The sequence below is a fragment of the Poecilia reticulata genome, chromosome 21 (assembly GCF_904066995.2).
Source record: "Poecilia reticulata chromosome 21, P_reticulata-male-v2, whole genome shotgun sequence".
Lineage (NCBI taxonomy): Eukaryota > Metazoa > Chordata > Actinopteri > Cyprinodontiformes > Poeciliidae > Poecilia > Poecilia reticulata.
In genome coordinates this window covers 5,800,474-5,854,809 of record NC_088850.1, presented here as the reverse complement: position 1 = coordinate 5,854,809, position 54,336 = coordinate 5,800,474, and the positions used below count along the sequence as shown (strand labels likewise).

Below are 54,336 nucleotides of genomic sequence, written 5' to 3'. Positions count from 1 at the left end.
AAGATAACAAACATACAAAATGGTAAATTTGGTCCCATTTTAATGGAATATTTTAACCGAAAACCTATTTAAATACTGTTTCAGAAAAACTATATTTTCATGTGGATAAAAACTTAGAGGTGGGCGTTTACCTTTCTGCAGCATCCTACGTGCATAAAGGAGCATCATTTCAGATCCTTCCTCCCAGTAGCTGTAGACTTTATAACTTGTTGCTCTCTAATTAATTATGCTGTCTGCAAATAACATCCCAGCTTTTATTTGCACATTTTTCAACGCTTTGATTGAACTTGTAAATTAACCGGCTGTTGCTTTCTACGCACAGCTATTAATATCGACTCTGAAGTCTCTTATTCTCAATTTCACAGTTCTACTTACTCCTTAGCTGAGTTATCTTCATTTATTTGTAACACCTTCATCTATTTTAACTGTCAATATAAAGCAATTCTCATTCATAAAATAAACTTTTAAAAACGATTTAAAATCTTAACCATTTTTATTATAAAAATACATTTAACTTGGATTCAGACTCATGTTGATGTAGACAGATAAATAATCAGCATTTTCTATTTCATTATAAGCACAATGAAGTTTTCATTTGATAAATAGTTGCATACTGTTATGGGACAATTTAAAAGAAAAAAAAAGTCTTTTGATGGAAACGTACTTATAAATAATGTAATATTAACTATAATTGGTCTGCTTTTGGTGTCCGGCTGCTTGCAGTTGTCTAAATCCACAGAAATTATTTTAAAAATTGTGCAGATTGTTTAATTTTATACAGTTTTGTGATATTTCCAGGTAGAACTGAGCATTTCTGCATTTTTAAAATCAGCTGTTTTGTTTCCTTTTGGATTTCATTCAATGTTGTCGCGTTTTTAAAGTGCAAAATAAAAAAATAGACTGCTGTGTTAATAATAATAATAATCAGTGTTATTCATTTCACCTGTCAGAATCACGCATGTCTTAAAGTTGCGTGGACAGTAGAGGGCGCTCTAAACTGCTGCAACTCCATTGCTCGTAAGCGCTGGTTTTTAAGGGCCAGTTTGACCTTTTAACGCTAATTAATCGCTTAGAAAATACATAAATTTATGTTAAATTGAAATAAATTAAAGTGTTTCAACAAATATATTAGTAAAATATCATACTATGCTATGGGCTATTAATTTTATATTGTCATAATCATCTAAAATAACTTACATCGAACTTGTTTTAGCTCATAAACTAAAAAAATGTGACGCCTTTGCAGCAGCGTTTAATTAAAGTCGAGCCCTGCTTTGTTTGCGCGCCGTCTAAAGTGAAGCTCAATAGAACAGAAATCCAAGTTTTGTGAGGAGGAGGAGGTAAAGGAGGAGAAGAGGAGGAAAAAAGAGAAGGAGGAGGAGGAGGAGGGGGGGTTATTATACTATTGTCCGCCCCCTAATCCGGTTGGCTCACAGACTGCCTGCAGGCCAATTTGTAAATGGTTTGCGGAGCTGCCAATCAAAGCAGACATCCTCTCCTCAGGCTGTGACTGCGAAACATCTCAGTTGCTGTGTGGAGAGATTTGACGGAGGGACGCTGCCGTGCGTGGAGCCATCAGTGCGCCGCAATCCGTAATGCCTCGGTGAGGATCAGCCACGGCGGAGAGGACGGCAGCGCATGTGAAATATTGTGGATTTGCATGTCAGCAGAGGAGGGACTGGTCGCCGGCTCCGCGGCTGTTTGTCTGTTTCTTATCGCTTCTCTGTCCTCCCTCCCTCCCTCACATGTCACTCTAATTAATCGGAGGCATGTGGAACCGCACCAGGATTAGGAATTGCCTCCCAATAGTGTGCCTGCTGTTGACGTTATGGACGAAGGTAAGGAGACTCTGATTCCCCCCCTCCCTCCGCTGCACACAGGCGGCTCTTTTTGGAAGAAAAAAATAAATATATTCCTCTGTAAATAAATGAAACGAGATGAAACTTGGTGGGCGTGGGTTTGAGATGGATTTGCTGCATATTCGCATCACATTAATCGATGATTGAATTGCGTAGCCCTTCAGTTGTGGAGCATGTGATCGTGTTACCATGACAAGACTCCAGTCCGGGGAGCTGGCAGCGGCTGCTCTCCGTCTTCCTCTCGGATTCTCCCTCTTAATCTCAGTTATTCGCGGGTGACAATGAGGCCCGGACGGAACAAGTTGGAAGTTGCATCGCGGTTGAGGCTTGCAGCCGCGGTTAATGGAGCTGCTGGTGTGAAATCCCTGCATGCAAAGTGTCGCCGCACAAGTTGGAAGTTGCTGCTTTGCATCAATTGGCCGCTGCGGTGGATAATTTGCGTGCTCACCTGCTTCATTCATGCTGAGATGGGGGGGAAAAAGCCTCATTATTGCCCTTAATTTGGACCCAGTTATGCATCTGGCGCCACCAAAGGGGGGCTTATAAATGTCCTGACCCCAATCTAGACGCACAACCTATGTGGGAATCAATGGAACCAGCATGAATCTAGCAGATGAGAAGACAAGTTTGGATAATATGTTCGTTGGGATGAGCAATCACCAACCCACACCTGGTTTTAGTGCCCTGCAAATTACTCTGTATACATAATAAACTGAGGTTTTGATTTATTTTTGTGGTATTAACGTTTTATTTATGAGATTGTTGCGAAAGCCTTTGTGTAAATTGAAGCAACTGGGAGGATGAAAGCTCCCAGTTTGGCCACCTGCCTGACTTTAGACCAATGTTGCCACCCAAGTGGTGCCAACCTGTATAAATTTCCTGCCCCACCTCTGGCTCTGAGCTCTTGTGTCCATGTTTTTTACGAGTCTTCTCTGTAATTATCACCGTCTGAACACTTGAGCTACAAGTCCTGTCAAACCACTTTAAAAATTCATGTCTACGTACCGATACTATTCATATAAATGAATCAAAATCAGCTTTTGCGTCTTTCCCACGATCTGATTGCACCGTGACAACTTCCTAGACGCGACTCTGCTTTTTTTAGCTGCACCAATGCTATTGTGGTCTGTTTTTTTTTTTTTAATTCTCTAAAGGAGTGAAGAGGGGGGCGCCACCCCACTGCATTTAATTTTGGCCTCGTTGTTTCCAGGTGTCCCAGTCAACCGGCTATTTTGAGCTGCAGCTGATCTCCGTGGAGAATGTGAACGGCGAGCTGGCGGACGGGGATTGCTGCGACGGCCCCAGGAGTCCCCAGGACCTGCGCTGCACCCGGGACGAGTGCGACACCTACCTGAGAGTGTGCCTGAAGGAGTACCGGATGGAGGTCACCAGCACCGGGGCCTGCAGCTTCGGAGCCGGATCTACGCCGGTCCTGGGCGGGAATACGTTTTCTTTCCAGGCCGCCAAGAACAACGCGAAGAGCGACGAAGCCGGAAAGATCGTGATTCCCTTCCAGTTCGCCTGGCTGGTGAGTGAGCTTCTCCTCACACCTTTATTTTTAAGAAGAAGTGTCATTTCTGCACACCTGAAGCGAAATCACACTTCACTCTGCAGTGGATTTATTTTTAGATGGATGGATAAACGGATTCTTTCCAAATGTTGGTTATTTTCTGAATTTCAAACCCAGTTGGAGCATCAAATGTCTGCGTTCACATTGTCATGTTTATTGGATAATTTCCAAGAGAGACAACTTATCAAAAAAATGCATTGTTGTGGATAAATGCATATTTATTCAAAGTTGAAAATGCTTCTCTGGATGTTTAGTCATGAATTTCAGCAACATAAAACTCTGTTTGCACCATGAGATTGATGCCAAATGTGGACGTCAAGTGTTTGGTTGAGAAACGTTGATTTGATTTCAGGATCAGACGACATTTGAACTATTTCAAGCTTCGTTGCATGTTTATTGGATAATTTCCAATGTATCCCTTCAACAGCGACTGCATATCCAAAAAACAGCTGCATGTTGCAGCTGAATGCATATTTAATTTGGAGCTGAAAATGCATGCACCTTCTTGAGATGCTTAGTCATTTTTAAGTTGACCAAAAGCTGAATTTTCATTAATTTTAGCTACATTAAACTCATTTTACACCATGAGATTGATGCCAAATGCCCCCTCAATGTGGATATTAAGCGTCTATTTTTGATTTATTTTGTGTTGATGGAGAAACAATGTTTGGATGTTTAAGTGTAGGACTATTGGAAGCTTTGTTGCTGTGTTTTTGCGTATTTTAAACTTGCCCCTATATGGATAGATAAAACTCTCAGGGTTGTTCCGGTTCACCAGTTTGCACCTGCTGGGGCCGTGATGGAGCAATCAGAGTGTTTTCCTACTGAGATCTTTATCAAAGCGGGGAACTACAAGCTCTGTGGAGAAACCGTCACGTCGACGCATTTCTTTACTTCCACGTTCAGGAGGACCCAACCGCATTTCACTCCAAATAAAAGACAATTATAATTTTTTACCTATTCATTTTGTTTTGTATGCAAAGCAGGAGCAAACTGACGAGCTTTCACAGGTGTGAGTGTGAGGTGCGCCTGCTGTTAGGTGTTGGATGCTCCATTTAATAAACCAGGAAGAAAAAAGCATGATGAATGGCTGACATTATCCCATAAGGTGGAATTATGCGTTCAGCTGAAGTGAGCGATGCCTGCCGGCGGTGGTTCTGGCTGGTTTTGACACCTCTCCTCCCCCCGCTCCTCCTCTCCTGCTGAGGGTGCCAGGTGGCCCCTGGTGGCCCCTTCAGGGCAATTAAGCTCGTGTGACTGTGGATGAGTGATGGCTGATGATTTTGGCTCAGGGAAACAACATGAATCTATACTTCGTAGCTGCAGATTTTTTTTTTTTTTTTACATTTTTAAAGCTACTTATTGAATTTTCAACTGGAACATGTAGAGGTGTGTGTGTGAACACATTCCTATTGTAATGGGCTTGTTTGGGACACCAGTCACATAGAAAAGTATAATTTGTATCACTAAACTGCACTTAATTATTCTTTCAAATTGATTGATGCACCTTTTATTGAACAAACGGTGGAGGAAAAACGGTAAAACCAACAAACCTGACGATCCGGATAATTTTAGGGTTTCCTTTAATCGTCAATAATTGGAATTTATCGCGACAATAGTAAATAAAAATCTTTAGTTTATCGTGATAAACAAAATGGTAAGTGCCCAACACTAATATGAAGATTATTCTACTAAAGATTTTACCTTGTTAGGTCAAAAATTAGATAATAATTATTTTAATTAGTGATGGACAATAAATTGACATTATATTTTGTGATGTTCAATAATTTCACTGAACCTTTAGCTGCTCAACCTGTCATGGCTAACTAAGCTTGTTTGGGATCAACTAACTCTCTCACTCTTTGGTTGCCTGGCAACTCCCTCTCATTCCTTGGTTACCTAGCAACAGCCTGTTGAGTAACTGCTGCAGTTAAAGGTCCCGCTAATGTTCTTAAAAACTAACAAACGACGACGAGGAGAGAAAACTGTGGACAAAACGGGAAATATCACGCCACCAGTTTGGCAGTATTTTAATATAAAGCAACAAAACTAATCAATAATTACATATTATTGACCGATGAGCTGTAATTTTAGCTCGGCCCCAATTCTATTTTAACTTTCAAATCCCGGTTTACTGAGTTTTAATATCATATTTCCGAGGTTTCTTGACGGGAACACGTCGGCCTCCAGAGCGGATCCCATTCTGAACCAACTGCCTTGTTAACACATTTCTTAGCTTCAGGGGAAAAACGCCAAGAGGTGTAATTTCAAACACTAAAGGCCATATGTTAAAGCAATGAGGCTGCCGTCTACACAGTCAGGTGTTTCTTCTTCTTCTTTTTTTTTTCTCACCACCTGAGCTTCTGCTTTCTGTGGATTAACTCCTCGCAGCCCGCTGAGAAGGCTGTTGTTTGGCTCCCTGGCAGACGCCTCGAGGCAGAGGTGAAGAGGGTTATTCTGGTGTGTTGTCCTTCTGCTAAGTGTCCCAGCTGATAACGTTGCACTATGCCAGTGCCAGATGTCACAACAAGCTTGTGGGGGTCACTGGCCGTGGCGTCGTTGCTGTCCTCACTCCAGAGACAAAGATGCAGTGTGCCGTTAGCCGAGTCATCCGGCCAGCTAACGGGCGTCTTGGCCGGCATTGAAGCCGACTTCAGGAGGCGTCCGGGAATACAGCGGAGCAGGAACTGTTTTGTTTCGACTAGAGATGCTTTTGTTGATGGAGATGTTTGAACTTGGGCTGTAGCTAACAAATTTGGTGATAAATGATAATGTTGTTGTTTTTGAGACCTTTTTCACTGCAAAAACACAAAATCTTACGAAGTATTTTTGGTCTAGTTTCTAGTGCAACTTTATTAGTTTTGTTTTATTTCAAATGTACTAACTTAAAGTCAAAAAGTTCTTGTTGCATTGGCAGATTATTTCACTTATGACATAGGAAAAATGTCTTGTTACAAGTGAAATAATTTGCCATTGGAACTAGTATTTTTTTCATTGATAAGAATTTATTGACTTAAAAGAAGCTGTTATATTTTGTCAAAGTTAGTTTTGTCTTATTTCAAGTGAGTTAAGATATTTGTACTAGAAACTAGACCAAAAATACCTGGTAAGATTTTCCGTTTTTGCAGTGAATATAACAATAATGCAAGAATACTTTCTCAAAGATGGATAAACTTTAAATTCTAATGACATTTTAAGTCTCCAACATAAATTAAACGACAAATATTATAAAGTTTTCATAAATTTTTGACTAACCCATCAGACTGCAAAGTTTTATCTCCCAGTTTTTGGTCCAGAGAGAGAAATGAGGAACACGATAAATCGGGGAAATGGAAATGATTGAACTTGTTTTAATTTGCCATGTGATGAATTAACAGGCCTCGTTGTGTCCAGGTCTAAAGTACTTTATGGATAATGTGGGAGTTTATTTAGGGAATCGAAGGTTTTCCTGATTGATTTGCAGCAAACATTTTAAATCATGGAGTCATGATGGGCATAAAAACCCATTTATTGTTTTAATTTCCTGTAACGATCCTGAAACATTGATTATCACTGGTTTGTGTTAATCCATATTTTTTTTAAGAGCATGGATATGCACAAAGTCTTAAAGCTACAGTATGTAACTTTAGTAAAGGATTTTTTACATATTAACATTTTTTGCCATGACGACATAAAACGGATAATCTGGAAAAAGCAAAATGGAGCTCCTCTGCAGAAAAACGCCACTCAATCAGAAACAACCAATCAGAACCAAGAGGAGGGTCATAGCGCTGTCAATCAAGCTGTTGTACGCTAAAAGTGCACTGACTTGTCAACAAGCTGATTTATCTGCACAAAGCTCTGATTGGCCGATACGTTCAGGTGAATCCGATCTTATCCCACGATTTATTTAAGGTCTAAAAATCAGCCGCTGTCTTCTGAGAGGTTTGACCAACACACCGACCCACCAGGTCATGTCTGCACATTTGCAGTTAATGGTCACTTTGTTGCCAAAATTAGTGAAATTTCAGACCAATAAAAAAAAAAAATGCTATCGATCAGAATCATAACTGGCAGGTCAGGCTTTTTAAAAGGTCATTAATCTGCCAGAAAACTGGACCCGTAGCGCCGATCACATTCTCCCACCTTACTCTCTGCTACGATGCAGCTTCTTCCCTGTCATGAATGCTACGGCTAGTTAGCGTAGCTACCAGTGACGACAGATGAACAGTTTTCCTGTAATAGTCGTTTCTCCACCCGTAGCTCATTTAGCATGATTGATGATGACGCTGAAACCTTCCTCCTGCTTCTGATTGGTTGTTTTTTACCTTGATTTTTCAGTTCATCTCTCATTCCACTCTGTCACAACCTGGTGATAGTTTTAACTAATATGTAAAAAAAACTGATTGGATAAAGAAGTTGCATGCTGCAGCTATGACCACATTTTTTGCGTTTTGAAACGTCGCCTGTGTCTAATTGATTAGCTGGAAGTCATGTCGAGCATTAGCCCAGTTTGGCAGGCAGCTGACCAAGTCAGGGTCTCGTCTGTCCGGCCTGATTGAGTTTCCCTTTGGTTGTTTGCCGCTGCCTGTGCGCTCCAGGAGCATGAATGGAGGGGGAAAGACGTGTCCTACATCCATCTGATCGCTAATGAAATTGCCGGTGGAATTTCTCTGCCTGTCCCTCCTCGCCCGCCGACCACATCGGCGCACCGGACGTCCGTTTGACGTGAGCCTGTCTGTAACTGTATCTCCTCTGGACTCGGACGATGTGTCAAGCCTCCGTCCTCCCTCTCTGCTGGATGCGTGCAGTAAGGCAGCACTGCAGTGAATCTGGATAAAAAGCTGAATTGCTCAGGTTTTCAGTTGAATTTGGACGTATAGAGGTTTACAGAAGCACCTAAGCCTCTCATTTGCAGGGAGAGATTGACATTTACCCTTTCATTAAATCAACTGTTTTCTAACCTGCACAGACCTGTGGAAAACGGCTTTTCTTGGCTCAAACCCAAAGTATTTGGTCTTGGCTGTTGTCCATGCGCTCTTACGTGCTACATGCACACGCTGCTCCTTTAATGCTTACTTTATGCTCCTGTCACGCTTCTTAATTTCTTTTGCTGGAGGACAAGAATATGGAAGATATCTGTGGAAATTGGAATTAAACTCCTTCATCTGTAACTTGGCAGGTCAGTTATGCGAGTAATTAATTAATCCAATTGTTCCAACTGATGCGTTTGCATGAAATGACGTATTTAAAGTTACAAAAGACTTTTTTTTTGTTTTGTGTTGGAACTTTGTTTGAAAACAGAAACCTATTTAACTCCTGGACGAGTGTTTAGCTGTTAATTCAAATCAAATGTTTTCTTGACCTGCTGTAGAAATATTGCTGATAGAAAAACAAAACTGAACTTCATTTGACAGACAAATATTGACTGAAGTGTTTTTATTTGCAAATTTTGGAGAGGCACTTATGTTATTTTGTTAGGAGCAAATTTATGCAACGTAACGACTTAAACCGTTTTAAACGGACTGAGTTATGTGTTGCTTTGTGCCGTTTCTGAACCAAACAGAATCTATATCGCCTGTTTCCTACTAAGATAATTAATTACAAGCTGTGATTAGACACCTGAGAATGTATTTTTATCACTTTTAGTTGGTGTGTGTTTGAAAAAAATTTACAATTGTGCAGATTTTAAATAAAAATCTTAATCATTTCATTGTTTTCACATAATAAATCTGGTAGATTTGCACTGTAAAAACAAAATATTACCAAGTATTTTTGTCTAGTTTTAGTTCAAATGTCTTGGTCCAGTCTTATTTCAACCGTTCTAAGTTAAAAGTATCTCCCAGTAAGGTGCATCTTGCATATTTTTTTTCATTAGTAACAAATTTTCCCATTTTCAGTGGAAAGAAATGTTCTGTCAAGGGAGCTGGTACTTTTTGCATCTGTATTCCAGATATAGTGACTTAAAACAAGCTTGTTTATCTTCCTGAAACGTTATTTTTGTCTTATTTCAAGTGCAAGACTTGGTCAAATTTAGTATTTTTGCAGTGCAGTTGCCTCATTGCATAACATCATTAAAAAGGAACTTTGGGTTGAAAATATTGCCCAAAAACTCCTAGTAACTCCATGTTTAAAAAGATTTGAACTGAACTTCCCCATAAGAATTTCTCTTGATTCTCCGAACTGAGTTCACTCCTGCAGGTAGAACCCCTTTAACTCAGTTTACCTGTTTTTACTCCTGAGAGATCAAGTATCCATGTTTTGGACGCAGCCAACTGGAGGCTAATGCACGCCGTCATGGTTAGCCACACCTGATATGGAGCTTGTCAAAGCTGTTGCTAGGAGACGGCGTGCATAGGCCTCCAGTAAACAATTATCTGTGGCTCCCACCCATCCTCCTCTGGTCCCAGCGCTGCGGCGTGGAAAACCACTCGCACGAGTCTCACCTGTGGTTCAGCTCGGCTCTGTATTGATTATGCAATTAGCCGGTCGGTCTGAGCTCCCAAGGTGACGTGACGTTTTGTTAGGAGAGGTCTTCTTTTTCCACCAGTCATGGTGAGGGTGTCATTTATGTCTTAAGTCTGCATTTAGCAGCTTTACTCGCGTTCAGAGGGGCAGCACACAATAAGTCGTGCTTTTTGTTTCTGGTGTAGTCCAAGTCTGAACTTTAATTTGGATCCCAATTAGTTGCAGTTCCCTGCATCTACTGTTCCTAGGATTCACAGCATGAACAACTAAAAATGCATAACATACACGGATCACTGCGACAGATCCCGGACGAGCCCCCAATTTATGGTCTGGCTCTAAAACCATAAAAATAAAGGGAAGCAACACATGGAATAACTTAAAATTAATTCATTTAACAAAACCCACGGCTGACTGGACAAGAGTGACAAAAAGAATGAGAGTCAGTGGTGCATCTTAAGCTGGATCTCAAATTGAAGAGCCAACTGCCTGCATTTCCAACCAGCACCAATAAGGATCTCTGAATCAGAGGACAGGCCTGGGGCTGATTCAAAATAAAACGATCAACAAATACAAAATAAGAGGCCTTAGATCAAAACAAATGAACTATACTGCACTGAAAAACCTTCAACAAAAAAACATATTGAGCAACGTGTATGGAAAACGTACACAATCAATATTACACAATATAAGATTGAGAATCATCAGTCGGTATAGTTTGATTCCTCCTTAAAGTTGTTTGAAATTCATTGTGTTTTTTTGATAAACTGTTTCATGTGAACGTAATTCTACAATACCGACATCTTCAAAGAATTTACATGAACATTTGGACGTATAAATTGTTGAATAATCTAAAAAAACGGTTCAGAATATATTTTACTTTCTGGCTGTTATTAAATAAACCTGAGCCCCACCATTAAATGCTGAACTGCCGACTATTTTGGAGAGTTCACTGAAAGGTCCACATGATGTATGGGAAGGTTTTTACTTTTGTCTCTTCTGACGGGGCTAAAGATTCATCGGCTTGTCAAAGTGGTTGAGTTCAGTCAAGTTTGGTCTGTTTCTTGTCAGCAAAATTATGAACAGAGTGACTAGAAATTTCTACATGTTCAGATTGCATCACAGTAAACTGTTAACAAGCCATGACCCAGTTTATTTATTTACAACTTTTACCCTAAAAGCTAAATGTCACTGCTCTTTATTTTATCCAGAGAGGTTAAATTTGAACTAAAGCTGCGTTTAAGGATTCTGCTCTCTCAAATTGTCCAAATTCGTCTGTTTCCAGTTTAAAAAGTTGACAAAATGTCCTGAACCGTTTGTCTTCACACATCCTCTATGAGGAAGGAGCTTTTCTTGGCCTTTATCAGAACCATCTGACCCTAAAGTTTCTGGATATTTGTGCGATAATGTTGGGGAGGAGACTGCAGAGATGTCCTATGGGAGCGTTTTGTTTTTGTTCGGTCTGATTTCACACAAGGTACAGCGTGTACAAGAGGAACTCAGCGGCTTCTCCATAACTACTGGACTCCTTTTGTCTTATTCATGTGATTAAGGGAACCATGTTTTATGAAGTGTTTGGATTTCCATCACAGATCAGAGCAGGGAACTAATTGGTTAACTAAAACATCGGAAAGTGGTGAATCTGTTTTTGATTGTTATGGTTAACGGGTTTTTTTTTTATATGTGACTTTGACTTTATTTTAACTTTGGACACATTTCAGTCTGTAGAAAATGCATCATAATCCCTCTAGTGCTGCCCTCCTTACCCAGATATCTTGCAAAGCAGCTTGTATAAACCGTAACACAGAAAGCAAAAGCTGTTTTAAGATTTTTATTTTTTCAGATTCTGCCTAAATTTTAACACTTTTGTGAAGTTTTTTTTGTTTTGTTTTTTTAAGAGCGGCAGCTGATTAAGGCATCTAGAGTCATAAAAAGTATTGTTTTGGTGACCAAATGAACCTGGTTTATTTGCCTGTCAATTCTTTGAGACTTCCTGTAAGCACAAAACATGAATAAATCCCCGTATTTATCCTCCTCACGTCAGTGGCTTAGTCTCAACAGCAGCTTAAACAAACCACCGCACCGTGAATGGCTAGTATTCGATTACATGGCTTTAGCGTTCTTGAACGCGTAACCAGTATTCAAATTTAGCTGCCATGGAGACTTCTTCTTCTTCTTCTTCTTTTTTTTTTTAAACTCATTGTGCAGAAGTCTGTTTGTGAAGATGAAGTCAGGTGGGGAGACACATGAAACCCCACCTGGTTTATCCAAGCTGCAGGTTTTTGTTGTCTTGGCAATCGGCGTACAATGGCCATGTTCCCAAGTAGGACTGGTTTTAAATTTTTAATGAGCTCATTGTAGATGGCTGTAGTATTATCCACACTGCAGATATTCGTCAAGCAACAGTGGGACAACAAAGCCGACAAAGGAAGAATTTTCCTGTTCGTCTTTCACCAGAGGGAAAATATAGCAAGTGATTTCGTTTCAGTTGTGTAAAAATTGCAAAATGCAATGAAATTGTGTGTGTTGATGTAGTAGTATTGTGCTTTAGGTATTTAGAGGAAATGGAGGCTTTAAAAAAATCGGCGTCACTCAGCAGTATCTGACCACCAGCCTCTGTTCAGTCGCCATGGTAACCAACATTTTACTACATTCTCACGCGACCCATATCTGACCTTTTCACAGCAGTTTTAACATCAGATCTGTGCCACTTCTGTATGTGGGATTAAATCAGATGCGTATCCAACGGTTTCATCCGACTTTTTTGTCATCGATGTGTCGCAATTCTGCAGCAGAAAAATACGAACGCGGTAAATCCAGATGTAAACGATGGCTGAAAATTTTAATTATGAACTTATGAAAGGAGTTTGTTACTGAAACGCATCAGTTTCACCACTGTTGGTTCAGACTACGCATCCAAACAGTACTACACAAAATGCTATTGCTTTGTTTTTATTCGCTTTCATCATGTTTATTTAGCAGTATAAACGACAATGCAAAAAAATCAGATTTCAGACAAAACGCCTGATGTGAGTGTAGCTTTAGTTTCCGCTTCGTCAATTAATGCTTTGTGTTTTAACTCATGCACCAAAGTATCAGGGTAAAAGTTTCTTCACTTTGGCAAAATATGTAATTATTTTATTGGTGTAAACTGCATTAATAATCGATGAGTAATCGTCAATCTTTTTAAGAAATGTTCTCATCAAACTTCGTGGTCTCTGGGATCTCGGTCACTAAGGAAATGCTCCTGATGTGGGCAGTGAAAGACGCGCGAGTCGGTTCAGCTGTCCAGATTCTTGTATACACCGCAGAGCTTGACTGTACGACACCTGAAATATTAAATCCTACCAAACATTGCAGCTGAGCTAACCGTGTTGGCACCATGTGTGGTGGAGGTAGAGCTGCACAACCAGACAAAATGACACTGCTGAGCTTTGAAAGAACTATATCAATCATATAGATGAAGCTAATTTCTTTTTAGCCTTTGCTATAAAAGTAAATGTCCCTTTAAAAACGGCTTAAGTGGCTTAAAAAAAGTCTGCAGAATACACCAATTTATTTTTACACAATTAATCTCCAGAGTCATCATGTAATCTGTAACTAATGTAATAATTTGTTGCAGCCTTAATGTCTTGTGTGTTGGACATGTATTTTTTGATTACCAATTATTTACCATTACAACTTTTGACAAACTTGTGATCGGTTGTTAACCAAGAAGGCTGTCACCATGACGACCAGCGATGCAATTTCAACGCAGCCATCAACAAATGTTCTGCAAAAGCCTCGCCTCTGCATGTGTGCAGTCCATTCCCTGCCTCCTGCTAAATGTGTGGTGTGCAGGTGCTGGAGGTTCCTTGTGGAGGTAATTAAAGCATGTCATTACATGGGCAGTTAAATTGTCACCGTACTGTTGAACCCGTTTGAAATGATAATGGCGCTCGGCTGGAGGCGGCGCTGCGTCGCGCTCCGGTCGGGCGCCGCGTTGCCTGGGATCAGGAATTAGCCTGTTAATGTTTCTGAAGCATGCTCATTGCTGCGGTGGCTCTCAGGCTAACTAATGGTGGAGGAAGTAATGAACAGATATTCAAATGGGCCTGACCTTTTAAGGGGTTGCTTTTGTTGGGCACCAGCTTGAGTTTTTGCTGAAATTCATCAATTAACAAAGCGGATATCAGTTGAAATTTGAATCTGGCTTCTTCCTTTCTCTTTAATTTCTAACCAAATAGTAAATTTGTCTTTTGAGCAATTACGAGCTGGTGGATATTTGCATCAAGATTTCTGTGGTTTACATGCGAACTCATTTGCACCACTCTCACAGAACGAGCGTTAGCGTGCTGGTGTTTGTTTTCACGTGTTGCATAGTCTTGGATCATGCTGGTTAATTAGCACCAGGAGAAGGAGGGGTTTGTTGTATTGGAAGTGCATGGGTAATGACCCTGTTGGCATAGTAGCAGCATGCTCAATGGGCCGTGTATGTGTGCGCACAGCCGGCGTACAGCAGCCAGCCAAATGCCTGGCCTTCAGCGACACAACTCTTGGCTCGGGATTCTGGCAAGCAGCTAACGGGCAAAACCCAGATCCCTCCATCTTTCTGTGTAGAGAGAACTCTGCCTCCTCAACCCTTGATGTATATTTGTAGCAACCTTTTGGCTTTTTGACTTGGAGTCTTCTATAGGTATCCATCAGTTTTTTCTTTTTTAAATACATTTTTTTAAAAAGGGCAAAAATGTTGTGGTCGTTAATTAAAAGTTGGTGCAAATTGTTCAAATGTTAAGATTTGATTCGTATTTTAATCCCGTATAATTTGACTTAAGCATACACTCCAAAAACCCAAACTCTTACCAAGTATTTTTGGTCTAGTGCAAATATCTTACTACACTTTAAATAAGATGAAACTAATTTACAAGTAACTTTTCAGCAAGATATAGAAGCTTGTTTTTAGTTAATAGTTCATTATATTGGTGAAAGAGTACTTGTTCCATTGGCAGATTATTTCACTAATAGGACATTTTTCCCATGTTGTAAGTGAAATAATCTGCCAGTGTAACCAGAACTGGGTTGCCAGGCGACGGGCTGGGGTTGGCTGACGTTGCTAGGTAACGGTGTCAGTGGAACTAGAACTTTCAGGTCAATATTTCCTTAATATAGATGAAAAACAAGCTCTTATTTCAAGTGAACCAAGATATTTTTACAAGAAACTAGACCAAAAATACTTGGTAAGGTTTTATTTTTTGCAGTGTATGATAAATTGTTTTAATGTCAAACTGTAACTGGATTTTTTTTTCTGTTCATCTTTACTTCTGTCACCTTCATTTTTAAGCAAAAGTCATACTTTGTGCACTTTACACCTGGATATTTATGCAAAACTTTTTTTCTTTTGGTTCACAAATTGAAGAGAGGAGAGGTGTTACATCTGTTCATAAACAATGATGTACATTTTATTGGGATATCACAATGAGCACATGAAGACATGTTTCCAAGTCGAGCTTTCACACTTCAACTTTCTGCTTGTATGTCAGAAAAAGTGATTTATTGTTGCCTCCACCTCCTGGCCAGGTGCTTGTACTTCATTTTTCTTTTCCCTAAGGTGAGGAAATATCCATTTACTAAAACCAGAGGTAATGTTTGCCTCTTTGACCTCATTTTATGGTGTTCGTGTGTGAAGGCTTCAAGACAAGGTCATTTTCTGTGAGAATTTCTCATCTTCCTGCCAATAACATCTCCACATATACTTGGATTTTGCCCCTGGAGGTCTTTGATCTTTGCCCCTGAACAGATTGAGGAGAAAGGTGAAGCGGATATTTACTTTCTTCCCCACCTACTTGGCGAAATGGAAAGGAAACACCTTCAAAACTTGTCCCAGTAAACTTTACATCCAAAACTTCTCCTCTGGCTTTGACTTGAAATGTCTACGCTGTAATTTTACATTTGGAGAACAAATGACATCCCCTGGTATCACTTTGGTAGTTACAGAAACGGCGATTGGAGGCTGATTGAGATCATTTAGTAGATTTCTGTTCAGTACTGGTTTCAGTCAAGTTCTTACTATGTTTTTATAGTAGACTTGGTTCAATTAAGACCAAAATTGCAACATTTTGTTGCATTTTCAGCTTGTGTGGTTCACTTTCTCGATCCAAACTTTTTGAAAACCTGTTCCCCTCCTCGCCTGTAGAGGCACTACACCAAGAACTACTGAAGGAAGTGGCATGAAAATCTCAGAAGACATGAGCGCAGCTTCCTCCTCAGCAAGATGAAACGCAATGGAGCAGGGCCAGATTTTAGCGGCTGTAGGATGAACCTTTTCTCTCAGTAGCACCAAACATGAGCGTTTGCGTTGGTTATATTTACCCAGAATGCCCTGCTCTATTGTCCGGTGTTTGCTTTTGGAGCGATCTCCGGTCTTCTCAAGAGTTCACTTGAACCAAACCAAGACCTCGAGTTTTTAGGCGGACCAGAGTTGATTTTTACTTTTTATTTTTTTGCTCCATTAGGAATGGGAATCGCAGAACCGGATTGCAGTCGTTTAATTACTTGGAATCGTTAAGCTCCTGGATCCTGGTTAATGTTGGTGCCATACAAATGAATAATCTCCATCTTATATTAACATTTATAGTCGGATTCAATAAATTAAAATATTTCTGATGAGGCTCATTTATTATATAAACAGGACCAAAATTGTCCTACAGAAAGTTCATGTTAAGATGCTCATTTGACAGAGATTCTTATTGTTTAAGAAAGTTTTAGCTTTATTTGAATTGAATTTGACATGGTGCGTATTTTGAAAGGGTTTATTTCCTAACTCGGTGAGAATCGATAAGAAAATTGATAAATTCTCATCAATTCCCATCAGAATTCAGTTGTGCGTTCTCACCTCCCCAAACGGACCGGACTCTCAGACAAACAGCCTGGAGTTTGATGAAATCGGACTGATCGGGATTGGTGTGAATGCTCCTTTAAGGTGATGCTGAAAACATCAAGAGACTGTTTGAGTGATGCAGTTTGCACAAGCTGTGATGCAGCCATTGCAAACCCAAAAGATGGGATTGAGATCACAGATTAATGAAGATTACACTCACAGCTATTATGGGCCACGGGATGAATCGCGTTTGACCCGGTGTCCCATCAGAAGGCAATAAATCAGCTGGGAAGACGGCGGTGGATGATCAGGTCACCCCTCTGTGACATGGGAAACGGAGATATACGAAGGTCACAGGGTGTTTTCCTTCGAAACGAATTGTGTCTGTTGGAGGCGTCAAAAAAACACGTGTGAAAGACTCGAGTTCAATCAACATTTGTGATCCCAGCCTTCCCCCGAGAGACTACGAGTCAATCAAAGCTTCAATCTACAACGCCAGACTCTGATGGTGCTGAATTGTGGGCAGACTGGGATCAGGCCTGGGATTACACACCAGACCCGGATCTCACATTCTTAGTATTCTTCGAATGCAAACATGCACGTCACCCCACATGCAGAGGGCTGACCCCTCTTTTCAGAACGAAGCGTGCAGATCCCATGCTTAGTGACCCCAACCTGCCCCAGCTTCCACTTCCCACTGCCATCTCTCCCTCTGTCCCTCCCGTCCCTTTTTGCATTTCAACGACTACCTTCCACTCATCCGTCCTCCCCTTCATCTGCTGTGGGAACCTACACCTGTGGCTCTCCCCAGGCAGCACCATCACCACGTCTTCACCCCGTTCATTGTTAAGTTGGATACCTTCTTAAAGAGGGGTTTTATCTCGTTGCATTAAGCAAAGATGCTCCATGTTTTTGTGCCATGTCCCAATTTTCCAAAACTAGGATTCCTCTGCCTAAATCCTCTAATCCATCAGGAGAACAAGTAGGATTTTGGCGCTTTGACCTAAAGTGTGTTCTTTGCCTTGTCAGGCTGATATCAAATATTTCTACCTTGATGAAAGACTTGAAGTCGGGCAGATTGAGATCCCGTTTGTTTTTCCTGAAGTGCAACCCGTTTGGATTTGCCGTGAGGACTTGACGGAAGAACCGCTGGCGGCCGTCCTGCAACTGTCCTGCTCAGGCTCGGCAGCACACATGCTGACACTAATTGTCCTCGTGCTGACTGCGTCTCTTCACGGACAATGGTTTTGATTGGAATGGGGGTGAGTTACGGTGTTGGGACAAGGGTCTTTGTTTGGTAGCCTTTCCCTGTTCCCTCCCCCAATCCTCCCCTTTATCCCCCTGCCCATCCATCTATCTTGTTCCGACCATTTGGGCAGCTGTCACTTAATCCAGCTAATCACAGACTGGGATGGTCTGTGGGAAACCAGTCTAGTCCATGGCTTTGCTCCTCTGACTTGAATCATTTACAGCATGTAGGCATGCAAGCAGCTCTAGATCTTTGTGAAGCCTGAAAATAGTTTTTATATAGATTTATGAAGTTACAGCCAATGATTGCCAATCATTTCCTTTTCTATGCATTGGCATACACACCCACACACCAGCCCACGTGCTCAGACCGGAGCAACCCGCCTTTCCTTTTGTGGCGGGGGGATGGGTGGAAAGGTCAGAAGCCGAGCTACGTGTCGTGGGATGATGCACGTTTATGTCACATCGCCGGAGCTGCATCTGCTGCACGCCTGCAGTTGGATTGATGGTTTACCCAAACATCACCTGAAGTTTGTCTCACTCTTTGGTTTACACTTTGGTAGCTTCTTCGTCTTACCTGTTGATTTGGCGTCTTGCATCTTCCCAGCTATTCTCTCGTCACCCATGGTCTTTCACAAAAACACTCCCCTCCCCTTCCTCCTGCCACAACCCACAGCCAGACAAGCCTGCTTAATCCCACAGCCCAGCAGCTACCAGCTTGCAGGTCCCCCAGATCAACAACAGACTTACAAACACACACTTTGCCATCTTTCCCTTGCTGCTTTCTTGATTCATGCATTCACAAATCCATTTTTTTTCTCCCCTCAACCAACCCCCGCCCCGCTCCAATATCCCGCCGGTGACATTACACTGGAGGTCACAGCAGTCACACTATGGGTACTACGACTGTCACTGGGAGTGATGTAATGACTGCTATTTAGGTCAGCTGGTTGCCTAGCAGTGATGCTGGTTTGTGTGTGTACATCTATTTACATTTACTCAAACAAGTCTGTGCTGTGATTGTGCAAAATGCAAAAAGTTTTACAGTCTTTATAGGCTAAAATATAAAATTTTTTTAAAATTTTAATCATTCTATCATTTCCAATCATGTTTTTAGGCCACATCAATGAACTGTGCAAATGAAGAAAATGATTTGGTATCGATGGGCTTGACTTATCCAAATACTTTTGCTTCTGTTCAAAATCGTTGACGTTTTTGAGTGTAAATTTGATAAGCGAGCGAACGATGTTCATCAACACGCTACAAGTGTAAAGCATAACTTGGTGTGAAACGTGATAATCCACTTACCGGTGATTTAACTCCCCATCTGACAACCAAGGGCAAAGCCGGTCCATGCAGTGCACATCATCATGCAGGCAGAGTCGCTTTATTGGCAACCAGACCTGCAGGGGACAAAGGGAAATTGATTTTAATATTCATCAGGAAGAAACTGAAGCTCATTTGCATCAGAAAAACGATGTGAAATATTTTTACGTTTTATTTTTTGTACTTCCTATAGGAAGCTCAGTGTTTGGCAGTAATCTACTCTGACCACAGCTTCAGGTCATTATTGTGGTTTTTATCCAGATTAACCATTTTCAGTGGCGGGGGGCTCGCTCTGGAATTGCAGCACCCCCACTTTTAGTTCCTTACTTCTGGTAGAAACTCTTAAAAAATCTACCTTTTTATGTTTATGACAACCTTTTATTAAAATATGTTTAAAACAACCCAACTTTTTGACTTAAGTTCAATTATCAAATGGGCAAACGGTTGACTTCAAACAGTTTTTTACTAAAGTCTGGACGATTAATTGTCCCGGAAGTTATTGTGATAAACCATATGATTGTTTTGAGAGCCTTTTCTGGTAATATAATGGTATAAAAAAGAAAATAAAAGTTACATTTTAGCAAACGTTTAGCACTGGAACAGGAAGACATTTTAGATGAGCATAATAAATAAATCAAATGACAAATTAAATGAATCAGAGTCGCTAAACAAAATCGTCCTTCAGAAAAAAAGCAAAGCAAAAACCGAAGACTTTGTCATTCAGTTTTTGGTAGAAAGGGGAAAAAAGAAATGAATCATACTAAATTATTGAGCTTGTTTTAATTGATCATGCAATTGATTTATTGATTTACTGCTTATTGTGACAAGCTTCAGTTTTTATATTAATCAGAGAGCATGGTAACCCATAATTCTCCTTTTTCCTATGAAGCAAAAGGCTGTTTGTTTTCTTCAAAACAGGAAGGATTAGAGAACATGCCATTCAAGCAAACTAGAGTAAAGGCAAAATAATTATTCTCCTAAACTTGTCCTGATTTACAGCTACAAAATATTTAAGAACATTAAAAAATACATTAATTATCCACATTTTGCTTATTTGTCCGTTTTGTGTCAAAGTGGGAATTTGTAAAAGCTGAAACAGAACAAAAGTGTTAAAACTCCTTTTATTTATGGTGTTTTTTTTAAGAATCTGAGTTGATAAAAGTAAAAAAAAATTCCCTTTGAGATCTATAAAGTATTTTTGAACTTAAATTTGTGCGTCTGTACTCTGCAGTCGAAGAGTTTAAAACTGCTGGAACTGATAAAAACGAACAAAGCTTTTATTCTCACATCCTACAGAGAATTTTATCAGCATTTACTTCCATCTAGATAAAAGTTGAGATCTCCAGCTTATAATTTAGTTCAAGTCACAAAACCACTTTGACTTTCTTTTATTAACCACTTTTCCTCACAGTTTTATTTAAACTCCTTGTAATGACTCCAGTTACGGCTTGTCGTTTATCAAACCATTTAAAAACTCAACCAGTTCAAAGCTCATTCTGATAACGACCTGAAAAAGTTCCCTCCTGAGCTGAAAAGCTGATATTTTCACGCTCCATGCAGAGCTGGAGGAAAGTTTAACGCAGTCGATGGTTGCTGCTCTTCGCTCTTCTCCAGTTGCTGCTTTTGGCTGCTGACAGTTGGACCTACTGTAGCATGTTCTCTTATTTCTGATCATTGGGTTTCATTGGGGCTGTAACTCTAGCAGTTCTCTGTAGTCGAGCCAAGTTGAATACCAGACTCTGTAGTAGCAATAAAATAGATTTTTGCATCATCTGTTCGAATGCGTGTTCAAGACTTAAGTGACTGAAATGATGCTCCGCTGCTTTTTGCTGATGTTCCCTTTGCATTGAGTCTGATTTGTGTTTAGACACAAAACAGACGTATTTTTCTGGAACAAAAAACATGATTTGTAAAATATATTTTTGTACTGAAATGATGCCTCTGGAGTAAAGTATTGTTTTGAGACGTATGAAGAGTAAAGTCTGTTTTCTAAATTCTCATTGTCGCTCACTCTGTTTTTTTTCCTTTCTGCAGCGAACCTTTACGTTGATTGTTGAAGCCTGGGACTGGGACAACGACACGCGCAACAGTAAGTTCATACTTTATAAGTTGATCATTTTAATCCGTTTTCCTTCAGTCTTTTCTGGACATTTTTATTTTAGCTATTAGTAACTGTTAATTAATCGTTTGAAACAAATGATAAATTCTTTCTAACTACATCAGAGACATCTGAAGTAAAGATTTGATGCTTTTATAAAAACTGTTGAACACTATTTAGTTCTTTCATTCCAAAATGTGAAGTTGAATAAATAATTCCCAATAAATAAAGATGATTTCTGCTTCTGAATTGCTATTAAGCTACACAATGTGGAAACATTCTTGTTTTTATTTCATATTAACATCATTGCTTCACTAAATATGAGGCAGAAACAGACTTGTATCAGATCTATTGAATTGTCATTTCATTATTATATCTTCAGTTCTTAAACCAATTGACTTTTTAGAAACTTTTTGCACAGCCTCATTTTGATGATCAAATATGTACCAATTTTCCAGCAAATGTGTGACAAAAATAAAAATAGTTTTTTATTGATTTGAGAAACCAGTACATTTAATTAAAGGGAGAACATGTCAAAATTATGGCTGCAACAAACTATTATTTTAGTAATTGATAGAAAAGCCACATTATAAAGATTTTTCACTTAACTTTTCTTTTTTTATACGCAATATTAGAAATGCATGAAAAGATGCAAATAAACAAATCAGTTTCTTTCTTTAAATAAGAAAAATAAACATTTTATTGCTTGAAATGCAATAAAACTGCATTAGTTTCATTAAATTTGATCCGGGTAAAGCTAACAGAATATCACTTCGGGAATTTTTCTTCATCACATTTACAGACAAAAGTGATTTTATCCAAAATGTAAAATGTATATATATTTTTGTACAGTTTTGTCTTGATTACTGCAGATTATTTTAGTGGTTTATGTACTTAAAAATGACTGAATTAGTTGACGATTATTTGAATAATCATGATTAATCTGATTAATCGTTTCAGCTCTGGTCAAAATTAGAAACTTGGAAAAGTTTTTGAAATTTTCTTGAACTAATTGGAAAGATCAAATAAAAAGACGCACAAGTTTGTTCGATTAGAAGAAAATTGGTAAATTTAGTTCCAGGATCTTTGCAGATGAATGTATTTTCAATGCTCTGATGAATGTGAATGTTTGTGTTGGCTGAAAATTCCAGAATAGTTTTTCTTTAGGTGGGAGTTTACGCTAAAATATTTTCACAGTGCAAACCTTGACTGTCTGTATTTTGGCTCTGATGGTCATTTTTGACCAGCTGTATCCTGTTTTTTTTGTTTTTTTCCCTTTGAGTGTGTCCTCCTGGTGGACTTCTTTAAACATTTTATTCCACATCTGTGCAGAATCCCCGTCTTGAGGAGGAAGCATCATCAGCTGTAATATCCGCATGTCTGAATGCGGCTTTGATCGGCAAAGATACCAATAATTACTCAGGAGATTTTTCTACGCGTTGATTAATGCAGAATCGACGGTTTCTGATCATCTCGTGTTTATTTGAGGTTTTTGCGTCCTGTTTTGGCGCCCTCATCAAACAGACTTCCGCCTGTGGACGGAGACAATGGAGAATAAATAGATCTTGACATCATCACTCTTTGATTAGCTGTGCGTCGTCTTTTGTTGCTGCATTAGTTGAGTAAATTTGCGGCTCTGATGGATCGGAGGCCTAATTGTTGCTCGAAACATTCCAGTCTGTTTCCTTCCAGCCTGAGCCAAGTCGCCGTAAAGAACGTAAATGGATGTTTCTGGTCTGAGTGTTTAGAGCGTCTTAAATCAGTTTCACTTAACGTTAATCACATTTACTTTTTTTTTTTTATCTTGGTTTTATATGTTTAGTCTCTAAAGAAAAGACTCTGGCTGCCCCAGAACATATTTGAAAAAAATGGTTAAACTGATTAAACTCATATTTTTAGTTTTTAATCCTCAATCTCTAATGTGTGATCTAGAATTATTTTCAATATCAGGACCAATAAAGGTATTGGTAAATTTACTGCCACCACCATACATACTGTATGTCTCAGCTGATGGGTTTGGTATGATTGGCAATTTAAGAGTTTCCCACCTAAACTGTGAAACAAAAAAGTGAATTTCTGGTCTTTAGAAGGTAATGGGGTATGGCTAATTTATTAAGGCACTTTACAGCAGTATTTGTAATGATTAGGACTGGAAAATGTATTGCGGTATAAGCATTTCATATCAGTTGATCAATAATTGTCAACATTAACTATTCATGTATTTTTTTATATATATATCTGAAATGCTGCCAAACTTTCCTGTTTCATTCACAGTTTTCACTCCTTATACTTTTGTTTTTTATATTTAGGCAGTTTATAAGGCAGAGTGGTGGAAGTGGCTCAACAAGTTGTTGCTAGGTAACCGAAGTTTGGCGGAACTTGTAACTGCTTGTGGTTGCTAGGTAACCAAAGAGCAAGGGAGGGAGTTGATTCCACCAACTTTGCTTGCTTCGTTGAGCGGCTAAACCTGTGTTCAGTTTTCTGTTCACCTTGAAACTAAGCTGAAACTGTTGAATAGATAAAGCAGTTTGATTTGTTGTTGGCTTTTTTTTTGATTCAGCTGTTTTTTAATTTTATAAAAAAAATAAAGAGAGAAAAATATTGGAAAAATGTACCTAGTTCTTTATAGTGAACGGTATGTTGCCGTAGTCTGAATACGTTTTGGAAGAAAAATGGAAGTTTAAATTTTCCCTTTTTTTCCTGAAGTTGCATGAAGTTTTTGAAAGTGAATCTCCAGTTTTTCCGAGTGGGATCTGGATATTTGTTGAGACTTGCTTTCAGCAGAGCTGCACATTTTTCTGAGAGGTTCTGCATTTTATAGTTGGGTAGATCACGCTTTCTGTGGCGGTTAATGGACCATACAGCTCAATTTTTAACAATTTAAAAAAAAAATTTTTCCTTTACATCATTTGGACCCATGTTTGTTTTAAAAGGTCAGGTTAAGGTCAAAGGGTCAAATAAGTCCTGAGGTCCAACATAAAAACGGATATTTAGTCTCATTATATTGTAATACATTGAACCAATCAGGAGAAATTGGTTAGTTTTCAGCCGACCAACTAGCATCACTATTGTACTGTTATAAACTGATGAAGGGTGTGTCTCCTTTGAGGTTTTTTTAATATCCTAAGACTTTCCTCTTCCTCACTGCCAGACTCGCTGGTCATCCAGACGCTGTGTGTTGGTTGTGCATACATCACCTTGTACGCAGACTCTCTAAACGTTCAGTATTGACGGCATGACTCTACAAGTCTAACAGACCTGAAGCTGAACACGTCGGCCATGACTCAGCACGCCGGTCTGGTTCTACATAAGAACCGATGCGTGGGTCCGTCAGTGGATTCCTCTCCTCCACCGTCACATCCTCCCGTCTGCCTCCACACCCCCCTATCCCACCGCGTCCTCAGGAAAGGCAGCTGGCTGTTTTCCTTGTGTTTATCGAACAGGAAGTGGAGCGGACTGGGCGAACTGGCCCACTGTTTAGACACTTGGTTGCAGAGACCGGCTTGGGCCCAGAGCCCATTGTTCTCTATCTGGCAACTGGCGAGGGTTATTTCTGTTGTTGTTGTTGCTTAATTCTGTCCGACATTGTGTAAGTCCCCAGCAGAGGAAGGTGCAGGCATGTGTGTGTGTTCCTGTTTCCAACGAGTCCAAAACCGTGGAGAAAAAGAAATCACGGCTCCACAGCGATTGTTTGTCTGCCTTGAGCTCGCTTTGATAAATCAAATTGTTTTCCTGATGTTGGGTTTCTCAGAACGTTGTAAACTGACATGGATAAACATGAGTATGGAGGCCCAAAGCGCTCAAATGATGGATAAATTGAATGGTTTTCAGTTAGCTAATCAACTGGTAATTTTCACATTTTCTTAGGGCTGTCATAACAAATTTTGATGGGCAATAAATTGTCACTAATTATTGTGATAAAAGATGAGAGTTGTCTTTGTGACCATTTTCAAGGTGTATATTATCACCACTGCAAGAAACGCAGGTATTTTTGGTCTCATTTCTGGTGCGAATGTCTTTGTTTGCTTGAATTAAGAGAAAACTAACTTGCAAGTAACTTTTCAGCAAGATTTAGGTGCTTGTTTTAAGTCGAGTCTTCCTTGATATTGATGGAAAAAGTTCTAGTTCCACTGGCGCCGTTACCTAGCAATGCCAGCCACGCCCTGCCCGTTACCTAGCAACCCAGTTCCAGTTCCACTGGCAGATTATTTCATCTGTAAGTTACCCTTATTTTATAAATACTAAGATATTTGCACTAGAAACTGGACCAAAACTAAATACTTGGTAATATTTTTTGTTTTCAAAATCAATGAAACAAAATTAAAAACCATTCTTCAGATAAAGTGGATTATGAAGTCTGTAGATATAAAAAAATATTAATAATCAGAAGGGAAATTTTGAGCCCGTTGTGATTTATCATGCGATTGTGACGGATTTACTCCCTCTATCTGATATCAAAGTATTTTCCCAAATGAAAACCGTTTGGATCAACTTGTTTATAATTTAGTTTAATTATAAAGCAGTTTTCAAATCACTATTTTAAATAATTTCATTGCCTTCAGCAAATATTTCATTGGCTTTCAAGGCGTTTTTGGAAGGATAACATGCAACCATCGAGACTTGTCGGGGTTTTTTTTAACCCCAAACTTGACTTGAAATGGTTTTTATTTCTTTTCTTTTCATGTGGAGTTTTTTTCTCTTGGGAAACAAAGGGGCAATAAGGTGCAGTTTGCCTTTCATTTGCTACCTTACATTTAGATCGTCACTAAAAGGAAGATCAAAGTTGGAAGAGGCTGAAGTTGGCCTTAAAGACGGGGTGTGGAGTTCAATCAGTAGAGCTGCTGCACATCTAAGGCAAAGTGAGTCCATTGAGGTGCTGAACATCTAATTAGGCGACATCGTTTGAAGATTTTCCGGGCATGTAGCCCTGGAGCAGATCCAGTCCTTCCACCACTGAGGGACCTGATCCATCCCATCAGTCCTGGGTTGATGGATCCTTTGATCAGCTTTTGTTTCCCAAATCGGGTTTAGGGTTAATGTTTTCTCAAACTTTTATTCAAACTACTACATCGACTGGACATCGTTTCATGTTCGTTTCAGACGGCGAGGAGCTGCTGATCGAGCGCGGCTTTCACACCGGCATGATCAACCCCGGCGATCCCTGGCAGACCAACCGCCATGACGGGCCGGTGGCTCGCCTCGTCTACCGCATCCGGGTGCGCTGCGACGAGAACTACTACGGGAACAAGTGCAACGAGCTGTGCAATCCTCGGGATGACTACTTCGGACACTATCGCTGCGACGCTTCAGGGACTCGGGTTTGTCTGGACGGCTGGACGGGCAAAGAGTGCAAGACAGGTCAGCGCAGAAAACACTTTACCAACTAGATTATAGCTGTGGAACCGACTACTGGTCCAACCTTTTCTCTAGATCATTGGTGGTTATAAAAGCTTGGTTGTGTAAATCTCTAGAGTGGAGCTCGATGGCATACTAGGGCCATTGTTGATGGAAAGAAAAAGATTTCCACCAAAAATTTGGGATTTATCTCAGAAATGTCCTTTTTCTTGAGTTACAGAAGTCAAAAAAGTTCAAGAGAAAAACTCAGATTTTCTAGAAAATAAAAGAACATTTCTTAAATTAGTTTAAAATTTTGAGTTCCAAAAGATAAAAAATTTCAAGAAAAAACTAAAGTGTTTTAGGTTAATTTCATCAATATAATTTTTTTTCTAGAAAATTTGAGCCCCAAAAGTCAAAATATTTCAGAAATGTTGGAGAAAACACAAATAAATTCCTGAGAGTCAAATATATATATATATATAAAAAAAAAAATTCAAATTTTTTTAATTAAAATTTCCTAGAAAATTTTAGATTAATTTAAGAAATTCTGGAAAAAAAACGTGGAAATTTCAAACTTTTTCTGAAACTCAAATTTCAAAATTTTACAAGTCAAATATGTTCCACTTTTGAAAATTGGCAACTTTTGAAAGTGAAATTTCCAATTTTGTTTTTCTAGAAAATTTCTGAAATCCAAAATGACTTTTGTAGTAAATGTAACTTTTGATGCTTAAAAAAAAAACATGTATATTTTTAGAGATTAAACTCGAAATGTAAGTTTTCTTAGAATTAATTTATTTTTTCCGGTGAGACTCAGAATTTGAGTGGATTATTTTTATTTTAACTGCAGTGCCCTGACAGTGAAGACTGGGGGGTCCTCTGTAAATCATTCAGCTAACCCTGAAAGGTGTGAAAAGATGGTGGTGAAACGGGTGGAGCTGTTTTTAAAAGCTGGGTAGAGTTTTACATGCAGGTCGTAAAGTTGTCCCTCGTTTCAGAGCGCCGTTAATAACTGTGTCTTTGCATTCGGTGAAATTATGCTTTTCCCACCTTCACCGTCCATTTGTGACATTTTTCAACGTGAGAATTTGACGTTTTTCTCGTTTTTCTCCAGCGATCTGCAGACCAGGCTGCGACCCGGTAAACGGCAACTGCTCTGCTCCAGGCAAATGCGAGTAAGAAATATTTTTTATTTTTGAGCTTCTGATGGTAGATGTAATCATGAATAATGTATTTCTTGTATTTTGGCATCGGATTGTTGCCACTTTGAGACAGTCTTATGTTTAAAGGGGAATCCTGCAGCATTTTGAAACCATAAAAATCTTGCAGACGATGAGAAAAGTGTAGATCTGACACTCCGAACAGAAGCAGCATCAGCCTGGTGAGGCTTGTTGTTTCCAGCCTCTCCTTCCCTTGTGGGCATCTCCCAGATCTCCTCTGAAGGCGAGGCCGAAGCCGCTCCTGCCTCCTTGTATTTTTAGCAGCTCGAGATCCTCCTCAGAATACCAAGCGCAGAAAGACGCTGCTCTGCGTGTGAATTGCTGCGCCGTAAACCGTGCCGGGAATCGTCAGACCCCGGTTTCCCCCCTGTCCGCATTGCGGTCCTCCTTGAAGGGCAAGGGGCAGCGGAGGAAATGAATACCCGCTGTGTTATTTACATTCCCCCAAAGTGGAAATGACGGTTAAATACAGTGACCGTCCCTGCTGGTGCCTCGTTTCCAGGATGCGTGCACATCCCGTTGTCATCTGTGGAAACCCCTCTGTCCACCTGCCGGATGTGACGACGCTCTCCATGACTTAAAAAAAAAAACAAAACAAAAAAAACTCTTGAGCAGATGGGATGAGACGATTAGGGACAATTAAAACAAAAGAAATAATTTTTTTTAAAATTCTGACTTAAAATTTTGAATTTTGACTTTCTCAAAACTTAAATTTTTTTCTTTTAAGATATTTGACTTATTTTCTCAAAATTTTAATGTTTTTATTTCTCCAAATTTTTGGGGGGATTTTTTTTTTGTCAATTTTGACTATTTCTTTTACCTCCAATTTTTACTGTTTTTTCCCAGAACTTTTACAATTTATTTTCTTAGAATTTTTACAATTTTTCAAAATTTTAATTTTTTTTTTTTTTTTTTACTGAATTTTGACTGGGGTTTTTCCTCAATTTTTATTTTATTTTATTTTTTTATCAGTATTCTGACTTTGAATTCAGACTTGAAATTTTGGCTTATATCCCAGAATTTTGACAGAATTGTTTTTCTCTTCCAAGTCGTTTCTCAGATTAGTGACAGTTTTGCTCCAAATTCTGTCTTAAATCTTCAGATCAATATTCATCTTTTTTTTTTAATTCCAGTGGCACTAATCGTCTTCCGTATGACCCAGTATTGGAACCTGCTTCTCGTTTTTACACGTCCGCCTCATTCCGGTTGGTGAACTGCGACTGATTCATGTAAACCGTCAACAGGAAGAGCGACTTGAATAGAGGAGCGGCAGTAAAAAGGTCGTCCTGCAGGAGCATGAATTTAATGATTCCCCAGGGCACAAAAAGCTGGCATTAAATCATTTTCCTCCTCTTTTTTTGTTCTATATTCGCCCGTGTACGTCACACCTAAAAGCTGCTGCACAAAAGCTGGTGTGTGTCGGCTTTTACTTCGCTCCATTCAGACTGGGCCACTTTGGGCCTGTTCCGACACATTTCAGAGGCTTGTCCTGAGAATCACCTTGGATCTGAACAACATTTTTCTTTTTCACAAAGATTCAGACGTTGTGTGTTGGAATCCATTTTATTTTGAAACCCAGCTCTGCCAACTGGGAACCATTTTATCTTTTATCATGATGATTTTCTTATAAGAATTTTGTATTTACATAGGAGCAATATACATAAATATCACCTTACCAGATTATAGCATAAGCTACTTTGCATCTGCAGTCATTTGGCAAGTTACAAAATGCAATAATAAAATAAAACAGAAAATATAAACTGCTTTCCAATCACTGTGTTCATACAGTTGGTTTTCTTTGGAGCAGTTTAACAATATTTTCAGATTGGATTTGAAAACTCGCATCATTTTGATTTATCATCATGATGAATTCCAATTAATACTTAAAATAAAGCAAAAATAACAGTATTGTTTTTTAGTTTACTGTTTTCTCCAGTTGTTCAATGTTGAATAAAGTTGAAAACATGATTAAATTCAGTTACTGTGCGCAGCCTAGTGGTACAAATCAAACCCATTTGCGATTGGTGTCTATAAAAGCTGTGACACAATCGCAGCCATACAGTTATCTAATAAAGTAGTAATACTGTCGCTTTTATCCTTATCAGAATAATGCCACAAAATATCGTGAAACGTTCAAGTCTATGTAACAAACCCCTGGATTTATCTTGCTTTCTTGTCCTGAAACATGCAACAAAAACCCCAAATCTTCCCAAGTGCTTTTTGTTTCTAGTGCAAATAACTTAGAAATAAGGCTCATATCTTCCAGAAAAGTTACTTTATAAGTTAGTTTTGTCTTACATGAAGCCTCATTTCACTTGGTAAGATTTAGTTTTGCAGTGCTGGAGAGTGGCTGGTTTCCAAAGTCTTGGTCTCTCAGAAAGGCAGCGGTGCCGTCTGCAGGGGGCTCAAAATAGCCGTCAATTGACAAGACAGCTGTCGCGACGACACCGCGGCTTTGGAATAGCAGCGTACGACTCTGTGGCTGCGCTACACAGACTCTGTGTGTGTGTATATACACAGTTGTCTCCAGCCACTCACTGCCTGAGCGAGTTTACCACCCTCGAAGCCGCCACTCTGCTTCAAAACCAGACTCCTGCTTGAGCGCGGGAGCCCATGGAAGTATACTTAACCTCTCCTGCCCTGGAATGTCAACATACACTGGGATTGCTTGGCAGCAGGCCATGGGACCAGGACGAGTCCATCTTCAGATTAATTATATCAGGGCTTTGTTCTAGGATGCATTTATTACCAATGAGTTGCCCTTTTTTTGCCACATTTATCATGCAGTTTGAGGATTTATTCAGCGATTAATCGGATTGACGTCTTTAAATGCCACCAAACTTCTATAAAACCCATAAATCAATTCAGATTTTTCTTTTTCTCTCATTTGATGATTAGAAACATAATTTCACATTATGGATGAAACGATTAATCGGATTAATTGTGATTAATTGATTATAGTAATTGATTAATTGTTAAGCAGAGTATTCAAACCCAAGAAAAGGTCATATGCTGGGGAAAAAACTATTCGATCAAGCCAAAACTGTACAGAATGTATTTAAATTTGGCGTTTTAAGATGAAAACATCTTTGTCTATAAATATGTTTTACCCAAAACTCGTCAAGTGAAAGTTTTACATTGCTTCATTTTAGACAAAATGTTTTCATATGCAAAAATTTGCATCTTTTTTGTGTTCGAAAGACTCAAGTGGTTGAATTTAAAATTCATAGAATGTGTCCATTTTCTTTATCCGATTAATCGTCAGAATTATCAATTGGTTAAAACGATAACAGGTGAAGTTCAGTGGTGTTTGCAGGTTTTTTCCTTTCAAAATAAAAGCAAGTCAATTGTGACAGGACTTCTCTGGTTATTATATTTATCCAACATGAAATGTTTTTCAACATAATGTAATAAAAATCCAAATTTCTTCTGGCATTTAACAAAATGGCTTATTTTGGTGAGTCAAACTCAGACAAAAACATGAAAATAAATGTAGCAACAGGAGTAAAAAGTTGTTTTTATCATTTAGTTTATGTAAAGCTGTAATGTTAACCACCATGTCAGTATTTATTTTGTCAGAATTGTGACTTTAAGGTTAAAAGTAAATATTGTAGAAATTCAAAGTAAGACTCAGGTTCTTGTAAGGTAAAAAAAAAAAAGAACTTTATTAGATTTTTCAGGAAAAGAAGCCGTGTCTTATTATTTTTATTTTTTTAAACAGGTGTAAATACGGCTGGAAGGGCCAGTTCTGCAATGAATGTGAAGTTTATCCCGGCTGCGTTCACGGCACCTGCAACCGGCCCTGGGAGTGCAAATGTGAGAAGAACTGGGGCAACCTCTTGTGTGATAAAGGTATGCACCTTTTGTTTGTTTTTATAAAATATTGTATACTTGTTACCATGGCGAACAGACGTTTTCTCAGACGTAAACATTCAGGTACTTGATAGTTGATTTTTGACTTTTGGAGCTCAGAAATCTCATTTTTTGTAGAAGGGTTCTGAGATTAATCTGAAAATGTCAGATTTTTGGCAGAAATTTACCCTTTTATTTTATCTCCAATGGCCCAAAAAAGGATGTTTTTTTTTTTCTGGCTGTATCAAAATTGGTGTAGTTGGCAAAACTGCAACGGAAACACTTTTTTCACATGTGATCAACAACCGGATGTTACTACTGGCAGAAACGGCAAAGAAGACAGGAAGTGGTTGGATTTTGACGGAGCTCCGTGAAAAAACTTATTCTCATGTGATTTTTAATTGCGTTTTTCATTTAAAGGAAACATTGAAATGACAAAATAAATTTTTTACGTTAGCGGAATATTGTTGAAGTTTTGTTCACATTTGCAGCTTCTGTAGTGCTTTTATAAATCTGCAGAAATGGAGCTGCTGATGACTTTAGTATGGTAGTTTGAAGACGTATCCTAAAGGCGTTTGCTAGTTTTTAGAGTAATTAATAGAAAATCTGATCAGAGGAAATCGGCACCATTTTCATCTTCTAATCTTGGCTGTAATTTATCTCCAGATTAAGTTGTTTAAAATGAAGCCTGCCTCATCTTCAGTGGCGTCTCTGTCTATCTGGAAACCAGAAGCTGGATAGTTTAACTGTCTGAGATCTGAGCAGCGGCAGGATCACCCGATCCGCCCTCATGCCTCCGTCACAGACGGCTCTTCGGGGGATGAGGACGGATCCTGAGATCCCCAGTGGAGGCGGATTCCTGCTCATTTATTTACCAGGTTTTTTTGGGGGGGAACCTGGTCTCAGCCCGTGAAATACCTCAGTTGATTTATTTTATTTAAAAGAAGAGGAAAGTAGCACAACCATTTATTTTAATTTAACATGTGCAAATAAGAGGTTGGTTTCTCAACCACCTGTCTGCAGCCTGCAAATACAGAAAAATGAGTCATAAAGCGGAGCAGCAGGGGGCTGAGAAAACACCTCCTGCCAACGCAGGCAGCTGGTCCTCGATTCAGAGCGAAGCCTGCAACGAGATTTCTGGGAAATCCCAGAAAAAGTGACACATGGAGGTGGCTGCACAGAGCTCTGCAAAGAACAAAACACACACTGCAGACTTGAAGCTTCACTTAAACGTTGATAAGATGGTGGGATGGATGCATTTGGTCGCATTGTAACTGGCTTTTATCTGTTCGATTGGTTAAGTTAAAGGTTAAAGACGTCTTCATGAGCTCAGTTCAGCAGATCAAACGGATATTTTTCCTCTACAGAACTTAAAGGGGGCCTATTGTGCAAAATTATAATTTTGCACATTTTTATACTTTCTAAAACCAGACCAAGCACTTAACTTATTGCAAAAAAATATTTTTATTGTGTTTTGGTGTCTGGAAAATGAGCTGTTTCAAAAACCTTCCGATTTAGTCACATTCACCAGGCTCTGCATTGTTGCCTAGCAGCCCGAGTTGAGCTCCTTTGGTTAGTTGTATAGTGGATGCTGGAAAATGCAAGTGTTTCGTTGTTGGGTTGGTAGTCAGAAACCACTTGCTGCATTCTTGTTGGTTGTGTAGGAGGTTCCACTTCCGCTTTTCAAGGATGTACTGTTACATACTTTCTCGTTTTAACGTGCGAGTGTAAACGTCGAGTCGGCCTTAAAACGACTCATTCTGGAAAATGTAATGAACATGTTTTGTCCTAACCTGTCAAAGAAATCACACTTTTAAGATGAGGAGTTGCTGTGTTGATAAAATGAAGACTTGCTTTTTTCCCCCCTAAGGTTTCAACGTAATGGTCCAGTCAGATTTCATCTAAGGAGCTATAATAGAAAAAATTAATAAGACACCATTCAAAAATATAAAAAAAAAATGTTTCTGTAACAACCATGTGTTGGAAATCTTGCTCTCACTTGGAGCAGCATTCATTTTGTCTTTCCTCCTCAGAAAAGGCTTCCTCTCTGAAAATGTTGGAATTGTTTTCTGACAGATTTGAATTACTGCGGCCGCCACCAGCCGTGCGTCAACGGAGGAACCTGCATGAACACTGAGCCCTACCACTGCGCCTGTCCGCTGGGCTACTCTGGAAAAAACTGTGAGATAGGCAAGTCGCTTTTTAAGCAACTTTTAATTTCAGTTTTGAAATTGTCCTCGATTTTATATAAAAATATTAGTTTCAAAAGCTAACATAGTAAAAAGGTCATTAATTGATTCTTGCGGTGTTGATTGAGGTTTTAGCTCTTGAATTGACCTTTTCTGTAATATTTTGCTGCGATCAGCCGAGCATTCCTGCGGCTCCAACCCTTGCTCCAACGGTGCGACGTGTCGTGACGCCGCTGCAGGATACGAATGTCTGTGTCCGCCGGGCTGGAAGGGGCCGACCTGCGACAGAAGTCAGTTGTTTCACTGTTTGTTTGTTTTTTTACTTTCTACACTGCTCTGTAAATTTATCCTTTCACTTTGGCTTCATTTTTCTGAGTGCAGCCTCATTTAGCAGTCACTAACTGGCAGAGTTTTGATTTTGTTTTTAGATTTGGATGAATGCGCGTCCAGTCCCTGTTTTCACGGTGGGACCTGTATCGACCGGGAGGACGGGTTCGAGTGTGTGTGCCCCCCACAGTGGGAAGGGAAGACATGTCTCATAGGTAACTTTGATGATCAATTTTACGTTTCTAAAGTAATTCTGCTTTTAGTTCTTCATGCTAGTTGTGCTAAAAGGCCTTCAAAAGGCGGCGTATATTCGTCTGGAGTTTTAACACCTTGCAAATTTTGTCATGTAATTATCTAAATATTATGGTTTTTATTTATTTTTCTAAAAATTAGAAGATGAAATGAGAAAATGGAGCAGCCAGTGTGATTTAAACACTGCTTACTGTCGCCGTGTGCTTGCTCAGTATGACAGATTCTTGTCAATAACTCGATTACAACAGAGAATGGTGCAAAACCTCCACCTGTCATGTTTCTGGGTTTTGCTCATTGAAATCAAACATTTTGGGGGGAGGGGAGGAAGGTTTGTAAGATTTTAGTTTTTTGCAGTGAAGAACAAAGTTTTTAGTTTAATTTCTCGTCCAAACATTTTGGTTCACTTGAAATAAGAGAAAACTAACTTTCAAGTAACTTTTCATAAAGATATAGGAGCTGATTTTAAGTCGATAATTACTTAATATTGATGAAGTTTGTGACACATGAATATGTCAAAGTCCAATAATCTGCCAGTGGAACTAGGACTGGGTTGCTAGGCGACGACCTGGGCTTGTTTGGCGTTGCTAGGTAACGGCACCAATGGGACCAGAACTTTTTCATCAATTGTAAGGAATTTTCTTAAAACAAGCTCTTTTATCTTGAAGAAAAGTTGCCTGTAAATTTGTTTTCAAGAAACTTGACCAAAAACTATTGGTATGAATTTGTTTTTAAATTATTTAAAGCTCCCTGATTCTGAGCTACAAACGGTATTTATAAAAAAAAGTATTTTAATGTCCCAAAAATGTACCGATATTTTAACATTTCGTGTGGAAAATACAATCCCTAGGACACATTTAGCATCTTGAATACGGATGCTGAAGACTTTCTAAGTCGTGGTTTTTCTCTCTGGTTTCGTCGCTCGCCGTCCGAAAAGCGGACGTGACCGGCGCCAAGCCAGGAAATGTATGACGACCAGTAAACAAGGTTGTTGTGCTTGTATGTGCGTCTGGAGGTGCAGGCAGGAAAGAGATCCCAAGTGTTGGGTCTCACCTTACAAGCTCTGGTCTCGGCTTACAGGCAGGTATAGGGCTCCTGTCTCACCTGGAGCCTGTTGTGAGTGCAGTGTTGGGTTTCAGGGAGGACGGCCGTGTAGGTGTGTGTTGCAGGACATTGTGCTGCTGATGGCCTCCCCCATAGTCTCCATCTCTTCGTGTTTGTGCAGCTATTTTTTTCCACTCGTTTATGTTGCAGTGAAGACGTGATGAAGCTTTCTGCATGCAAAATGTTTGCACCAAGAAGCTCACCAAGTTGAGCTCAAATGTATTTTAAGTTGAGGTTCCTTTTCTCTTTTTTTTTTTTTTTTTTTTAAACAGATGTGAGATTTTATGTAGGAATTTTAATTATTCCCAAGTACGTTATATTATTGTTTGGACGAAAACGTCACCAAATCTGAAGGCTGAAAGAATAAAGTTAATAGATGGCACAATATTTTATGGAGTTTAAAAAAAGATGCCCAATTAACTGTTTGTCTGATGACATCAGCAAAATATTAGGAACATTTCAAAGTAAAATAAATAAAACAAAAGTCTCCAAAAATCTTAATTTTTTACAGCATCTAAAATCCACAAAAACTTTCTGCCATCATTCCAGCAACATAAGTTTCTAAAAGTGATTTTTCAGATTGTATAATTACGTACCATAAAAAATGTCTTATAGTGAAGTTAAATGACTACAATTCATTTTTCTTCTCTTTTGGTAACAAATATAATGAATCCTCAAGGATTCATTATGGAGTGTTTCTCCACATATTTTGGCCATTTTTATGCTTCTAGTTGGTCACTGCTACTTCTATAAACAGCCCAAGAACTTATTTTGGCATTAAGTTTGTTTTGGTGTCTGGAAAACGAGCCATTTGAAAAACTTTCAGAATGTATCGTCACAAACCAGCAGGTTCTGCCAATCACCTAGCAACCCGAGTGAGGCCCAGTTTGTTGCCTAGCAACCCCAGGAAAGCCCAGTGTGTTGCTTAGCAACTCGCACTGAGCTCCAGCACATTTGGTCAACTGGTATTAAGAATTATTTTATGTAAAAACAAACAAAAACAATGTAATGAATGTTTTCTGTTGTCCATATCCTCTCCTAACCTGTTCAAAATTGCCTTTAAATAATCGGAGCTGAGATTTTCAGATTCTAGGAACCAGAGGTGAAACATCTGTAACACCAGTTTGGGGAAAATTGCGTTATTTTTGACTGTGAGCCAACTTTGCAGTACCGTAACTCTGAGATAGTTTAAACAATCTGAAATATTCCAACGGTTGCATTGAGTGTTTCTGGATAATTTCCAGCCGGCAATAAAACACGAGACAAGCTCATTAGCCGTGTTAAGGTATCGGCGGGCTGAGCTCAATAATTCAGAGGGAAGTTGCTCTCTTCCAGTAAATTAGCAGAAGAATCCCATCTACTCTGCCGGTCCAATCAAACCACTGCATTCTGGTTCTTCCATTTTTTTTCTCTCTTTAATCTTGAACTCTTGTATCCACTTCCTCTCTCTTTCTAAATTTCCTTCGATTGATGGACTCCGTCTGCCTTCCTGCCTTCACAGATGCAAATGAATGTGCAGGACAGCCCTGTGTGAACGCTAACTCTTGCAAAAATCTCATTGGTGGATATCACTGCAACTGTTTCCGGGGATGGTCGGGCCAAAACTGTGACATCAGTCAGTATCTCTTTACCTCAACTCGCCGTCACTCGTACGGTGACTTCGCTTTTTTCCCCAATAACTACACCTGCTGAACTTCGGCTCCTTCTTTTTTCCAACATGGGTGTAGCTTAGCTTCACTTTCACACATGTGGTAACCTGTTTGAGTCTTCCTTTGGCAAACTGAGTCTGCATGCTGCCTTCCTATCCCAGATCTACACTGGAGTCACTGGCTTGACTTCAGATGTTCCTATTTCCAGCCTTCAACTAAATCTGCGCACTCTGCTCTACGGATTTAACCTAATAATTAATAAGCAAGTAATTTAATGCTTTTGTAAACTTTGTCATCTTCGATCTCTGCAGACGTCAATGGCTGCCAAGGTCGATGCCAGAATGGAGGAACCTGTAAGGTACGACTGCTTTGTTTGGGTTTTTTTCAATTTGCAGAGATTTTATTTGAGACTTTGGCTCATTTTTCTTAAATCTTTTGTTTTCAGAAGGGCCAGAGGGGCTACCGCTGCCAATGTCCTCCTGATTTTGTCGGCAACCATTGCGAAATCCAGAGGAATAAATGTGAGAGCGGGCCGTGCCAGAACGGCGGCAGGTGCCACGTGGTTCTGGACGGCTTTGTGTGCGAATGTCCGCCGGAGTTCGGTGGCCAACGCTGTGAGGTGAGACCGGCCAGCAGACTTCCATTTGTCCAGGTTCTGCTTCCAAGTCGCTAGGCTTTCTTGCAATAGTTTAAAATGATTTTGTGGTTTAGTTTGTCTTTGTTTCCTGGCTGCTTTTCCACTCATTTTGAGTCCAGTTTGAACTGTTTTCTGGTTCAGGTTCAGGTAAAAATGACCTTACAAAAGGAAATACAACTGTGTAGCTGAGAACTATTGAAAACCACTTTAAAAGTCTTCAAGAAACCAAACGTATTTGAGGTTGTTTTTTGGTTTTTCTGAAACAGTTTATGTGCAAAAAGGGAGATGCAAACATTGTCTGGATTTATAAGCCATTTAAACTTTTATTTTAAAATGATAAAGGAAGTCATTCTTGAGCTGAGATGCATGTCAGCTCTTTGATAATATCGTGACTAGCTCACTTTTAGCAACGCAGAAGTTGTCACAGACCTTAAAACTTTCTCTCTGTTGGTTTTCTGGTGACCCTGTATCGTATCGGATCATTTCAAGTTCAAACTAAAATTGGAAGAGTGGTCAAAACTGAACTGCACATTTCTAGACTGAATACATTTTGAAATTTATGAAACTTTTGTACTAATTGTGTGGCATGATCATAATAAAAACCACTTGCCTGGTAAAACCTGGACTGAACTTCATCGTATAACTACAGATTCTTTAAAACGATTAGTTTTGCTCGATTTTTGCTTATTCAAATAATTCAGTGGAAGGAAAAATTGGTTCCTAAAAACAGTCAAAATGGAACGATACTGAAAACAAAGTGAACGCATCCTCACTATGAGGCACTGATTGCAGTTTTTGTCCGATTACTAATCTGTAAAAAGTCTGACCTGCAGATTCTAATTTTGTTTTTTTTGTCAGAAATGTTGCTAAATGTAGCGAGAACATTGCTGGGTTGACTGTAAACGTGCAGACATGACCCGGTGGGACGGTCAGACAGTCAGACGGACCTTCCAAACACGTGGACAGTGTTTGGGTTTTTACACCTTTGCAGATGTAGATGTGATCGGCGTCTCCAACAGATTGGTGCATCCCTAATCCTTACTCCTCCAATCTGTAGCTAACTTTCCACAATAACGTGTTTATTGTGGCAAATAAAAGTGAAAGTTGATGCTACTTGGGTGTCTTCATGTCCTTGTTCAGCGTTTTGCATTCGATTCATTACACCTGGTTTCACATTGCCCTTTGATAAGTTGTCACACAGTGGAGAAAACCGTAAAACCACTTCAGCATTTAGCAGTAATGTGACCCAACATGCTGTGATCTTCATGGTTGTGTAACGTAATCCATCCCAGCTCTGCTCTGCAAGCCAAGCCCTCTTTTTTTCCTACTCCTGATCTCTTCGTTCGGTCTTGGTGGGTTCCTCCCGACGCCTCTCAAACGCGGTCTGCGTCTGAATCTGGGTTATCAGTGAGGAAACCGACACTTTGCTGTATCTGTGGGTCCCTGAATGGAGGACATTGCTGGGCCGAGGCCAGTCCGGATTTAGCATCTCTACTATAAATGTGAGCCTCCCTGAATGAGGAGCTGCTGGAGGGCTGCCCGTGATGCCTGCTACGGCATGATGTACATTCCTGCCCTGTCGTGCCAAAACTACGATGCCCCACAGCATCATATTTCTCTGATTAGTATCTCATGTCAGGCCATTAGAAATTTGATTGTGTAACAGTTTTTGCCCGAGCCCTGATCGGATCCAGGTGAAAAAAGCAAACTGACTCTTTAGACCCTGAAGAACCATCTTGTATTTTGGTTTCATTTTCAATCTGGATCAAACACGGTGCTTAAACTCTGCAAGCTTGAAATGTTTAAGGAAATGTCTGAAAAAATGTTGTTTTTTTTCTTTTCAGATTTTCATATTCAGGGAGGCTTAAAGGGAGCCATTTTGTTTTAAATGTAAATTTAGAAATCAAGAAATTCATCAGAAAACCTGGAAAGCTCGGTTGTAGAGGTGCTAGGATGCTTTTTAAAAAACATGCAAAAAGTTAACAGGAAATTTAATATGTGGTGTCAACTGATTAAAATTTTTTGATCAGTTTTCACAAGAACTAGTTGTGGTTGTTGCAGGAATGATGCCCTGGGGCAGCCCCTCCTTCTGCTGCACTCAACCACTTAAAATACAAGCAGTTATAGGTTTTTGTGTCAAACCAGGTAACATGGTCCTCCAACGCTCTGCAGCATCAAAGGGAAACTTGATCCACTACATCTCTGCCCAAGTAGCACCAAACTTGTTCAGGGGACAACTGAGAAATGAGAGATTTTATTTTCCGGTTCTTCTGTGGCCCGCCCCTCTCTGATGCCGCCCTGGGCAACCGCCCATATCAAAAACCCTAAACGCTTAAACGTTTTCAAAAATGCTTAGGAAAATGTTTTATTGCTCAAACCAAACATGTTTGAAGATTCTAAGCTTTTCAGTCATTTTATTTTCATTGTTATTTAGAAATGTCACATATTGAACTTTTGTTGCCGTCATCGCGATCACGTCCCGTTTTTTTCTCTCTCTTCGAGTGGCGGGAAACTTTTATCTTTCTCCATCACAACCAGCTGCTGTGAACACTCCGAAATCTTACCAAGTATTTTTGGTCTAGTTTCTAGTGCAAATATGTTGAAATTCACTTGGAATAAGAAAAACTAACTCACAAGTAACTTTTCAGCAAGATATAGGAGCTTGTTTTAAGTGAATAATTCCTTTCATATTGATAAAAAAGTGCCAGTTCCACTGGCGCCGTTACCTGGCAACACCAGCCAAGCCCAGCCCGTTACCTAGCAACCCAATTTTTGTTCCACTGGCAGATGTTTCCATTGTGGATGTTTCTTATAACAAGACATTTTTCTCGTGTTACAAATGAAATAATCTGCCAGTGGAACTAGAACAGGGTTGCTAGGTAACGGGCTGGGCTTGGCTGGTGTTGCTAGGTAACGGCGCCAGTGAAACTAGAACTTTTTCATGAATATTGAGGAATTATTCACTTAAAACAAGCTCCTATATCTTTCAGAAAAGTTGCTAAATAAGTTTAGTTATTTAAAGTTTACTAAGATATTAGCAGTAGAAACTGGACCAAATTTAGTGGTAAAATGTTGTGTTTTTGCAGTTTAAGAAAATGGGTAATTTGACTAATCTGCATAATTAAATATTAATACGTTAAAAACTATGGCAGATGCTATTAATCTGAAAAGATTAAGTAAACTTTAAAAATGTTTTGGACTGATTGAGCCCATGAAATTGTGCAGACGCCTGCAGACATATTTGTTATAAAATGTGAATGTGATTTCTACATTTTTAGGACGGGGTGTCCTGACTGTTTCAGTAAAATAAACCACAAATTTGACCACCATGTTGCCCTGCTAACCTTTCTGCTTCACCACCTTAAATGGTAGCGAGGTCCAACCCAAAGTTTATGCACAGTAGGCTTCTGTTTACATCAACGAAGAGATTTTTCTGTCTAAACTCCCCGTTTTTTAAAAAATAATGTTAGAAAGTCGCGTTGGCCTCTCGCCCAGATGATTTATCTCTATTATTGTTCAGTGTGATGAACCTCAGTCGGTATTTACTCTCATTGTGGATAATCTTTTTGTTCGCCTGCTCAGTTTCTCACACTCAGCTGGGATTTTGTCTCAGAATAATCTTGCAAGATTAGGGAAGCAAACGCCTGGATTCCCTTGATGAGCTTAGTGAAAGTTTTTGAGGCTTAATTCGTTTGCTTACCTTTGTTTTGTTCAGAACAACAGCGCTGGCTCGAGTCCACTAAGCTGCTCATCTGAACATACTTAAGCTCTTCTTTCTCTGCCGCCTCTTTGGTTTCTCTTGCTTCTGTCTTAATGGGTTTTTATATGTGAAATGTTAGTTCCACATATACATTTCCTGGTTAGTTTGGTGACCCTCAGAAGAAAGAAAATGTTAAAATAATGGATAAAGACTCTCTTTCCCAACAGGTTTACTCATTAGTGTCCCATCAACTTTACATATTGACTAACTTAATATTACTTTTATTGTAACTCTTGTGATGAATTGATGATTTTTGAGTTTACGGTGTGACTGTCAGTAAACTTTTATATCCAATTTCAATTAAAATTTACCTTTTTTGACTGAGTTGTAACTGCAGGCAAAAACTATTAATGGACTATTTTTATTTCCAGTGTTTCTCCACATTTGAAATCCAGATTGTGTTTAATGAACACAATCTGAGATTCCTTTTTGTTTTGATGTAAAAAAATCAATCTGTAATTGGTTTGTATAAAAAAGTAGCTGTACATTGCTTGGTGTGTTTTTGTTAATATTCAGGTTGTTTTAATGTAATTTAACAGAACTTGTCTCTTCTCACTTCCCACAGATCTCTCACTGGCCCCCCTCTGATGCCTGCGATTCAAACCCCTGTGAGAACGGCGCCACCTGCCACAGCATGGACCAAGACTTCTACTGCGCTTGTGCCGAAGGCTACGAGGGAAAAACCTGCGAACAACTGAAGGAGCGCTGCCAAACCGCAACATGTCAAGGTGCCTCAGCAACTACAAATAATCTTTAAAAAAATTATGAGAAGCATTGATTTTTTATTTTTTTTTATTTTTATTATTATAATGCAAAATTCACATTTTGGACATTTCTGTACTTCCATTTGTATGGGGGAATTTTGCTGCCATAAATCGAGAGCACACATTTTCAGTCTGAAAGCGGGACTTCATGTGTTTTGTGCTCAAAACGTCTGCTCTCTTTCAAATATTCACCGTGCTCTCTCAAACGTTCTCCTCTCGCTCAAAATTTCTCTGCCTGGTTCAAGTTTCTGCTTGCAAACGTCTCTGCTTGCTTGCAAATTCTTTTCTGCTGTCTTTGAAACATTCACTACGCTTTCTCAAACCTTTCTCCTCACGCTTTTCTGCTCTCTCTCTCTCAAAACAAAAAGTATGGTTGCCTGGTAACCGCCTCAGCCAATAGAATGGAAGTGTTTTGAAATCCTGCTTTCAGACTGAAAATGTGTGCTCTCTACTAAGAGCAGTAACTTAATGCTTTGTTGCTTTAAGTTGATGTTTTTTAGTGTCTGGAAAACGAGCCGTTATTAAAATCTTTTTGAATGTTACCTAGCAACGCATTGGGTTCTCTGCTAGCTAAATAGCAACTGCAGCTGAGCTCCAGCACGTTTGGTTTAACTGCAGTACAATGGCTGCTGGAAAAGACGAGTTTTGTTGTTGACTTGCCATTCAGAAACCACTTGCTGCTTTCTTGTTGGATGTATAGGAGGCTCTACTTCTGCTTTTCAAAGATGTACGGTTATATAATTTCGCATTTGTTTGCAGACATTTTCAAGTGCGAGTGTAAACGTTGAGCAGCTTATTTGGATTTAAAGTGACAAGACGCCTTAAAACAGCTCAAAATGGGCAGAACTGAGCAGACTAAAATGTCGTTATCTAAGAATGATTTTGTGCCAAACACATCGCCTTATCTTTTTTGTATAACCCCTAGACTTATCCTAACCTGTTCAATAAAGTGCAATAGGTCACCGTTAATAACTTTCTTTCCTCTGTTCTAGTTATTGACAGCTGCGTCGTTGCTGTAGCCGTCGACGACTCTGGAGGAGTGCAGCACGTTTCCTCCAACGTGTGCGGCCCACGCGGACGATGCATCAGCCAGCCAACCGGCAACTTCAGCTGCATCTGTGATCCGGGTTTCAGCGGCATCTACTGTCACGAAAGTACGTACGGAAACATCTCTGTTAACTAACATTCTGTCGAAGATGTCAGAAGATTCGCTAACTGGAAACTTTGCCTCAGATATCAACGACTGCATCAGCAACCCGTGTAAGAACGGCGGGACCTGCATCGACGGGTTGAGCTCGTTTCAGTGCTTCTGTCCGGACGGCTGGGAGGGTCAACTCTGTGACCTCAGTGAGTTCGTCTTCTGTTTGGAAAATCTCCCTAGCACACCTGGAGTGGAGCTTAATCTCTCTGTATGGTTTGGAGTTAGTTTGGTTGTTGAATGGAAGAATGAGTCACGTTTTTTCCTTCCTCAAGACGTCGACGAGTGCAGACACAACCCGTGCAAAAATGGCGGACGCTGCGTCGACTTGGTCAATGACTTCTACTGCGAATGTGCCGACGACTGGAAGGGCAAGACCTGCCACTCCCGTGAGTCGGGTTCCAACAACAGAGCAGAGGATTGGTCGGGAGTTTAACCAATCAGCAGCCAGAACCTTAAACTGCATCACTAACGGGATCGTTTGGTCACTTTGGGCCATTTCAGCATCATAAATGTTCTTGCAGAATCTATTGATAAAACAAATAAGTTGTTAAATTATCAACAAGTAGCTGCTTTTGCATTCAATGAGTACTTCTTAAAGTTGAGCAATATTGACCATCTATTCAGATTAATGTAATTTGTCAGTATGTAGATAAAAATTACTTCATTTGATTGATAAAATATTGAGTTTAGAGCAGCAGATGGTAACTTCTGCAATGTGAAGAGCCAAAAATAAAAAACGGAGCATAAATACCTTTTCTCCTATGGGATCTGCATATTTATGGACGACTACATGTGTGTAATAAATAAATGAAAAAACCAAAAGTTTTCTACTTGGTGACAAAAACTACATCTAAAAATATTTCTACCACTTTTAAAGTCATTATTTGGTGGAAATATTTCCTTGAAAAAACTGCTGCCCCTGCATCTATTGTATCAAGATTTCAAAACAAAAAGCATTTTCAAGTAATATATTGATCATGGCCTAAAAATGAACTTGATTAATCAAATTAACAAACTTTAATTTTGCAAATAATACTCCACAGGGAACAGGAGGCCATTTGAAATATCCAAAACAAAACGGACTATGGAGTCTCAAACAAAAAAATGTATATCCGAATAGAAATTATCACACTTAATTGATGTATGATGATTAATTAATTGATTATTACTGTATTTTTTTGTTTTGGGATCAGGTGAGAGTCAGTGCGATGAAACCACCTGCAGTAACGGCGGCACCTGCTACGACCACGGCGACGCTTTCCGCTGCTCCTGCCCACCTGGCTGGGAAGGAAACGCGTGCAACACAGGTGACGCATTAAAAGCAACGATCTTTTCCCCCAAAGTTGCCAATAATCAAGCTTCATAAATTTCTGCTTCAGCTACTTTCAGATAAAACGCTTCATGTACTCGGTAGCGCCATTGTTCTCATGTTTTTCATTTGTGATTTGCAATTAATAAAGTCTTTTCTCCTGTTTGTTTTCTGCCGGTTTTTAAAGGTTCTCTGATTTCCAGTGAAATCTGTTGACGCTTGCTTGCATCTCTGTAATTTTCTCCCCCATCCTCCCACTTTCTGCAGCCAAAAACAGCTCTTGTGCCTCCAGTCCTTGTTCCAACGGTGGGACGTGCGTAGGAGGAGGAGACGCTTTCTCCTGCATCTGCAAAGATGGCTGGGAAGGCCCCACCTGCGGACACAGTTAGTACCTCTGCAAAACTTTTAACGTTCACAGGAAATGCACCAAAGTATAGTTGACAATTGTAACAAAAGAAGCGTTTTGTTAAATACCATAATTAAAATCATCATTAAAATATGTTGGTCAAAGTTTTGTTGACGCTGATGGACAGTTTTTGTAATTTTTCTAAGGTGGCAAGTTTATATTTAAAATGAAAAATGAACAAAACAAAGTAGGAACTCTGTATTCCAGGTGTTTTTGCAGTTTTCTAGATTTGTGTTGCATGGAAGCTGAATGCTGCGTCTCCAGGTTTGGTTCTGTAGATGCAGAGCAGAACCAGAACGAGAGATCTTGAAAGTTTTCAAGTATTTTGTTGCCAAGCCGTTCAGTGAGCTCCAGAGAGGCAGGGTGATGTGCTCCATCTTCCTGGTTTTAGTCAGAACGCCAGCAGCAGCATTTTGGTCAGAGTGATTTTTATTCAGGTAGATGATAATTAATGCAACTAGAGATGAGATTAGTTCTGGAATCCAGGAAATGTTCTTCAGGTGATAAAAGGCCGTCTTTGTAACCGTCTTTATGTGACTCTGAAGGCTCCTCTAAATTAGGAAACTTTCTCCAAACTACCTTAACAATATTTTCTTTCTCCTTCAACAGACATAGACGACTGCAACCCTCATCCATGGTACGTAACGCTCATCGTCTCTCCGCCTTCTCCTCGCTTCACACAGACGTTTTCGGCCTCTAAAGGCCAGAGCAACCTGCCTTTAAATCCAGCCTTAAAGGGGGAGGTGCGCTCCCGTCCTGAATGGGACAGTGAGAGGTGGGAGTTTTGTGGGAAGGGCAAGAGTCCCGCCGACCCTGCGGTGAATGCAGGTGGGGTTAGGGGAGGGTTGGGGGTCGAGTCGTAGGGTCCATTCTTCCCGTGCGACCTGGGGGGGAGCTCAGCTTTGAGGAGGAAGCCATGATGAGAGGATGGGAGGGGGAGGCGCTGGACACGCCTATTAGCATCTGAAAGGTGAAGGCTTGTATTGATGAGCTGAATTGAGCTTTGTGACACACACACACACACACACACGATGGTCTCTGCTGCCACTGGACAGGATGTTCAACCTCATCTAATCATCTTTCTTTTTTTTTTCTTGTAGTTACAACGGTGGGATTTGTGAGGATGGAGTCAACTGGTTCCGCTGCGAGTGCGCTCCTGGGTTTGCTGGACCGGACTGCAGAATAAGTGAGTAAAATACTTAAAAAAAAAAAAAAACTCCAAAAAAGTCAATATTCGAAACAGAGGTGGGCGATACGGGTTTTACGTTTTATTACGATATTTCGTGGTGCTTTTTAGGCCTGTCACGATAAATTTTACTGGCCGATAAAATGTCCCAGAAGTTATTGCGATAAACGATAATATTGTTTTTAAGACCATTTTCAAGTAATATAATGAAACATTCCCAAAGATCAGTAAACTTTAAACTCTAATGAACATTTAAAACTGGAAGGCATTTTAGATTAGCAAAAATAAACAGAAACAACAAATAAAATGAAATATAAAGTCTGTAAACAAAGTTGTCATCCAGTTTTTGGTAGAAACGGAGAAAAGAAAAATAATTTTAATTTATGAGGTGATTAACTGATTTATTGCAACATTCCTGGTTTTATTGTAATAACAATAAATATGATAATTAAAACTATTAGATATTCTTTAGGTTACTGTGTGTCACAGCAATTAAAGTCCCACAAACACAAAAACTGCTCTTGAGAAACATTCCTGTTTGCAAAGCGAGTCGTGATTTATCACTAAACTGCTCATGGTAACTTTATTTTCAAATTATTTATTGCCATTTATTTATGCCTTGATTGAACAAACGGTGGAAAAATAGCAAAACCTGATAATAGGGAAAGTTTTGGGAGGTTTTGAACAAAATTAATTTGAATTTACAGTGATGACAATAAATTGAAATATTTTCAAGATGGATAATAAGACAATAAATTCCCATAATCCTGATATATTCTTTATATCCAGATGTTTTGAGGTAAAGCTCAAAATGAAACGGACACAATGACTGGTAAAAGCTAGCCCTCTACCCTTTTTCTCGGTTCTTTGACATCTCCGGGGTCAGAGGTCATACCTCCTCCATACTCACACGGTCAGACTTTCACACACAGAAGACAAATTACCCAGTGACCCTGAAACTCTTCTTCTGTTCCTTTGTTTGGACCGGATAGCGTTCACCTTTGTTGTCTGGTTTGAATATGAGAATTCCCGTCCATGTTGAGTTTACGGACAACAAAACGCCAAAGTTTCCAACGGCTTTCAAGAAACCCAGAAGTTGAGATATTTTTGATATTTCACGCTTTGTGGCATTAATTTACCAAACTTTGGTTGCTTACCTTGCATTGCTCCATAGCAACACTTGGAATCAGCCATTTTATAGAGGAAGCACATTTAAACTGGTCTCATGCTGCATATGTCTCATAAATTTAAAAGATTAGCAGAGCTGGAGGGCAGAAAAATTACATCATCAAATTGGACCAAAATACAGAGTTAGGTGGAATTTTTGGTATTTTAAGGACCAAAGTGATAATAATTCATATAAGTAGCCAAAAAATAAGTAATATAATAAAGTCAGGCAAAAGAAAAATATTTCCAAATCAGTTTCTTTCATTAAAAAACATATGAAACTTTACCAAAAGCTGCAGGTGAATCTGATGAATGTTTGGTTAAAACATGTTTGTTCTTCATCCAGTGGGAAGAAAATACAGAAGTTTTACTCAAGTAAGAGTAAAAATACCTCATGATAAAATGACTCAAGTAAAAGCACAACGCAGAAGAAATAATCCTAAAAGTAAATTTTTTCCAAAAAGTTGCACTGAGTGAATGTAGCTAGTTAGGCTTGGTTTTACTCTTCCCTCTGTTTTGGAAATGTTGCCATAATCCTAAGTTTTACACTGATCCTGTGCAAACTGTTTGTTTTTGGCATGGTTGTTTCTCCGTACAGACATAAACGAGTGCCAGTCTTCTCCCTGCGCCTACGGAGCCACCTGTGTGGATGACATCAATGGCTTCCGCTGCATCTGTCCTCTTGGTAGATCAGGAGCCAGATGCCAAGAATGTAATTAAGTTTTACATTTTACTTTAATAGTTGTTTTTTTTTAGTATTCCCATTATCACAACCATTAATTTACTCAATAATTACTCCAAATGTAGAGCTGAGCTTGACCTTCTGTGTGTTTGTAGTCATAGGCATTGGAAGGACTTGTCTTTACGCTGGTCTGCAGTTTCCTCATGGCAGCCATTGGGAGGAAGAGTGCAACAACTGTCACTGCATCAATGGCAAAGTGCGCTGCACAAAGGTATGCAAACGCACTCCAACATCCTCTGGCAGCTTTTAGCAGATCAGTTTTCTGAAGCAGGATGTCCTCACATCCTTAAATGTTGTTCTGGGTTCTAGATGTGTACAATATGAAGCTAAATGTTGGTTCTCCATGTTTGATTCTTGTTCTGGTTGTTAAGTAGACGTCACTTTCTAAGTTTGTTCTAGATTCGTAAACAAACAGGAGTTCCTCCTTGTCTTGCTCCGATATTGAAAGTATAAAACTAAATGTTGAGCTAAGGTAATGAGTACTAAATGATTTCTAAAAGTCATGGACTGAACAGTACTGCATGTTTAATTTACTGTTGAGGGTAAAGTTTGGACACCAACTGGTGCAAATTTATGGTCGATGGAAACAGATTGACAAAAAAACACTTCCCATCTAAACAAAATAGCAAAATTACCTCAGGAAATGAAAGAATCTGTCAAAAACAAAGTTGTTTTTTTACATTTTGACTCTTTGACGCCAGGTGCTGTGTGGTCGCCGCCCCTGCCGGCTCAGTCCGTCGGGACAGAAATCCTGCCCAGCCGGACAGGAGTGTCTGGAGCACAACTACTACACCTGCTTCTCTCACCCCTGCGATCAGTGGGGGGTTTGTTCGATGGCCGGACCCCCGCCTCCCCAAGCAACCACCAAGTGCCAGCCAAACAGCGGCCATTTGGACAACAGCTGCGGCCGCATAACTCTTGTTTTCAACAGAGACAAAGTGCCGCCCGTGAGTCATCGCGCTCGTATAGTTTGTTTTTTTTTTTTCCTGTCGCAGCCTGTGGTTGAGATTTCTCCTGAAATTCGTGCTGCTGCTGATGAGTCTGTTTGTTTTTAGGGGATCACAGTGGAGAATATTTGCTTTGAGCTGAGGTATCTTCAAGACACCAGGAGTTTGGCGAAAGACCACAACCTTCTTCTGCTGTGCGGCCTCTCGCATTCAAACCCCGATGCTGTAGAGGTGGCCATTGTAAGTGAATGACCCAAATAATACGCATAAATATGTATCCTCGCGAAAGGCGCACGGTTCCGCTTTCAGTTTCATGTTGGATTCGCAAAATGTCTGAAACTTGATCAAGTTAGAACACTGCAAAAACAGAAAATCCTACCAAGTGTTTTTGGTCTAGTTTCTAGAGCAAATATCTTGGCACACTTGAAATAAAATAAAACTAATTTACAAACAACTTTTTAGGAAGAAATGTCGTCTTGTTTTAAGTCAATAGTTCCTTAATATTGATGAAAAATGACTGATTCTATTGGCAGATTATTTCACTTATGACATGGAAAAAATTTATAGTCAAAATTCAGATTAAAAAATGTCAGAATTCTGCGAAACAGAATTTTGAGAAAACAAAACGGCCTGCTTAGTGATTGTTTTGTAGTTTTGGGCAAATGCCTAGAGAAATGGGACTAGATAATGGAAACTAGCATTTTGCTAAATCTGATATATTTGACATTGTAGGTTCATTAATGTATACAATCTGATAATATTTAAATGAATCAATAATATCTTCTGCATACATTCAGCTCTAAATACTCCACAATATTTAGGTTTGACTGTAATGTTGAACCAAAATTACGTTGGTCCTAAAACAGAACCATGAGGTTTTCCAGTGTTTCTGAAGGGATTTATTTCCCCCTTCAGCAGGTTTTACAGAATTTAAGGGTACATTTCTTCTCCTCTGAGTAATTGCACTTTGCTTTTTAAGACTTGCTGTTCTAAGTTGTTCCAGTTGTTTCATAAAACTTGGAACATTTAAGCTAGGCACTACTGTCAGTTTATTTAAACAAACTGTTTTAATTTGCGTTTTCTACTAAGAGCAAAGAACCAGTTGAGGCAAAACCTGTTGGTTACTGAAAGTGACTCAACAACCACCAGATTTAAAGCATCTGCAATGTGCGAACTTGTTTGTTTGGGCTGACACTGCAGGTGTTTTTTTTTAATGTAAAGAAGTCTTGCACGCAACTTTTTTTCTTGTTTCTGAGCTTGTTTTCTGTTTTGGCTCAAAGTCTTTTCAGCCAGAAAACCTTCCAGACCACAGCCTGATCCAGGAGGCAGCCAGTGCCGTGGTGGGAACCTTATCCAAGAGGCACAACAGCAGCGTCATGCTGGCGGTCATAGAGGTGAAGGTGGAGACGCAGATCATGCCTCCGTCAGTGGGTGAGTACAATGGTTTGTTACGGGGGGAAAAAAGTTCTCAAAATTCTTAATTATTCCCTCTGAATTTTTACTTTTTTCCTCAAAATGTAATTTTTTTAATTTTATTTTTCCTTTTAGAATTTTAAGGGGAAAAATGCCAAAATGTTGCTTTTCTTCCTCTTCAGATTTTGGGTTTTTTTTCTTTCAGAATTCCAACGTTTTGTCTGACAATTCTTTTTTTCTTTTTCTCTGAATTCTTTTTGTCTTTTTCTCAGAATTCCGATGTTTGGTCTCAGAATTCCGATGTTTGGACGCAATTCTTTTTTTCTCAAAATTGCGACGTTTCGTCACAGAATTGCGACATTGCGTCTCAGAATTATTTTTCTTTTTCTCACAATTGCGACGGTTCGTCTGACAATTCTTTTTGTCTTTTTCTCAGAATTCCGACGTTTGGACTCAGAATTCCGACGTTTGGACACAATTCTTTTCTTTTTCTCAAAATTGTGACGTTTCGTCACAGAATTGCGACGTTTCGTCTCAGAATTCTTATTTTTCTCATTATCGACTTTTTTCCTCAGACTTTTAACATTCTTCCTGGGATTCAGTTTTTTTCCCGTGGTCCTAATCCTCGTTCGTAGCTAGAGGTCGTGTCCAGTTGCTGATTTTTTTTTTTTTGCGTTTCCTCTCTCGTACCCCACAGACTACCTGGTGCCTCTGCTGTGCGTCCTCTTCTGCTTGCTCTGCCTCTTCTGCATCATCGTCTGCGTGTGGTGGACGCGGAAACGGAGAAAAGAGCGCGAGAGGTCGGCGCAGTCGGCTCCTGACGGCAGCGTGAACAACCAGTGGGAGCCGCTGCGCCTCGTCGTGGGACGCCAGCCGCAGCAGCAGCTGAAGGAGAACAACAGGGAGACTGAGCAGGAGCGCAGAAAGCTCATGGGCCCCTCCTGTCGGACGTGTGACGACGAGGAGGAGGAGACGGAGGGCGAGCTGGAGGAGGAGTGCGGCGGCGCGGAGGCGGGAAAGGAGCTCGTTTATGGGTACTCTAAAACTGCAGTGCAGCCCAGCGGGGGGGTGATCTGCACCCTGCACAGCTCCAGTCCGCCTCTCAAAGCCCCCCACCGGACCCAAGGCTACAGCTCTAAAGACAACCGCTGGAGAAACGTCAGTGCCGTCTGGACTGGTCAGAAAGAGCTCAAAGACCATTGTGTGTAAGAAAACGTAAAGAAAGGACGATGCAGAAGCAAGAGAGGCTGCAAGGCAGCTACTGTCCTGTTATGTTTGGGACTTCTGTCGAAAACAAAACGAGGCTTTGCGTTTAAGAAGCCGTTCTTTGTTTGTTTTTTTTGGTTGTCGCTGAAGATGATTTCTCCTTTTTTCTTTCCCCTCGTTCAGGAGGCGTGAGCACAGTGAACATCTTATTTTTGCTTTTCGTTGCATACAGAAGGCGCTGAAATGTAATATATATATAATTTCAGGAGGCGAAAGAAGCTCCCTGCTTATTTTTTTTTTTCAGTTCAGTTATGGAATTCTGCTATTTAAGTAACATTTGAATTATTAAAAGGAAAAAAAAAGCTGTAAAAAGATTGTTTACAGACTGTTATGAGTTTTGTTGAAATGTCAGTGGGCTCTAAGGATTTGGACGAAAATGGACAGTTTTCTCCGTCACCTTCCAGCTTTGCCCACCGATCCACCTGCGGCTGTCATGCCTTACCAAAACACTGGCCTGGAGGGAGGAGGAAGGGACAGAAACCCCAGTGCCTACTACGTGGCCTTCCATGTCTTTTGTTTTCTCCTTTGTCGTCTCGGCTGAAAGCTGTATTTGTAATATTTTGCAGTATTTGAGTTGGTAGCAAGTGCCTTTTCTACGAGCCGCCGTGGCTCCGAGTCGTGCTGCCCGGTTTGACCTCCTTCCTCTCTGATCTCGAAGGGATTCTTGTACATTTAAAGAGTTCAGTTTCACAGCAACGCCATTCAAGGTATTTGATCAAAGCAGAAATGACTACGCTGTACATACATGTAAATACTTAAAGGAGTCGCTGTGTATATTTGAAATAAGTAAGTTAAAAACAAGTCACACATTTTTATTATTATTGTTAATATTATTTTTATTTTTTTTACAACGTCATTTCTTTTATTTATGTCGGTTGATATAAGCAGGTTTTCTAACGGTTAGCACCCAGAGTCCCACAGCGGAGAACGTTTTACACGGAGGTACCACCGATGGAGGATTTTCTGACGGGTTTAGAAACGGCTTGGCGTCCGTCGCTTCTTTAAATTAAAAACAGAAAAACTTTTGCGCGGTTTGGAAAGAATCACTGCCATTACATAACGCAGTCAGGCACAATCTTTAATATATATATTTTTTTGTCTCTAAGCAACATAAAGCATTTAAAACATTTTAGCCTTAAAGTTTTCAAACCATTTCTAAACCTGTTGGAAATCCTTTTATTTCAGGTGCCTTAATGTAATAATTTATTACATTTCTTATTTGTGTTCTTTTTTTTTATTATTTCCACGTGTTGAGGAGCGTAACTGTCTCAAACATAGTGTGGTGTATCATGGCGTGTTTTTATTCACCAGAATAAAACACTCCCATTTATCTCACTTGCTTGTCTATCATGGTGATTCCTAGAATTAAACAGTTTGGAGAAAATAAAAATAAAAAATCCATCATAGCAGCTCTGAATGTGGGTCAAATGTGGATTTCATGCATTTGCTTCATGTTTTGGTTCAAAGGCTTTAATGAAGGGAACAATGTTTGCAGATGCAGGAATATATATATATTTTTCTTTTTTATTCAGTTGCTAGTTCAGTTTCAAAAGGCAAAATTTTACCCCCGTATTATTTTTTTTCAAACCATGTCACTGTCTCAAAACGCCATTGTATTTCTGTAAATGGGACACAGCAAAAATAAAGAATTGAAGATGCATCTCTGTTGAACATGCATATTGTATACACTTGTTGTTCAAGGGGCACCAGTTAATTTTGTATAAAGTAAAAAAGTTTTCATTCTTTCAGTGGAGTTTTCTTTGTTTTAAATAAGGATCACTCTTATTTAGAGAACGGCACATTTCGTCCAGTAAGAGATTCGGCCATAAACGAAAATTAAATGTGCTGCAAAAAAGCAAAATCTTACCAAATATTTTTGGCCCAGTGTCTAGTGAAAATATATTTGTCTTGTATCGAGTGTAGTAACTGTCAGGCAAGATATGGGAGCCATTTTTAAGTCAATCACTACTTAATGTTGCTGAATATATTGTTGCTTCACTTATAACAAGACATTTTCCCCTCGTTATAAGTGAAATAATCTGCAACTAGTGCTTAAAATAAGCTGCTGAAAAGTTACTTTTAAGTTAATTTTATCTCTTTTCAAATGTACCAAGATATTTACTAGATCAGAAATACTTTGTAAGATTGTGTTTTTGCAGTGTAAAGAAACAAAAGCCATTAGCGGCATCCTGATCTACAAAGTGCGTATCTTG

The 54,336-nt window shown here is 39.6% G+C and overlaps 1 protein-coding gene across 2 annotated transcripts; it reads left to right on the top strand.

Moving 5' to 3' along the window:
- The first annotated feature begins 1,398 nt into the window (after window positions 1-1,398).
- Window positions 1,399-53,871, top strand: jag2b (jagged canonical Notch ligand 2b). Of its 2 annotated transcripts, XM_081602249.1 has the most exons (26): window positions 1,399-1,838; window positions 3,070-3,387; window positions 21,338-21,392; window positions 26,502-26,759; window positions 27,850-27,910; window positions 31,677-31,807; window positions 33,884-33,997; window positions 34,173-34,286; window positions 34,425-34,538; window positions 37,178-37,291; window positions 37,637-37,683; window positions 37,771-37,944; window positions 42,288-42,450; window positions 43,479-43,640; window positions 43,720-43,833; window positions 43,960-44,073; window positions 44,881-44,994; window positions 45,264-45,380; window positions 46,012-46,039; window positions 46,503-46,588; window positions 48,354-48,467; window positions 48,593-48,708; window positions 49,199-49,444; window positions 49,553-49,684; window positions 50,725-50,875; window positions 51,555-53,871. In XM_081602249.1, exons 1-26 carry the CDS (start codon window positions 1,770-1,772, stop codon window positions 52,064-52,066), a joined length of 3,738 nt encoding a protein of 1,245 aa, XP_081458375.1. In that variant the 5' UTR covers window positions 1,399-1,769; the 3' UTR covers window positions 52,067-53,871. The 2 variants fall into 2 exon arrangements, with proteins under 2 accessions (XP_081458375.1, XP_081458376.1); XM_081602250.1 differs by lacking the exon at window positions 37,178-37,291 and having other exon boundaries at window positions 1,400-1,838.
- Window positions 53,872-54,336: the final 465 nt, after the last annotated feature.

Excerpts from the sequence above, each read along its gene's own strand:
- jag2b (XM_081602249.1), top strand. The coding sequence starts at position 1,770 with ATGTGGAACCGCACCAGGATTAGGAATTGCCTCCCAATAGTGTGCCTG. Across the intron at positions 37,945-42,287 it reads TCGGTGGCCAACGCTGTGAG|ATCTCTCACTGGCCCCCCTC; the intron begins GTGAGACCGGCC and ends CACTTCCCACAG. Across the intron at positions 43,834-43,959 it reads GGGTCAACTCTGTGACCTCA|ACGTCGACGAGTGCAGACAC; the intron begins GTGAGTTCGTCT and ends TCCTTCCTCAAG.